Genomic DNA, 72,089 nt, shown 5'->3' on the forward strand with positions numbered 1-72,089 from the left:
GGAACTGCCACACTCCCCCTAAGCTATGCGTGACAGATGAAGCTGGAGCCAAGAAAATCCAAAGGTACAAGAAAGCCAGACCAGTCAACACCCTTCTGGAAGAAAATCTGTTCCACTCGGGTGTCAGAGACACTACCGAAGAACTCAAGGGATCGCGAGGAAGGCAAACGCCGCTGGGCCAGGAAGCCCAGTCATCCAAACAAGTGCAGCCACCCAACGACCCAAGGCTGTAGCCTGAATGCAGTCCCCCCAACAGGAGGCCCCGTAAGAGCTAGATGACCAATTAGGGATAGACCCAGAGACTCTCTTCCCTGAGGAAGGCTGCCACCAGCACCTTGAAGAAGGTCTGGGGTTGAGGTCACACAGCCAAAAAGCATGGTCCGAACCACAAGCGCTCTCCAAGGACTGCAAGGAAACAAAGGGGTAGTGGACAGAATGGGATGTATAGACACACCTGAGAACCAGGGAAGCGTAGAACACTCCCTGCCATACCACTGCAAACACCGAACACAAGGTCTCCCGTGGAAATGGGGCGTCATGAGCATCCAGCCAACCCATAGAGATCCAGATGTCATCCTGTCTCCAAACGAAGGAAAGAGAACAGACCCTCAGTCAGCTTTGACTGCTAGCAACACCCGTACCAGCCCCAACAGAGCAGCTCACGCAGGGCCAAGGGAAGCAACATCACCTAGGCTGTTGCCTCGCACAGGTGAGCCAGGAAGAATCTGGCATGCTCTTACTGATCATCTCCAAGACCTGCCCATCTGAAGTACACATGGCCACTCCCCCAGCGACACACTCCAACAGCTGGCCAGTAGGAATGGACCGAGGTCTCCATTACTGAGAAACAGAGGAGATTGGGTGGGCTGATCAGCACCAAAAAACCCAACTGCCAGGGTCTGGACCTCTGGCAGCTGCAAGCATTCAGAATCCACACTAAAAGAGCAGAGGAGTGGCCTAGTAGTTAGAGCACCAGTCTTGCAATCCAGAGGTGGCCGGTTCAAATCCCACTGCTGCGCCTTGTGATCTACGATGGCCGGCAACATCTGTGCCTAAAGCGAAGGATGGCACACCACAAGGCAACCAAAGAAGTCAGTTGAAACTGCAGCAAGGAAGAGTACTAGACCCAGTCCCCGTCTGCCACAGCCCCTTGCTTCCAGCCTAAACCAGCTCGCTCAACAGCAGACACACAGGCAGAGTGGGCTACTCTGGAGGACTTCAGCTTCCTGGCCGGGATGATCAGAGTAATGCAACTCAAGAACTGCATCTTGGACCACCTCCCAGAGACTAGCTTTTCTGCAGGAACATCGCCATGCCCTAGCCTAGGAGAATACCTAAGGGAAATTTTACCCGCCTAGCCAAGAGGCTAAGGAGATCCACTAGAGGCCTCCCTCACACAAGGTGTTCAGGCGCCTCCGAAGCTGAAGGCCCCGGACAATGTTGACTGTTTTGCAGGGCTTCCTATGCCCAAATAGGATGGAGAGCTTCTTCACTCCCTCCGGAACCACAATGCCGCCAATGGGAACTTCCCCTTCCACAGGAGCCAACACCCCATCCTTCAGGGAAGGCTCAAATCCATAAGGGATTTCAGTCCAGGCCCCGGAAACTGTTGCCCTCACTAGTGGGAACTCTCCCTGGGGACCCCTCAAAGAGGGCCATCCCCAGTGCCCACTACCAGAGAAATACATACCAAGCCCATATTTGGAGGGAAAGGCAGCACAGCTGCACTGACTCAATTTATCCCATGCCTCAGAATCCCACATTGTAGCGTTCCTGCGCGCAGCCAAAGCTGCCCTGCGAACGGTAATCGCTCCACCGTCTTCAAGATGGCAGCTGCTGAATCACAGTAAACCACTAGAGTGGCAGAGCGTGCCAAAATAAACCGCCCAACAGGGGCCACGTGAAATACTGAAGGGAAGCCCATGGACAAGATCAACCACCCCCCAAAGCTGCTCTCCGGTTCCCCTACCAGGGAGCAGTTCAGCACTGATGCTGCTAGAGTGAACAAAGCAGGTCTATTTTTTTTTAACTCACTGCGCTACCAGCTGGAAGAAGATATGCAAAGCCAAAACCGGTGAAGGTGCTGTAAGCAGGGCCCAGATAGCCCAATCTCCAGCTCTCCCAAACACAGCTCACACTGAGCCAGCCTCAAAGACTGAAGGCAAATGTCTGGAAAACAATGCCTTTTTTTCTTTTTGAGGCAGGAGACATCCATAGAACCAAGAGGAAGAAAGCCATCATGAGGAGGAGGGGGGGGGGGGGGAGAAGGGATGGGTCCAGGCACCCATTCCTCCACTGACCAGGAGCCAGTACCAATCTAGAGACCCACAGTGTATGTCTATCCACCTGCTAGATAGATTACTGAGGTTAAGGTGGCTGTACATACCCACATATAGGAAACCTCTTAAGTTCTCTATCTCCTCCTGCTGGTAGAAGGACATAACCCACTCATCTCTGGATTGATCTGTGGGACACTATGGAAACACACTTGTGTACATACCTTCAGGATTTGATCAGATTTGCCTTAAATTCACAAGGTAAGGTAAGAAAGGAGAAGTCCACAGTGAGTATCTGCAAGGTAAGAAACTGGAGAAGTGGTTGAAATGCTTTTATCTTAAAGGCTGTGAGTGAGCTCCTACCTTAACACTTGCATGGCAGCTGATTTCTAAAGCCACTGGAACACCACATCACTGTGATACTTCATGAGTCTTCATTCTATTCATTCTGTAATTTGGGAAACAATGCTAGATCTTTCCACACTTCCCTAGCTCTTTCTGGCCACCTGAGTTCTGTCTCTGCACTGCCTGCTTGGCAGAGGTTGATGTTTGAAATGGTTGTGAAGTACTGTTCTAAGTCAAGGTGTGGCAGAAAATTAAATTCCTTCCACCACGCTCTACCCACCAAGCGGCTTGAGTGGCCTAATGGTTAAAGTAGCAGTCTCAGAAAAAGAGAAGCCAAGGTTCAGATCCCACTGATATTACTTGTATGTTGGGCAAGTCAACCCCTCCATTACTCCTGGTACAAAATGACAAAAAAGGAAAAAAACCCACAGACATGGCTTTCACCTTCTGTCCCTGAAAGTAACTCACCTTGAGCTAGCAAGAAAATCTGAAGAACTAGTTGCTCATGCCTCTCTGAATTTAAGAAAGCATAGGAATCCATAGAGGATATCTTAAGGAACAGAAAAGAACAGTGGCGCTTAGTTGATATGGATGGGTAGACTGGTTAGGCTGTATGTATGGTCTTTATCTGCTGCAAAAACCACCAAGGTGGAAGAGAACTTACAGCATGTAGCAGCCATTTCCTCTACGCTATACCAAAAGTCTCTCTCAAGACCAATACGCTATTTACAAGAGACTTATCTTGTACGCTTTGACTACTAACCTTTCAAGACAAAGTATCCAGACTCCTGAAGAAGGAATCCCTAGTACCGAAACTGGGTACCTTGTAGAGTCCTCTCTCAATAAAGAAATTATAACTATTGGATGTCTTCTGTTTTTTGAAGAGCCTGGTTATGTTCCCATCCCTCTTATCTGCTCCTGGTCTTTATCTGCTATCATTTTCTATTATTCTTTGTCAAAAGATGCTAGTTTCTGCCACTCTAGCATAATCAAATATGAATCACTGCCTTAAAGCTTTATAGAAAAAGCAGGAAATAAACTGAGTACATGCAACACAGTTAAACAGCACTGACATCAGATCTGTAAGTTTATTTGCTCAATGTGCGACAGCTACATGACGACTCACATTCATGTTATTCCATCACTGAGGAAAAACTTAATTTAAGAATGGTCCGTGTATGAAAATTCCTCACAGAAAGATTAGTAGAGAAAATAAAAATTCATTGATCAGGTTTTAAATAGTTCACTGCATAACATGACAGAAAAGCACAAACAAAGGCTTGTTCAAAAAAAACATTCATTGTTTATCCTACACTGCAATAGTTGTCACCATGACAAACACCAGACATTAAGTTTAAGCTAACACTGGTGTCTGCTTTTTTTTTTTGTTTTGTTTTTTTGCTTTTTTAAATAAAGTTATATATAATTGCATGTCACTATAGCAACATCCATAACAGATCAATTTGTTACGATCACTGTTTGGTAGAGTGAATTTCACCCGCTTTCCCACCCCCTCCCCAAAAGAAAAAAAAAAATAAATTAAGATTTTTTTTTTGTAAATCTTTGACTAGTTTTGTCATAGGAATACATAACATCTACAGTATAAGTTAAATTTCAAGCTACTGTATAGAAATACAACACTAGCATGCACAATATTGTATCAAGAGTAATGCAGCAGTAATCATTTCACTGGAGTTATATAGGCAAGTGCAATTCTGAAAAATAAAATGGAACAAACATTCAAGTTGCTTTAAAAAAAAGTTACCTTTCCCACTGTTTAACCTTCTAATGATCTTTTCTCTACATTTCCCACCCCTCCCCCCCTTCAGCAGCCAGAGCGAAAGCCATAAGAAAAAAAATAGTTTGTGTAATTCCAGTAACTACTTCCATATTGTACAGATACCAGTAGTGTCAAGTAAAAAGTCAACAGGCTGAAACGATTACATCTATACAATGGCATTTTGGTTCTTGACATACAGTTGAAAATTCAAGACATTGTACCGAGCTTCTCAAATATCCGGCCCCTAGAGAGGTTTGTCACACAGAAATCATTTTTGTGGGCCGAGAACCAAGAATTATGCAAAATGGCAATCTATACAACTTCTTGAAAAATCCATTACAGTCCATGTGAAGAACTCAAGTAGAAATCATAATTTTAAAATCTTATGGTAATACATGTACAGTACTGAGTTTTGCACTGGAATACTAAGTATTTCGTGAACAGAAGAATCCAAGTCTAGGACTCTCAAAATAGAAAGCTTCAAACTAATTGCATGAGCTTACAAGGCCAGCTTTCAGGGCATTAAGTTTTGTTGTTTTCCCATTTTAATCCAGTACAAATATTCCTGAAAAATTCAGAATTACTGTGTAAATATGGTTCAAAAAAAAAAAAAAAAAAGTTAGTGACTCCTAAGTATGAGAATTACAAGTTTGCACGATGCCCTTGTTTAACTAAAACCAACCTTATGCAGCAAAAAGGGTACAAATTAAACAATTTTAGGTTTCAAACTAGAATAATAAAAAATATGAATGCAGAGTAAGTATGTGAACCCCTGCTTTCAGCCCAGCTAGCTAATTGGGTAAAATCTGCACAACCAAGTTTGGGAATCCCATCTTTTTAAAAAAAATGTGCAAAAGGTTTTGTTTGCTGTTCACCATGAATTTAGTAGAACACCTGCCATGCCCCCCCCCCCCCCCAAGGACCTAAAAGTTAATGACATCTGTCTGGACAGTGTTCCAAGACCATTTCTTTTACACTGTGCCATTAACAAATCCAGTCACCTCTACTCTAATTGTCCACTAATTTTTTTCTGGTGTAGTATAAAATAAAGGTGTTTATAAATAGCACTATGTTAAGCAATAATTTTAACTGTATTAACCTCTGAAATTAATCTACCCACAGTTAGTTTACAAATGGAAAGGTTTAAAAGTACAACAGTTCTACCCATTCCACCAAAAATAAAACCAGAATTTAAGACAAACGACCCCAGACTAAGGCCCAGATGCACAAAACCTAACGAGCCCACAACTTGCGTTTTAAACTGGTTCCAGCCAGTTTAAAACGCAAGTAGTTCACCCCGGGCATGCACTAAGGGCATTTTCCCTGCCACGGTAGCAGGCAACGAAAACGGAATGCAAATGTTTGAAAAGCTATTATAATGAGCTGCAGTACCGTTGCAGCCCATTATAATCAGATGCACTACTGTTTTTCCGATTCCCTTACCATAGGAACCCTAACGAGATGTCTGACCTCGTTAGGGCTCCTGTGAGGGAATCGGAAAGGAAAAGGGCCCCCAAAAAAGGTAAAAAAAAAAAAAAAAAAAAAAAAAGCAGGGAGCACATGTGAGGGGCGTCCTTTAAGGACGTACTCTCCCTGCGCTTCTGAGAGACGTCTTTTTTTTTTTTTTGCAGTTTTTTGTTCTGCCGGCGCTCGTGTTTTTTTCCCCCTTCTTGAGAGTCTTCGCAGCGCCACTTACCCCTCCACAGCGAAAGTTTTCTATTTTCCTGGTTGCCGGAGAATCGGGACGTCCCTTTAGATTAGGCTCCTCTTCCTGGTCTCTTCAGCCAATCAGAGCGCGTTTCGCTGACAACAGCCAGCTAAGCCCGCTTTGATTGGCTGAAGAGACCAGGAAGAGGAGCCTAATCTAAAGGGACGTCCCGATTCTCCGACTCAGGTACCGAAGGACTAGAGAATGCAAGTGAGCTACAACGAGTAGCTCATTTGCATTCCCTATCGTTGATGCATTCCCGTTCCCTACCGATTCGCTATGGAATCGGTAGGGAACGGGAATTACCAATGTCTTTCATGCATCTGGGCCTAACTACTTAAGACCTGCAGGCTTCTCTCACTGTGAATGATGTGGGTTCATGCAATCAACATCAAAGAAATGATTAATGGGAGTGGCGGTTCACAGGAGGATAGCTAAGGAAAAAAACTGCTCTCTACAAAGAACTGCCTGCCTCTGGTTTGCTAAAGAGCATCTGGACAATCCACAAGGCCTTTGGCTGAGTGTCTGAAAAGTTACTTTGACATCAAGCCAAACAACATTATTCAAAACACTGCCTTCCACATTAAGATATCATTTCAACATCAAGCACGATGGTGCTCCTTTGTTGAATCAAGACCTGGATGGTTTGCCACCACTGATGAAGCTAGGAATTTCTACTTCATCGTTAAGCTATTTCTCCCTGGGCCGACAGTGAGTTCAAAGTAGGTCAGGCATAAAATGGCTGATTTTTTATTTTTATTTGGGGGGGGGGGGGGGTGGGTATTTGTTTTTTCCCTGGTAGATGTCTCAACTTCAAGTCAAAGTCTCAACCTAAACATTATTTGAAATGTTGTGGCAAGACCTAAATTGAGGTGTTCATCCAAAGAAGCCAAGTTCTTTATGAGAGATGGGCCAAAATTCCTCAAACACAAAGGGAGACTGATTAGTTTAAACAAACTTCGTTATTGCTGCAGGAGATGCTACCCCACCACCACCAGGATACTTATTGCTAACTCATCCTTTTTATTGTCTTCAATAAACCTTTCCCTCTTGTGGCTTAGGTTAGAATCTAATTAGCTTTTGAGTATTGAATGTGTCAAGCTAAATTTATTACATTTGTATCCCGCACTTTCCCACTCAAAGCAGGCTCAATGCGGCTTACATAGTAATAGGTAACACAGAATTTTGTTATGTAAAGTAGGAAATTAAGTATAACATAGTAATGATGGGTAGGTAGAGATAGGCGATAGAGAGGAAGGTAAGGCGGGAGATAGAGTCTAGGACAATGTCGTTTTCTCTTCGGTATATGTAAGGTAGATGGGTTCATAAGATTAATCTGGGTCATACAAGGGGATTCAAACTTCCTTAGCACTGTATTTACTTTACACCCTTGATACTATTGTACATGTTTTACCTAACTTCTCAGTATAAAAACAGTTCCAGTTCAATTCCACCTCTGAAAAATCCTCAATTGTTTTGGCTTAGTGGAATGAGTTCATATCGAAAGTGTTAAAAGCTGCTTGTGCCAGCTCAGAAGCAATATGCCATGCACAGCCCCTGGCTAAGCTTCTACTCCACAGGCTGGCCAAATACGCTGTAAATGTAGCAATTACAGCTCCTGCTCTATAGATGAGTATGGAATCTCTACAAATTGCTCACTGTGATACGTCATGGCTAGACTAAAAGGCCGTATTAGCCAGGTTTGCTGGAAACTGTGGTTTGTGGTCCTTGCCAAAGACCATCATTTCAGCAGCTGGGCAGTTAGAAGCAATATAAAATTGCGGGCAAACATATTCTCCCTCCCTCCCCCACACAGATGATAATAAAAGGGCAAAGCCATGTAGCTCATTAGGTGTCACTTACTGAAGAACTGCTGGGCCAAAACTTCTTTCTTCCTAGTTCTATTCACACACAGTGTTATATGAAAATTTCAAGATAATGGGACAAAATTAAACAGTACTACATGTTTTTCCAAAGCAATGAATGAGAGCTGTGCAAAAAATGACACCATTCATAAAGAGACAAGCTAACACTACACTGATTAACAAAGGTTAAGCCCAGCTCTGATCCCCCCCCTTCACCACCCAAGTGGCAGCCAGTGTTGAGGCAAATTTAGTTTGTATGCTCAGCCATTGATCCGAGTCACTGATTAAAGAGGAACAAAATAAATTCAGTCACCTTATTAGAGCCTTATTATTTGTGCTAAACTCTATGCAACACCAAAATATTTTCACACAAGCTGAAATATACCTGTTTTGTATAACAGCATTCAATTTTCCTCCACTAAAGTGTAATAAAGACTAATCAGGAGGAAAACTAAAAACTAACACATTACCATTGGTTATATGCCTATATGAAATGAGTGGTAAATATTTCCCGACTCAGTTTCAAATCAACCTTTTTGCAAAAAAAACCTCAGATCATAAATTTCAAGATTGTGTGTAGCTCTTCCTTCACGGATTTCTGTCAAACAGCTCCTTTTGTTCACTACATCAACTGTCCCAGATTAACAACAGTTTTCACAAGCACAAACATGGATGCCACTCTGAATCACATAGCTGAGTGGGAGAAAAAAAAAAGTGGAAATGAAATGGCCGTTTAAATCCCTGAGGAATGAGCTGTTGCAGTTTTAAGAGACCAGATGTTCTTTGAAAACACCAATATCGCGTACAACATACAGACCTGATGCAAATTTTCCATCCCTTTTTTTTCCAGGGTGCTGCAGTTATACTCATTTCTAAACACTTTACCCATCCTCCCTTAAATACAGAATTTAAATCTAGTTTGCCCAAAACTAAAACAAAAAGGAAGGGTGCCCAGATGTAAAACAAAATAAGAGATCTTATGAAGACAAACTGTTCTAGGTAAGAGATCTGACAAGCTGGCAGCATGGACAGGAATAGCTATGGAAACATGATAGGTCAACTAGTTTATCTGCCATCATTTGCTATATATAAATAATAATTGAGTACCCATTGCTATTTTTTTTTTAACCAAACATCAAAAGCAGCTTTAACTACTCATTTGGAGAGATTTCTTTTAAATAACCTCAGGAAACATTCTTAGGTAACCCAATCTCATTGGTTTGGGCGGCAGATAAAAAAAATGGATGCTTTCAAGTCACACGACTGATGCAAAAGAAATACTGTACTCTGTTTAGTGCTAATACTGTCTGGTAACAACTGTTTTAAAATAGTTATCTAAAATAAGGCCCCAAGGTCTAGATCTCAGTCAGGGGTTAAAAATGCACAAGTCGCGTGCACTTTTACAAAGCACACAGCTATGACAATATATACACAGCACTTAAAATACTGAATAGCATACAAAAAGAATTCTTACTGGAACCACAAAACTATTTTTAAATAAGGGCCATTCCATTTTTCATTGTAATACCCTTTTTAACATTTCTAGCATTAAATTAAACAGCTCCACTTGTGTTAATAAACTACAGAACAGTCCATATGCCAGTATGAGGCCACCATTCCGAACCAGCATAGCCAGTCTGACTTTCCACTAGTGGTGTTTTGGCAAAATGTCGAAGAGGCAATCAAAGACTGGTGGTGAGGTCCTCCCTAGGAAGGTTACCTTCCCTTCCCCTCCCTTGACCCCCCCCACTTGTGGGAAAAAAATAAAGACTGCGGTAGTAGCATCAGCGTGCGGCTGCCGGTTATCTAAGGTCTAATTGTTGACATCTCCACCGTCGTCATCTTGCTGGTCACTTGTCCACAGAGTTAGATTATCACGAAGGAGCTGCATGATGAGTGTGGAGTCCTTGTAAGAGTCCTCGTTAAGGGTATCTAGCTCAGCAATGGCATCATCAAAAGCGGTCTTGGCTAGGTGGCATGCTTGCTCAGGAGCATTCTGGATCTCGTAGTAGAAAACAGAGTAGTTAAGTGCCAGGCCCAACCTAATTGGATGTGTCGGCTGCATGTGCTCTTTGCTGATTTCGTGAGCTTCGCTGTACGCCTTCTCCGAGGATTCCACCACAGTGGCCCTCTTCTCACCAGTAGCCACTTCAGCCAAATAACGGTAATAGTCTCCCTTCATCTTCAGGTAGAAGACCTTACTCTCATATTGGGTTTCACTGCAGTTCTTAATCAAGTAGTTGTCTAGAAGGCTCAGCACATCCTGGCACACAGCTTCTAGCTCTTTTTCAATCTTCTCACGATATGCCCGCACCATTTCTATCTTCTTTTCATTTCCATCAGCAGATGTCTTCTGTTCGATACTGCTAATTACTCGCCAAGAAGAACGACGTGCTCCAACCACGTTTTTGTAAGCTACTGATAAGAGATTCCTCTCTTCATTGGAAAGTGGCTCATTCAGCTCCGTTACCTAAAAAAAAAAATAAAAATAAAATATGTAAGACTCTTTTCCTAAGCAATCCAAGTATGTTCATAATGCACAATAGTAATACCAGCAGCAGTTTACCTGACCAAAATATTAAGATATGCATTACAGAACACCCTTTTTTGTGCGTTAATATAAAATGAAATATTCCAGTTGCCTAAATAGGAATTTTTTTCTCTTTTCTAAAATTTGTCAAAAATGTTAGGTAAATGCACTGGTATCAGTTAAGTCACTAAAGCCTGTCCATTTCCAGATCAAGTAACTCAGCAACAGTGCTCATACCAATAAAATTATTTACAATTGTATCAGTAAAACACAGTTAAATGTGTAAGGTGTAAATAAGCGTCCAAGCAGCAGTAAATCAACCCACACTGTCCCAATTATCTACCATAAATTACTGCACAAACCAGACATTTCTAGGGGCAGGGGTCACTACATTTACTTTTATTTGGTACACTAGTTTTCTGCTTTTTCCTTTGAACATCCAGTTCAAATAAAACCAACCTCTATTGGGCTGGTTCTGAAATAGACCTTTGTCAAGGGTTACAAACCGTGTGGCTCCTTAGGAACCTAGACAGTACGTCTGATAAGGTGGCCTGGATTTAGGAGCAGGCAACTACCATGTGCTAAATTTTCGTAAAGTGCCACTCTGGAGAATAGAGACAGGTGGGCCTTGGCAGACCTAGGTCCCTCCACTTTTCCTTTGGGTCCACCCAGCAGCTTGCCACAATGTGTACAGCTGACAGAGATCGCCAACCCCTGTCAACTGTTCAGTTTTGGAGGCCGTATCTTGCTAAGGATGTAAAAAGAATTGAAGCGGTGCAAAGAAAAGCTATGAGAATGGTATGGGATTTGCGTTACAAGACGTACGAGGAGAGACTTGTGGACCTAAACATGTATACGCTGGAGGACAGGAGAAACAGGGGTGATATGATACAGACGTTCAAATATTTGAAAGGTATTAATCCGCAAACGAACCTTTCCCGGAGATGCGAAGGCGATAGAACAAGAGGACATGAAATGAGATTGAAGGGGGGCAGATTCAGGAAAGATGTCAGGAAGTATTTGTTCACGGAGAGAGTAGTGGATGGTTGGAATGCCCTCCCGCGGGAGGTGGTGGAAATGAAAACGATAACGGAATTCAAACATGCGTGGGATAAACAAAGGAATCCTGTTCAGAAGGAATGGATCCTCAGGAGCTTAGCCGAGATTGGGTGGCAGAGCCGGTGGTGGGGCTGGTGGTTGGGAGGCGGGGACAGTGCAGGGCAGACTTCTACGGTCTGTGCCCTGAAAATGACAGATACAAATCAAGGCAAGGTATACACAAAAAGTAGCACATATGAGTTGGTATCTTGTTGGGCAGACTGGATGGACCATGCTCTGGATATCTTCAGTTGGTGGGGCTTGGGGGATTCCCGCTAGATAAGGTATTTTAAAATTGTAATTTTAAATGGGGTGGGGAGAAGAAATGGTGTGCTTAGTGCCCCCACAAATTAACTGCTGCTCCCCCCCCCCCCCAAAAAAAAAAGGTTCCACTATTATGCCTTGGCCCAGGTCTGCCACTGTGGCACAAGTATTTCAAAAAGAATGAGAGACTATTCCTTCCTCCCACTTCTTTAAATTCCGCCATACTGCACTGAGCAAGTCAGCACACTATTTCTCCACCCCAGCATTAGGTTTCTACTTTGAGTCAGCCAGTCCAGGTTTTTTGCATAATATATGCATAATATATGCATAATATATGCATAATATATGCACCAATCTAATGCATTTTTTTGAGGGGGTAAGCAAACATGTGGACAATGGGGAGCCGGTTGATATTGTATATCTGGATTTTCAGAAGGCGTTTGACAAAGTGCCGCACGAAAGACTCCTGAAGAAATTGCAGAGTCATGGAATCGGAGGTAGGGTATTATTATGGATTAAGAACTGGTTGAAAGATAGGAAGCAGAGAGTAGGATTGCGTGGCCAGTATTCTCAGTGGAGGAGGGTAGTTAGTGGGGTCCCGCAGGGGTCTGTGCTGGGTCCGTTGCTTTTTAATGTATTTATAAATGACCTAGAGATGGGAATAACTAGTGAGGTAATTAAATTCGCCGATGACACAAAATTATTCAGGGTCGTCAAGTCGCAGGAGGAATGTGAACGATTACAGGAGGACCTTGCGAGACTGGGAGAATGGGCGTGCAAGTGGCAGATGAAGTTCAATGTTGACAAGTGCAAAGTGATGCATGTGGGTAAGAGGAACCCGAATTATAGCTACGTCTTGCAAGGTTCCGCGTTAGGAGTTACGGATCAAGAAAGGGATCTGGGTGTCGTCGTCGATGATACGCTGAAACCTTCTGCTCAGTGTGCTGCTGCGGCTAGGAAAGCGAATAGAATGTTGGGTGTTATTAAGAAGGGTATGGAGTCCAGGTGTGCGGATGTTATAATGCCGTTGTATCGCTCCATGGTGCGACCGCACCTGGAGTATTGTGTTCAGTACTGGTCTCCGTATCTCAAAAAAGATATAGTAGAATTGGAAAAGGTACAGCGAAGGGCGACGAAAATGATAGTGGGGATGGGACGACTTTCCTATGAAGAGAGGCTGAGAAGGCTAGGGCTTTTCAGCTTGGAGAAGAGACGGCTGAGGGGAGATATGATAGAAGTGTATAAAATAATGAGTGGAATGGATCGGGTGGATGTGAAGCGACTGTTCACGCTATCCAAAAATACTAGGACTAGAGGGCATGAGTTGAAGCTACAGTGTGGTAAATTTAAAACGAATCGGAGAAAATTTTTCTTCACCCAACGTGTAATTAGACTCTGGAATTCATTGCCGGAGAACGTGGTACGGGCGGTTAGCTTGACGGAGTTTAAAAAGGGGTTAGATAGATTCCTAAAGGACAAGTCCATAGACCGCTATTAAATGGACTGGAAAAATTCCTCATTTTTAGGTATAACTTGTCTGGAATGTTTTTACGTTTGGGGAGCGTGCCAGGTGCCCTTGACCTGGATTGGCCACTGTCGGTGACAGGATGCTGGGCTAGATGGACCTTTGGTCTTTCCCAGTATGGCACTACTTATGTACTTATGTACTTATGTACTTATATTGTAGATGCATGATGGGAGAAAAATGCAACAAAGTTACTCCAAAACAATTTCGACAGTTGCTTTAATACAGTGTTTCTCTCATGTTGGTCCTGGAGTGCTCCCTATCCAGACTAGTTTGCAAAATCTTCACAGTGAATGTGCTCATGTCAATTCTATATGTACTATTTCCATTATATTCAGAATTCTCATATATGTGTCGATATCAAGAAAATCAAACTGATTAGGGCAGAGGTTCCCAGACCTATCTTTGCGGACCCCTCAGCCTATCAGGTTTTCAGGATCTCGTCAAGTAGTAGTAGTAGTAGTAGTAGTAGTAGTAGTAGTAGTAGTAATAGTATGTATATTCATTGCAATTTCTAAAGCGCTACCAGGGTTACGCAGCGCTGTACAATTTAACATAGAAGGACAGTCCCTGCTCTAGGAGCTTACAATCTAAAAGACAGGTGTACAATCTAAAACAAGTATAGAGTCCGTCTGATAGGAATACTATAATTCACAAAGGTTAGGTGCCGAAAGCAGCATTGAAGAGGTGAGTTTTAAGCAGAGATTTAAAAATGGGTAGGGAGGGGGCTTGGCGTAGGGGTTGAGGAAGATTGTTCCATGCAAAGGGTGAGGCAAGGCAGAATGAGCGAAGCCTGGAGTTGGCAGTGGTGGAGAAGGGAACAGAGGAGGGATTTGTCCTGTGAGCGGAGGTTACGGGCGGGAACATAGGGGGAGATGAGGGAGGAGAGGTAGTGAGGAGCCGCAGACCGGGTGCATTTGTAGGTAAGGAGGAGAATCTTGAATTGAATGCGGTATCTGATCGGAAGCCAGTGAAGTGACTTGAGGAGAGGGGTGATCTGAGTATATCGGTTCTGGCGAAATATTAGACGTGCGGCAGTGTTCTGAATGGGTTAAAGGGGGGATAGATGGCTAAGTGGGAGGCCGGTGAGGAGTAAGTTGCAGTAGTCAAGGCGAGAGGTAATGAGAGCGTGGACGAGAGTTCGTGTGGTGTGCTCAGATAGGAAAGGGCGAATGTTGCTGATGTTGAAGAGGAAGAAGCGACAGGTCTTGGCAGTCTGCTGGATATGCGCAGAGAAGGAGAGGGAGGAGTCGAAGATGACTCCGAGGTTGCGTGCAGATGGGACGGGGAGGATGAGGGTGTTATCAACTGAGATAGAGAGTGGAGGAAGAGGAGAGGTGGGTTTAGGTGGAAAGACGAGGAGCTCGGTTTTGGACATGTTCAGCTTCAGGTGGCGGTTGGACATCCAGGCAGCAATGTCGGATAAGCAGGCCGATACCTTGGCCTGGGTCTCCGCGGTGATGTCTGGTGTGGAGAGATATAGCTGGGTGTCATCAGCATAAAGATGATACTGAAAACCATGAGATGAGATCAGTGAGCCTAGGGAGGAGGTGTAGATTGAGAAGAGAAGGGGTCCAAGGACAGATCCCTGGGGAACTCCAACAGATAGTGGGATGGGAGTGGAGGAAGATCCATGGGAGTGTACTCTGAAGGTGCGGTGGGAGAGATAAGAGGAGAACCAGGAGAGTACAGAGCCCTGGAACCCAAAAGAAGACAATGTGGCAAGAAGTAGATCATGATTGACAGTGTCAAACGCAGCGGATAGATCGAGGAGGATGAGGATGGAATAGTGGCCTCTGGATTTGGCGAGGAGCAGGTCGTTGCAGACTTTAGAGAGTGCTGTCTCTGTCGAGTGTAGAGGGCGAAAGCCGGATTGAAGTGGATCTAGGATGGCATGAGAGGAGAGAAAAATCAAGGCAGCGACTGTGAACGGCGCGTTCAAGTATTTTGGAGAGGAAGGGGAGGAGAGAGATGGGGCGGTAATTGGAGGAGCAGGTAGGGTCAAGTGATGGTTTTTTTAGGAGAGGTGTGACTACGGCGTGCTTGAAAGTGTCAGGGACAGTTGCAGTGAAGAGAGAAAGGTTAAGGATGTGACAGATGGGGGGGTGACAGTATGGGAGATGGTGTTAAGTAGGTTGGTGGGGATGGGATCGGAGGAACAGGTGGTGCATTTCGAGGAGGAAAGAAGGCGGGAGGTTTCATCCTCGGTGATCTCAGGAAAGGAGGAGAAAGAGGCAATGGTTGGTTGGTTGTTGGATAGGGCTACAGGCTGAGGAGGAGGTGACTTGGTAGTGAACTCAAGGTTGATTTTTTGTACCTTGTCGTAGAAGTAGTCAGCCAGTGATTGAGGAGAGAGTGAGGGGGGAGTTGGAGCGGGGGGCACTTTGAGGAGGGAGTTAAGGGTGGTGAAGAGACGACGAGGGTTGGAGCTGAGAGAATTGGTCAATTGGGTGTAATAGTCCTGTTTTGCAAGGAATAGGGAGGAATGGAAAGAGGATAGCATGAATTTGTAGTGAAGGAAATCTGAATGGGTACAAGATTTCCTCCAAAGGCGTTCAGCGGATCGGGTGCAGGAGCGAAGGTAGCGGATGCAAGGGGTCAGCCAAGGCTGGGGACTAGAACGCTTCGTGGGACGGGAGGTGGATGGAGCGAGGGTGTCCAAAGCAGAGGAAAGAGCGGCATTGTAGGCGGAGACCGCTTTGTCTGCCGTCTCGGAAGACATGATGGAGGGGAGGAGGTTAGAGATACTAGAGGATAGAGTGGGGGGGTCAATAGCCTGGAGATTCCTGGAGGTGGTAGTTAAAGTTGGACGGGGCGGGAGGGGGGGGGGGTGTGAAGAAGTGTGATATGGGCTCCACTGCATGCAGCACTCATGCACAATCATTATGATTTATTAATTTATTTATTGCACTTGTATCCCACATTTTCCCACCTATTTGCAGGCTCAATGTGGCTTACAAAGACCTGTTATGGCAGCGCCATGTCAGGATATAGAAATACAGTTGGAATTACAATGAGATCAAAGATAAAGAGGCATTAAACCAGACAGTTATAGAGAGGCGTCATTCAAAGAAAGGTGAAGTGTACCAGTTAATCTATGGATTCTCGTGGTAGACCTTATTAAAAAGGCAGGTTTTCAGGGATTTGCGAAAGGTAGTGATTTCGTTAATTGATATCCTGAACACACAAGGGCATAGGTACAGATCGTACATTTTCTTGCAGTCACTAAGGTATCTTGGATAGGTGTTGGTAATCTTGGGTTTGCTCAATTTCCAGGCTGGAACTTGAGACCTGAATGAAGGTAGCAGCCTTGGTTGCAAATAATCAATTATGGAAATATTGGAAACCTGGAACTGGAAAGACACAGAGGATGTCAAAATGATTAGGGGGACAGAACAGCTCATAGTCTATATAAAATCCTGAACAAAGTAAACAGGTAAACACAAATTGTTTAGACTTTCAAAAAAGTATAGGGGGGGACACTCCATGAAGTTATAGTTACATTTAAAATAGGAGAACCTAAATTGGAAAAAGAGGTTCAGGAGTTGGTGTGAAGCCTGGAACTGATATGCCTCCGATCTTCAAAAAGCTTGCCCCATTAAAAGCAGCTGTTATAAATTCTAAGAAGCAACAGGTTTCCCCCAGGGTACTCAGATAAGAGGGAGAAATAGATTTGTAAGCATTTAGAGCAGCAAGCTGCCTGGAAATAGCAGTATGATATGCTGTCAAACCTACAAGCAGCAAAGTGGAATGGGATTAGAGATCTGGAAATAATTCCCTTGAACTATTGCTCTCCAACTTACCTCTAACAACCTGTGTTCCAGTTTAGGTAAGCTGTCAGACATTTGCCTACTTTTTCAGGCTAAAATACACAATTTCAATTTACTCTCTCTTTTCCCTTTATTCTCTCCAGTTCACCTTCACCTAACCTGGCTCTTCTTCACAGCAGAAGGTGGCCGCGGAAAAGCACTTCCCCAAACCACAGCAGACACCACATATCATGGCTGAGTGGGGAATGTTGGCACAAGAGGAAATTCATTTAGCAAGAGATATTCAAAAGTTGGCCGAAGGCCTAAAATGGCAGAAAGTCTAGCTTGCTTTTGATAAATCATGACAAAATTCATGAGCAAACAGGTTCAGTGGTGCAAGAAATCCCCATAAATACTCAACACCAAAGAAAGCTCTACAAAGGTGACTAGATATAAGTCATGTGATTCATGTGATCCACTGTCAAGCTGCTAGCCAGAGAAGGAAGGCACTTTCCGTCACCAACACTCCCACACACAGCTGGTGTTATTGTAAGCTTGAACCAACCAGTGCTTGAACTCAAGGTCTGCCTCAAAAAGTATCACTTGTGTTTACCAAGGTGATACCAGGCAATTGCAAAGTACTGAGGGAAAACCAGAAAAGAAAACTGGGAAGACTCCCATGTTTTTATTTTCTTAGGAAACCTGAAAAAGATCAGGCATACCATATAGAGTAAAAACACAACTGGCTCAATGGCCTCAACAAGGTGCTATAAATGGTCAGCATAATCATAAATCTTATTCACCTTATATGTCTAATTTCCATAGCAACAAGGACTAATCAATTGCTATCAAAAAGGATGTAAGCAAATGTTAAAGTGGATCAGACCTGCCACACATGAAAATTCCTAACTATGGAGATTATGACAATTCTTTTTCCTGTTGGAATAGTCAAGCGGGATGTCCTCTAATCTTGTTTTTCAGACTTCTGGTATCTGCATAAATAAATTCTGAAGTATATCTTTTTTTAGTTGTATTTATACAAATTTCTCAGTAGGAATTTGACTTGTGTATCTTCTCTTCATACGCAACTTGATTACTTCATACTTTATAACAACTTATTGGAATTGTTTTTTTAAACATACAACCAAGAACTTTAATAGAAAAGGCTGAAAATAGATAAGGAAAATCATCTTCCTTTTCAATTAAAGAAAGAAAAAGGAAATGGTCAGCTCAAGTTCACAACTGGGGACTCCAATACCACCAGAGACGCATTTATATAAAAAGTCAAAAAGAAAAGCTATATACCGATTACAAAGGATAGAATAAAGCAACTAATTCCCGTTTCTAGCTGCCAAAAAGCAAAAGGTCCCAAAATACCCTATTTCAACTGGTAACTTAGGTGCTACTTTTGATTTAAAATTCCCATGTAAATGCACTATAACTGAATTACTCTTGCATGTATAAGAATGCCTTTTGTTTCATGAGAAAACATCTGGTAAGTCCAACCCCCCTCCCCCCCCAAAAAAAAGAAAACACACTTTTCACTCCCATATTTTCTCCTTAGTTTTACAGCAGTGCTTCAAAATAGCAAAAGTCACCATCAATGTCCCACGAAGAGTTCAGATACTTCTCCAAGAGCATAATGACCTTCCAAAGAATCCACAGTACAATCAGAACCATTCATTACAGAACACTTCTGGTCAGGCATATAGGGCCCCCTTTTACCAAGCTGCAGCAAAAAAGAGGGCCTGCGCCAACACGTGTTTTTGACATGCACCAAGGTCCTCTTTTACTGCAGTGGGTAAAAGGCAAGTCTTTCTTTGCTTTAGGAAATGGCCGTGCAACAAGTGAAGCACTTGCCGCGTGAGTGGCCATTTTGCGGGGTGGAAGCGCCCTTACCATCACCCACTGAGGTGGCGGTAAGGGCTCTCCCCGCTAACCCGGCAGTAAACGGGTAGCACGCAGCATTGTCCGATTACTGCTAAGTACACACCGGCGCTACAAAAATAAAAAAAATTTTATAGCGCAGGATATGATGGCGTGCTGGGGTGGGAACTACTGCCGGGCTGCTGCTGTAGCCAGGCGGTACTTCCTATTTAGCGAGCAGTAAGCACGCGTTGAGCTTACCACAGCTTTGTAAAAGGGCCCCATAGTTAACTTGAACAATTGTGGCAAATATCTTCAGTACTTCCAAACAGTACCATTTAAAAATTATTCCGGATGAAATATTTTGAACCCATAGGAGCTTCAAGAATCCATAAGACCATTCAACTATGCAGTTCAAGGAATATGACCAAGACAGAATTTCATGTACATGTAAATATCCTGAAAACCTGACTAGCATGTTCCAAGGACTGGATTAAGAACCCTTGATGCAGTGGATCATTCCTTACTATCGCCGAAATAAACCAGGGATTTCGAGCAAGGTACTCCAGTGGCTTAAAGAAATTTTTAATTGAAGGAAGCTATAGCATTAAAACGAAGGGAGAAATAGCCAAGCCCTGGACTTTACTTTATGAAATTCTTCGAGGCTCCCATTCTGATTCTTTTACCAATACAAGCTTACAGCCCACTAATACCTTACAGTTCAAAGCGGGTAACAAAACAAGACAAACCAGAACAAACCTCTGGGATATGAGATCATTTGGTGTAAGTTTGATCTGGGAGTCCATTGTTATAATGCAGACAATATTAACCATGCTAATCCCAGTAGTGGAGACTTCAATATGTGGTGGTCAGGCTCTAAGATTTGTTACTATGTATAAATGAGACTGCAGGATAATGAAGAAACTTAAATTTACCTCCATTTAGAGAAATACAGATATCAGCCAAAATTAAGTCACTCTATCTACAGGAGTGCAACACAAGCCAGTATTATAGTAAAATGTCAAATGGTGCAAAGCTTATTATATATAAAGTTAGATTTTGCTGTTTTAAATGAGTCATCTTATTCCTAATGTTCACTATATGTTGCAAATCAAAATCATAGACATTCATGCTCATTTCCATCCATTTGATAACTTTTTCAACTGCTTGCAGGATTTCTTGTCTTAACGTTGGTTTTCTTAGTCACAACAGTGTCATCATTCCATTCGTCACCAGCAGTTTGGTCAGTTCCAGCCATCTTGCAGATTTTGAAGAATTTCTTTATCAGATTCTAAGCCTTTGGGGCTGCTTCATCCAACTCAAGTCATTCCTTAATTTATTCATATTTTTTATTGAATTATTTTGCAAGCTTACAGCTGCCTTTAAGGCTTTGGTCTTAATTGTCCTCGTCAAATGAGGTATTATCTCTATTGCCAGAGAGTTGAAAGCTTCACCAAGGCCTTTAGTCCAGCAGATTTGCTTTTAACCCCAACTCCATGTGGCTTTAACTAAATTATTTTTCATATTTAATTTCTTCAAGAAGCTGGCTACATCTGATGTATCTGAGATCGTGGTTATTCATTCTCACCTGTCGTTAGTATTATAATTCTTTATTATCCCTTGGTCCAGAGACTGAATTCAAGAGTCAACAGGAGGATGAGTGGGGCAGTAATCAAAGAGCAGCATGTGCTTGTGTGCTTCTGAGGCTCTACTTCTATCAGAACTGCTGAACTCTCACTGTAAGCCTGTACTTACTTTAGAATTGTTAAGCTCCCACTTTTACAGCAGTCTACACACTTATTAGAACTGCTGATTTCCCGTTTTTACAGTATTCTACACTCTTATTAGAGCTGCTGAGCTCCAACCTTTATTGTAGCCTGCTCTTGGGGAAGGCTTTCCTCAGCCATCATCTTTCACAAATGCAGTAAATTATCTGCATTAAATAAAAGAAACTTCAGATAAGAAAGAGACTTCAGGTGTGTACTCCAAGATACTGAGACCTTACAGAGAAGCAACTAGCTGATAGGAGACAAATTAAAGAAGAACTGTATCCCAGAACTATTCCCCCCTCCCACCTCCTATACTCACTAACATAATACTGGACCCGGAGCCACTACTGATTCAATAGCTCAAAGGCAAGCCGAAAATACATAAAACACAAAAAGACCAGAACACAAGATTCCATACCAAAGAACAAAGTCCTATCACACACCCTATCAAACACTGTCTACTAGCAGCCCAAAGTGAATACCAAAATGAATACCATCAAATTACTCCTAACAATCTACTCCTTATCACTGATCCAGCTAACACTAACCACCCCACTCGCAGAAAGTAACATCATCCCCATACTACATAATCAATGACTGACCAGATACACCCCATCAAACTGACAACAATCAAAACAAAAGGAAGAACTCCTACAAGCGGAGAACCCAAACAGAAGGGAAAGAAACTTCATAAACTCACAATAACAAAGAAACGACAACTAACAAAAATCCACACAACACCAAACATAGCAGACCCATACCAAAAACTTCAAGTGGGTTACATCAACACTAGATCCGTAGTAAACAAAATAGTAACAGACTGGATCACATCAGAAAACCTTGGTCAACTTTTCATCAACGAAACCTGGATCCATGATCAAAAGGACCCTATAATCCTAGACCTTTGCCCTCCAGGATACAAAATCACTCACTGGACCAGAAAGGAAAAGAGAGGCGGAGGCATAGCACTAATCTATCAATCCCACTTTACCACTGAAACTACTGCTGAGTCCATAACAACCCAACTTGAAATTGTCTCAATCAGAATCTACAATAAAACTCTGCTTGATCATCTGAACTGTGTCTTGTTTTATAGACCACCAGGTAATTGGAACGAAGGCCAGACAAACTTCACTGACGTAATTTCAAACACTTGTGCAACCAACTCCAATATACTAGTATTAGGAGACATTAACCTTCATCTAGAAGACCCAAACTCTACCAAACGCATGAGAATGTAAGGAATTCCTCCACTTATGGGATCTCAAATGGCCACAAATGCAAGCAACCCATGTCAAAGGGCACACACTCAACCTCATCTCACACAAACTGTCAACAGACCAGAACCTAATAAGATATTAAATGGACAGAAACACCATGGACTAATCACTACAAACTAAACCTATCCCTAAAATGGCGGAAGAAGGGTTCAAACCGCACACAAGAACGCAGAAGAGGCCAAACAGACAAACATTCTGGCAACAGATATACAATAATGAATGGATAGCACAAATGGACTCCACATACTACCTCACAGAATGGGATAAAAAATGCAGAAGCATACTAGATGAAATAGCACCCTTATGAAGAAGAACTTCACGTAGGCATAACTCCATACCATGGTTCAACGATGAACTGAAAACAATCCAGGAAACTCGAACGAGCATGGAAAAAAATAAAAGATGAACACATACTCAATGCATGGAAACAAATACAAAGAAAATACAAATATGCAATAAGACAGACCAAAAGGTCATACTATAAAACTAAAATAGGGCCAGATTACAAAGACACGAAGAAACTATACCAACACGTGAACAAACTACTAGACATCACAGTGGTCACTACAACCAATACAGACATCCCATCTGCAGACAAACTTGCTAAATACGTCAATGAAAAAATTGCAAACCTACACAACACTCTACCTCAGGAAAATATCGATATCGAAAACTTCATCAATGGCTTGGACCCAACCCTTGGAGAATAACCAGCTGACCGAACTTGGTCAAACTTCACTCTCCTAACTGCCAAAACAGTTACCCAGGCGATCAAAAGGTTCTCCAACACCCACTGTAAATTGGATACCTGCCCCAGCTACCTAATAAAATCCACCCCTGACCGCTTCATAGCAGACCTCACATCCCACCTAAACTACATGCTTCAACAAGATCTCTTCCCTAAGAAAAATGGCAACATCCTACTCACCCCAATACCAAAAGATACCAAGAAAAATACAAACGAAATCACCAACTACCACCCAGTAGCATCTATCTCACTGGTAATCAAATTGATGGAAAGCATGGTAACCAAACAACTTACTGATTATATAAACACATTCTCAATATTACATGAATCACAATCAGGATTCCGCCCTCTCCATAGCACTGAAACAGTACTAATTACTCTCCTAGCCAAATTCAAACAGGAAATAGCAACAGTAAAAGCATACTTCTCCAATTCGACATGTCTAGTGCACATGGTAAACCATAATATACTACTAAGACTCCTAGATTACTTTGGGATCGGAGGAAATATACTTAGTTGGATCAAGGGTTGCCTAACCACTAGAACATATCAAGTGAAATCAAATTCAAACATATCATCACCGTGGAAAACAGACTGCGGAGTACCTCAAGGATCACCACTATCACTGATACTTTTCAACCTAATGATGACCCCACTAGCCAAGTCCTTATCCGACCAAGGCCTTAACCCTTTCATCTATGCAGATGATGTAACAATATACATTCCTTACAAACATGATCTGACAGAGATCAACAACGAAATTAAGCTCAGCTTGATCATGAACTCATGGGCAAATGCATTTAAATTAAAACTCAATACAGAAAAAAACACACTGTCTCATCCTCTCATCCCAATACAACGCGAACAACCCCACAAATATAAACACCCCAGATTACACCCTCCCCATATCAGACAGCCCGAAAATCCTCAGCGTTACAATCGACCACAACCTTACACTAGAGAGCCATGTGAAATCTACAACAAAGAAAATGTTCCACTCAATAGGGAAACTCAAACATGAAACCATTCTTCCTGAGGGAAACATTTCACAACCTGATAATGGTTCTAAGCCATATAGACTACTGCAATGGAATTTATGCGGGATGCAAAGAACTCATAACGAAACTTGAGACCGCTCAAAACACGGTAGCCAGGCTTATATTTGGAAAAACACGATTCGAAAGCGCCAAACCCCTCCGAGAAAAATTGCACTGGCTCCCAAAGAACGTATTGCTTTCAAAATCTGCACCCTGGTTCATAAAATTATCTACGGCGAGGCCCCGGGATACACGACAGACCTCATCGACCTACCAATCAGAAGTACAACCGGATCAACACGAACATATCTAAACCTCCACTACCCAAGCTACAAAGGACTCAAATACAAATCAATTCATGCATCCAGTTTTTCCTACATAAGCACACAACTATGGAACGCATTACCAAAAGCCGTGAAAACAATGTATAACCACCTAAACTTCCGGAAAGCACTAAAAAACTTACCTGTTCAAAAAGGCATACCCTACCGACCCAACTTAATGCCTGAACCCTGCAACACTACAAAACCAAAGCACGTAATGGACATAACGTAACTCTTCCTCTATACGATTCCCTAATATGTCTGTTCCACATGAACCTCATTCTACCACAACATCACTGTTTATACCGGAATTGGCGAACGCCTTTACGGTACTATGTAAGCCACATTGAGCCTGCAAATAGGTGGGAAAATGTGGGATACAAATGTAAAAAATAAATAAATGTTTATATAACCAAAGTTGTAAGATATGTCGTCATCCAGGCATTTTTTACTATTTGCATGTATCACAGAGGCAAGGATGCACTATCTATATGATGCACACCCGAGGTTGCTAAATTTCCCAATAAGTAGCACAGTTAAGTTTACTACTGCCAGATTTATTGATACAAAAAAGTAATGCTACCTGATGTTTTATCTTCTTAAAGTCAGCAGAATTCATTTCATCATATTGGAAGCTCCAAGTTCAATCAAGGAGTTTAGAAAAAACAAGCTGTTTCACAGTTGTAAATTTGTTTTCATCATTATCAACCACTTTCAATAGCGTTTTTCAGTTATGCTGAAAATGCGTTTGAGGTCGCACTGTTTGCCGACCAATTTTCCCTGGAAATCATTATAGTTATGCCAATTCTCTTCTTAAAATGACTCAGCCAACCTTTGTTGTCCTGAAAGGATTCATCTTCCTTCAAGCCATTTTAATAATATTTTTAGCTTGGACCTGCAGGTTTGGCCCAGTGATCTGTATTCCTTTCTCCCACTGTTGAGTGAACAACGTGCTCATGGCTTTGTCCAAATCAAGAGTAGCTGAACAGTGAACACATTTTCCCACTAAACCTATACTGGAATCAATGCTCCTCACAAAGTCATGCAACTTGTCTTGGCTTTTAAAAGACACCTGCAAGTGTGGATTCAGATACACCCATCTCAAGACACAGAAGTTTGGGTTTTACTACAATTTAATTTTATATAGCTGCCAATTTCTCTTCACCAGTGTACGCTTGTACATATTTTCAACTTGCCATTAAATTAACTTCATAATTTTACCAACCTTATCAAAAGTCACACTCAAAGCAGAATCTCATTCCATGTGTTTGTCTGTTGTGTGCCATGTGAACAACATGTGAGGCCACCCGTCTACTAAAGAGAACCATGTCTTAGTTTCTTTAATTTGGGATCCATGTTCATCCCACAGCTTAAGCAATACCGTGACAGACCACGTACTGTTGGATTTCTACTGTACCTGCACAAGTAATCAGTGGAGTTATGCTACTTATACAAAGTATGTTTCAGGATTATAGATGCCTGTACTGTCTCTTCAGCTGAAGCTCTAAATAGACAAAAACAAATCTTATGTTTAGGCTCTTTAAGCAAATCAAGACCTTTTTCAAGTATGAATATTGAGAGAGTCGCTACTGCATTTGAGTCCTGTACTATTAATCTACATGTCAGTGTCTTCTGGAAACTACAAAATTGAGGCGATTACATAATTTCATATGAATCAATTTCAGATTATAGTGTAGGCTTGCGTTATCACAAATTTTAAAAAACCTGTTAAGAACAACCTGTGTAAAGGCTAAGTAGTAAGCTTCAAATTCTTAAGAACACTGCAGCTCATCTGACATGTCATGCAAATTTGATACAGCAACTCACATTGTTATACAAGTTGCACTGAAAAGTTATCTGAGCCTCCATCAACAACCATCTGTATAATCTAAGATATATGTGGCTAGGCTAGTATATGCGCTTCATTTAGTAACATTTACTTCTTCAATTATGAATTTGTACTTGAAGAAGCAATCTTATATTTTCCATAAACCAAAGGTGTTAAATATTGTTTATTTAATATAACGCCCTTTGTAAAATCAGAGTGGTTTACAAACAAGTAAAATCAATAAAACACAATTGAAAGGAATTTCAACTGATAAGAAAAGAGAAAACCAGAGGTAGTCAGAAAACAAAATAGAATAGAGAAGAAAGCAGAGAACACAGAGCTGACCAGTCAGCCGAACCAGGCTGCCAAAACATAGGGGGAGGGTCTATGAAAAAGCTTTGGTAAGTCTTGAAGGCAATTTTGAAACCTTGGTAGGATTGTTCAGCGTGGAGAGGAAAAGGAAAGTAATTCTATAAAGATGGGCTCAGTGAAAAGAAAGCAGTGTGTCATGTAGTCTGAAGTCTAGTAGACATAGCGGGAATGGAAAAACGGATTACATATAACAGATCGAACGGCACAGACAGGCTATAAGGAATTAACAAAATGTTACTGCCATCTTTCCTGTATCAAACCGCAAAGCCTTGGAATAGTTTGCAGTTTTCATTAAGACATCAGTTATACGGCTCTGGGGCTCATTTTCAAAAGAGAAAAACTTCCAAAGTGGCATAAACCTGCATTTATTTATTTATTGCATTTGTATCCCACATTTTCCCATTTGGACTTTTTCCTCACAAAACATCCAAAAAAACCAATTTGACATTTTTCTATGAGGTCCATCAGAAATGCGTCATAGCACAAGGGGGTGCTGATAAGGGCGGGATTTGAGTGTTCCTAACACTTGGAGGTTTTTCAGCCATAATAGAACAAAAACATCCAGGGCTATAAGTTGGACGATTTGGTCTAGACCTGTTTTATAAACGAATAAGCAACAAAAATGCGCCCTAAATGACAAGATGATGAATGGAGGGAATCAGGAATGACCTCCCCTTACTCCCCCAGCGGTCACTAACACCTTCCAACCCTCCCAAAAAATGTGATTAAAAACATATTTTGCCAGCCTCTGATGTTATAGTCAGGTCCATTAAAGCAGCATAAAGGTTCCTGGAGTAGTCTAGTGATAGGTGCAGTGCACTGGAGACAGGTGGACCCAGGGCCATACTTCCCACTACCTGTTAACTTGTGGTGGAAACTGAGCCCTCCAAAACTCACCATAAACTCATTGTAACCATATATAGGTGCCCCCTTCACCCATAAGGGTTATTGTAGTGGTGTGGAGGTAGGGGGTTTTGGAGGCTCAGACTAGATAAGGGAACAACAGTGAGATGTGTACCTGGGAGCATTTATTTGAAGTCCATAAAAGTGACCCATTGTTCTCCTGTGGCCAGTCTACTACAAATGATGGCTCCCTCTACATCCCAAATGGCTTGATTTTGTGTGTTTTTTACTTGGAGTTTTTTTGTTTTTTTTTCCCGAAAATGGAACAAAAAGATAAACAGAGCACAAAAATATCTAGCAAATAGCCATTAAAATTTTTTTTTTAAAAAGAGAGGTTTTCCTATTTTGACGATGACTATATTCCCTACTTAAATTTTGAACAGTTTTAGCAAAACATCCCAAGTTAGACTTGGACCTCATATTGAAAATGCCCCTCAATATTTCACCACAAACTTCTTTAAGAGATTTTTGCTATTATAATTTATCACATTATTTTGGTGTACTTATATCATTTTGTTGAAATGCTCACATCCTAGAGATGTTAGTATATCTTTTGTTTTATATTTATGCAATTTTCCAAATTAAAAATACAAGCATTAAACAATTGGAAATGAGAGCTATTATAGAAAATCAATATTCAAAGAATACATCAAAAGTCCACAACATAAGGAAGAAAAGTATCCAAACGGCGAGAAAAACAGGGAAAAACAAACAGTATGAAAGTCGGTATCACTGACTTGAGTGCCATAGTTCATAAATGCAAACACAACAGTAGGCTCAAGACGCCCCCATCTATAGAAGCAATCCCAGTGTAAAAAAATGCCATCTGTGGAGTATCAGTATCTACAGGGAGTCTTTAAAATAAATTAGGCCATGGGTTCAACAGATTCAAACACAAGAAACTGCTTCCTCCTTTTCTGTGTGGCCCACACCATATCAGGAAAACAGCCAGCGACCACCACCACAAAACCGCTGTGATCTGTGCCTGAAAAATAACTTCAAAATATTAATCTTTGATTCCATAGCAAAAAGATATAATCAGAGTACTTAACATGGTCTCCTCTAGGATTAGAAGGGTTTAAAACTAAAAGACTGATAAATCCTCTTCATGGCTAGGATCCACATGACCAGAAGACACCAGCACATTAGTCACATTAGGAAGAGAAGATCCAATTAAACCCAATATCTGCATCATATCTTAACATATCCATCAGCCAATCATGGAGCGATACTTGCAATTAGTCTAATTTTCTGGTTTAGTCCGCCCCCAACAATTTTGGAGTAAAGTCAAAACTATTCGTGCCAGATCGTTTGGGTAATTTCCCTCACCCGATGATGTATTCCCAGGTTTGGTTAGCCACCAAGTTAAATTTGAAGGAATACTATTCAGCAAATATGATGGGCAAGTTATCTAAAATACAAATTTTTTTCGCTATCTTCTTCAAGGTTTGTCCAACTGAGATTTCATCTGGGCCAATGGAGCGTGTAACTGTGGCTGACAATTTAGAGAGCCAACCTTGTTTGGAAAAAGGTTCAGCCTCCCTACTGGAGGGGTACAGTGACCATCTCTTTAAGAGAACAGTCACAATCCAAGACGATCAGCAACTCTGCCCTAGGCTCATCCTCGGACTCAACTTAAATGGGACGGCAGCTGCCATCTTCCTAACAAAGCTAGTGAAGGTGCGAGCCTCAAGTAGAGACTTCCTTCTCTCCTGTGGAGGAGAGGTGTCTGAAGGGATCCCATAAGACCTCTCCTCTGAGAAGCAGTCTGGCTCTCCCTCAGACTCAAGATACTCTTATTAGAGAAGAGAGTCCTCACCTGTCTCGGTCTACTGGCAGAATGTCCAGGCCTCAGTGTGCTGAGGAAGGAAGCCATCACCCGATCCTAAGGAAATGTCCTCTCTTGACGGGCGGTCACCACATGAGTAGGTCCTGATCCCAATGCCCATTGAGCCAAAGGTTTCAGTGACTGCTTCACTGGCAAAGCTGTTTATAGTAGCCTACGAGCGCTGAAGCTGTACTGTGGCTACAGCAAGCGCGCTCTCGATGCAGAAGCACTCTACTGCTGCAGCAAGCCCAGTAGGCTTCTCCCTAAGCATGGCCTGGAATCAGTCAGAGGTAGGCATCAAAGGCAAGGTCGGGACCCGGTTGCATTGCAGATGCAATGCCAGCAACTCCACTCAAAGGGGAGCACACCAACGTTGCCAATGCCCCAGAGCTCTTCATACCATGCTTCAAGGGGGGACCAATGCTTGCGGAATGAGTGTCATGGTCTGGCTCCAAACACTGGCGACACCAGGAATAGGGATCAGTCCGAGAGATAACCTGATTACACTGGGAACAGCGTTTGAAGCCACTGGGGACCTTCTGGGACGTAAGTGCGTAAGTATTGCCATACTGGGAAAGACCAAAGGTCCATCAAGTCCAGCATCCTGTTTCCAACAGTGGCCAATCCAGATCACAAATACCTGACAAGATCCCAAAAAAGTACAAAACATTTTATACTGCTTACCCCAGAAATAGTGGATTTTCCCCAAGTCCATTTAATAACAGTCTATGGACTTTTCCCTTAGGAAGCCGTCCAAACCTTTTTAAAACTCTGCTAAGCTAACCGCCTTTACCACATTCTCTGAGTGAAGAAAAATTTTCTCTGATTTGTTTTAAATTTACTACATTGTAGCTTCATCGCATGCCCCCTAGTCCTAGTATTTTTGGAAAGCGTGAACAGACGCTTCACATCTACCAGTTCAACTCCACTCATTATTTTATAGACCTCTATCATATCTCCCCTCAGCCGCCTTTTCTCCAAGCTGAAGAGCCCTAGCCGCTTTAGCCTTTCCTCATAGGGAAGTTGTCCTATCCCCTTTATCATTTTCGTCGCCCTTCTCTGAACCTTTTCTAATTCCACTATATCTTTTTTGAGATACGGCAACCAGAATTGAACACAATATTCGAGGTGCGGTCGCACCATGGAGCGATAAAAAGGCATTATAACATCTTCATTTTTGTTTTCCATCCCTTTCCTAATAATACCTAACATTCTATTTGCTTTCTTAGCCGCAGCAGCACACTGAGCAGAAGGTTTCAACGTATCATCATAAAGGGTTAAACAGCCAACGACAAATTTAAACAGCTCAATAGTGAAAAAGGTTCGATGCAACCTGGCCTGAGCTCAGGCCCAAAAGGGCCTCTAGAGTCGAAAAACAAAAGAAACTTAAAACCATACCAAAACAATTCGAAACTGACCTTAAGACTTGCCTTTTCAAAGACGCTTTTGACTAATTATTTTCAGCAAGCTATAGCAGCGTTTTTCTGATGTACAAGCACGAACCTCATGCACTGCCCCCTCTTCTATCCTGTCCTTTATTGTAGTTTGACCCTCTGCTTCATCTGTTCTGATTTGTTACCACTGTACCTTCTCGTTATCTAATACTTTTAGATCAGTGTTTCCAAATTCAATCCTGGAATACCCCCTTGCCAGTTAGGTTTCCAGGATACCCACAAAGAATAATGGGTGGAATAGTAAATCTGAAATAAATTTGAAACTTAAAAAGGGGTAGGAAACGAAAAACAATGCCCCATGGAGAACTGAAGACTGCTGGTCCCACGCTCACACGAAGGCACCTGTGCATATGAGGTGGGATGGTGCCAATGGCCTTTTAAAAGAGAGCACACTGGCAGCACCACACCATGCTGCGTCAGAGGACGTCACCCAGTTGTAAAATTGACATGGCCTGCTCGTTCTAGGAGATTAGGGGTTTGCAAGATAACCACAATATGCATGAGAGAAATTTGAATGCACTGCCTCTACAATATGCAAATCTCTCATATACATGTTCATTGTGGGTGTCCTGAAAACCAACTGGCTATGTGTGTCCCGAAGACTGGTTGAGAACAGCAGTGATGCTCTAATAGCAATGAAAGTAAGGGGTAGACGCACTAACAAAAACGTTAAAGCCCTTCCCTTACCGATTCCTTAGTGAATTGGTAAGAAACGGGCATGCATCAAGGAAATCACATGCAAATGAGCTGCTCGCCGCTAGCTCATTTGCATGTGATTTCCTTCCAAGCCAGTCGGCTAGCTGAGCATGCTCTGCGCATGCCAAAAGACGTCCAAAAAGGACATTCCTGACGAGCACTTGTCAAAGCCGCGGGCCGGAGCACAAGCTGCAGCCGCCGGTACAGCCAGTGATCCCTGCTGCCCTACTCTCAGGCGTGGGGATCAGTTAGGAAACTAGCAAGAACCAATTCTAACTCATTAAAAAGTTTGCCCCACTTTTCTTTGCATTTTAAAAAGTACCTTTGGCTCCTTTACAGAGGTAGCGGACACACCATGCGATCTACCCTTTAGAGTACCAGGAAGTTTTTTTTTTTTTTTGGGGGGGGGGGGGGGATGAGTTCTAGTGAACCGGCTACAAGACCAGTGACTCCCCAGGTGACTCCTCCCTTACTCACCTTCCAGGTAGAAAGCTTTGCAGCCCTCATCCTTCAGTATCAGCAGCGTGTGCCCCCCCCCCCCGTGTTCTCGTTCTAGTCGCTGCTGTCTTTGTCATACAGGAGCGTGTCGCTGCCGCAGTGCCCCACCAACCACTCGCAGTACTGCCCGCTGGGAAAGAACGCCTGGAGGGGCAGGTTGCCCTTGCGCAGCCGCCGCAGCATAATGCCCGGAATGGCCACGCTGATGGCAGACTCGACGTGTGAGGACTCATACAGCTCCTGCGGGTGGCAGTCCATGAGCAGCGGCTCATTCAGCCATGCCACCGTCTTGCTGATGGCTATTTGCGAAACAGAAGGCATCTACCCTCTTCTCTAGCATCAGGGTACGAACGGGGCAAAATTTAAAAAAAAGAAAAAAAAAAAAAAAAAAGAGGAATTAGAAGGGCAGATCCCCGCAGCTAGAGGAAAAGTGGTACTGAAGTGGTGTCCTAGCTTGCATGGACCCGCATAGCCTTCTGCTCGCGGATTCCGTGCCTTTAATGCCCCCACTCCACGGTGCTCCTGGCGATCATCTCTCCGCCACTTCTTCTGGCCATGCAGCTCAGATCCCTCCCGTTCCCATGTTCCCACCCACTGCCTGGCTGATTGTGGGTTCTTTTCAGTGGTCATTTCGGGCACTGAGAAGGACACCCATCACAAAAAAATCTGGGGGGCAAAAAACAAGTGCTTGTTAGGGACGTCCTTTTGGTTTTGAGTGAAGGACGTCCATGTTAGGCACTAGGACGTTTTGGGTTTTTTTCCTTTTGATTCCCTCACAGCAGCCCCAACGAGAGGTGCAGACCTCCCGTTAGGGTTTCCACAGTGAGGGGATCGGAAAACGGTAGTGCATCTCATTGTAATATGAATTATACACATTATAATACTAATTTGCTCATCTGCATTCCGTTTTCGTTAGCTGCTACCGTGACAGGACAATGCCCTTTTGTGCATGTCCTGGTTTACTACTTGCACGTTAAACTGGCTAGAACCAGTTTAAAACCCACGTTACTGGCTCGTTTATTTTAGTGCATCTAGCCCTAAAACCTCAAAAAAACCTTTAACTTCGTTTGCACACTTCTCCAGATTGCACAATCATGTCTTCATGATAAAGAATGTGATCTGAAAGAAATTAATGAATGGTTGCTGTAAAATGCTTATGAACAAATATTTCCTAGTATATATAATTTATAAATGGTCACTGTATTCAACATTATGTACAATTTATGTAGCATTATACCTTTTAAGTGTGATCTTTGGTGGTATACAGTGGTGGAAATAAGTATTTGATCCCTTGCTGATTTTGTAAGTTTGCCCACTGACAAAGACATGAGCAGCCCATAATTGAAGGGTAGGTTATTGGTAACAGTGAGAGATAGCACATCACAAATTAAATCCGGAAAATCACATTGTGGAAAGTATATGAATTTATTTGCATTCTGCAGAGGGAAATAAGTATTTAATCCCTCTGGCAAACAAGACCTAATACTTGGTGGCAAAACCCTTGTTGGCAAGCACAGCGGTCAGACGTCTTCTGTAGTTGATGATGAGGTTTGCACACATGTCAGGAGGAATTTTGGTCCACTCCTCTTTGCAGATCATCTCTAAATCATTAAGAGTTCTGGGCTGTCGCTTGGCAACTCGCAGCTTCAGCTCCCTCCATAAGTTTTCAATGGGATTAAGGTCTGGTGACTGGCTAGGCCACTCCATGACCCTAATGTGCTTCTTCCTGAGCCACTCCTTTGTTGCCTTGGCTGTATGTTTTGGGTCATTGTCGTGCTGGAAGACCCAGCCACGACCCATTTTTAAGGCCCTGGCGGAGGGAAGGAGGTTGTCACTCAGAATTGTACGGTACATGGCCCCATCCATTCTCCCATTGATGCGGTGAAGTAGTCCTGTGCCCTTAGCAGAGAAACACCCCCAAAACATAACATTTCCACCTCCATGCTTGACAGTGGGGACGGTGTTCTTTGGGTCATAGGCAACATTTCTCTTCCTCCAAACACGGCGAGTTGAGTTCATGCCAAAGAGCTCAATTTTTGTCTCATCTGACCACAGCACCTTCTCCCAATCACTCTCGGCATCATCCAGGTGTTCACTGGCAAACTTCAGACGGGCCGTCACATGTGCCTTCCGGAGCAGGGGGACCTTGCGGGCACTGCAGGATTGCAATCCGTTATGTCGTAATGTGTTACCAATGGTTTTCGTGGTGACAGTGGTCCCAGCTGCCTTGAGATCATTGACAAGTTCCCCCCTTGTAGTTGTAGGCTGATTTCTAACCTTCCTCATGATCAAGGATACCCCACGAGGTGAGATTTTGCGTGGAGCCCCAGATCTTTGTCGATTGACAGTCATTTTGTACTTCTTCCATTTTCTTACTATGGCACCAACAGTTGTCTCCTTCTCGCCCAGCGTCTTACTGATGGTTTTGTAGCCCATTCCAGCCTTGTGCAGGTGTATGATCTTGTCCCTGACATCCTTAGACAGCTCCTTGCTCTTGGCCATTTTGTAGAGGTTAGAGTCTGACTGATTCACTGAGTCTGTGGACAGGTGTCTTTCATACAGGTGACCATTGCCGACAGCTGTCTGTCATGCAGGTAACGAGTTGATTTGGAGCATCTACCTGGTCTGTAGGGGCCAGATCTCTTACTGGTTGGTGGGGGATCAAATACTTATTTCCCTCTGCAGAATGCAAATAAATTCATATACTTTCCACAATGTGATTTTCCGGATTTAATTTGTGATGTGCTATCTCTCACTGTTACCAATAACCTACCCTTCAATTATGGGCTGCTCATGTCTTTGTCAGTGGGCAAACTTACAAAATCAGCAAGGGATCAAATACTTATTTCCACCACTGTAACTACTACTGTAATTTTAACATTTTGCTGTTACTAGTCACAAGTGGACACAGTTTAAAGAAAGGGGTACAAGGGTTTCATTGATCAGTTAAAGTGGTGCAGAAACCAAAAGAAGTTAAGAATCCCCCAATTTACTCTAACTATGGTATTGCTCTCTCTATTACTACTACTACTACTATTTAGCATTTCTATAGCGCTACAAGGTGTACGCAGCGCTGCACAAACAGAAGAAAGACAGTCCCTGCTCAAAGAGCTTACAATCTAATAGACAAAAAATAAAGTAAGCAAATCAAATCAATTAATGTGTACAGGAAGGAGGAGAGGAGGGTAGGTGGAGGCGAGTGGTTACAAGTGGTTACGAGTCAAAAGCAATGTTAAAGAGGTGGGGCTTTCAGTCTAGATTTAAAGGTGGACAAGGATGGGGCAAGACGTAGGGGCTCAGGAAGTTTATTCCAGGCGTAGGGTGCAGCGAGACAGAAGGCGCAAAGTCTGGAGTTGGCAGTAGTGGAGAAGGGAACAGATAAGGATTTATCCATGGAGCGGAATGCACGGAAAGGGGTGTAGGGAAGGACGAGTGTGGAGAGATACTGGGGAGCAGCAGAGTGAGTACATTTATAGGTTAGTAGAAGAAGTTTGAACAGGATGCGAAAACGGATAGGGAGCCAGTGAAGGGTCTTGAGGAGAGGGGTAGTATGAGTAAAGCGACCCTGGCGGAAGACGAGACGGGCAGCAGCGTTTTGAACCGACTGGAGAGGGGAGAGGTGACTAAGTGGGAGGCCAGCAAGAAGCAGATTGCAGTAGTCTAAACGAGAGGTGACAAGGGTGTGGATGAGGGTTTTGGTAGAGTGCTCGGAAAGAAAGGGGCGGATTTTATGGATGTTGTAAAGAAAGAAACGACATGTCTTGGCGATCTGCTGGATATGAGCAGAGAAGGAGAGAGAAGAGTCAAAGATAACCCCAAGGTTTCGAGCTGAGGAAACAGGGAGAATGAGAGAGCCATCAACAGAAATAGAAAACGGGGGGAGTGGGGAGGTGGGTTTGGGGGGGGGAATGAGAAGCTCGGTTTTGGTCATGTTTCATTTCAGGTGGCATTGAGACATCCAGACAGCAATGTCAGACAAGCATGCTGAAACTTTGGTTTGGATGCAAGGTGAGATATCAGGGGTAGAAAGGTAGATTTGGGAGTCATCTGCATAGAGATGGTAGGAAAAGCCATGGGACGAGATTAATGAACACAGAACTTGACAAATTTTCACTATCTAGAAGCCAACAGGCATTCAGTGCAAGAAATACCAGATGCCAGGGTGCAATTTCTAGGTGACATGGCATCCAGGATATGTCAAGTTCTTTTCTAATGATTCATGTACCTGAAAATAAGCTTTTGCTTCCATGGCAAGCTCTTTCTCAACTTATCTGCCTGCCTTATCAATGTTTTGAATCTAACATGCCAGTGCTTATGCTTTTGTTTTCTTTATTCGGATCCCTTCTGCATTTTTATTCCAAAGATGTTGCTGTATTAGTCCCTCTCATCTCACCTTTTAACCATGTTGGCAAGGTTGTGTGCCAGTTTCTTGTCCCACCAAAAAATTAACCACAATTTTCTTATTTAAGAGGTGTGGATTGACTATCCAGAGATTAAAATGGAGAAAATGTGCAGGGGGCATGAGAGGATGAGATGATCACAATCACTGAATTAAGGGAGGAAGTGCCACAGCCGTGAAATTATGAGCAATGCTCAAACGTATTAACTTGGCATTTTTATACTGCAGTGTAAGCATAAGCCAACACTCCTCCAGGCCCCGGTACAACCACAACACAAACTATTGATTCGGCTGCTAACACATGACCATAGAACATATGCATGTTTCAAAGGTGATTGGCATGCTCTCCCATATTTGCACTGTGCACATTTCAATGTGGTTTACTGCACTGGCCCTTCAGCGAGCTTTAGTACTATCTTTTAATTCTTAGTTACGCATTTAAGCATTCTCTCATGACCCATTTTAGATACCATTATGTCTTTAAATGACATCTTTAAGTGGACCATGTTCTTCAAGATCCGATGCATACTGCCCCTGGTGCTTACGAATGGAATGTTTCTGATGTTATAGCAGGTGAATATCTGGCATCTAGTGAATATTATGGACATGCATGGAGAAGATAAGTTCTGAAATTGGGGTCTTGGACTTGAGGAAAACTGAACTGTCAAGATGGTAGAATACCTCAAATCGCTGTTGGGAACATCTGGGAATTAAAAGAAATAAACTTTTTTTAAAAAAGCAGTGGGCAAAACAGAAAGGCAATATTAAGAGTAATGAACCTTTCTGTTAGTAAAGTAGGAGGAAAAAGGAGGCCACTATAGTTCTCACAAGTAATTTAAAAAGGAAAAGGTTAGCCTTCATAAGCAGAAAGAGGAAGACTAAAAAATATCTGGAAAATAGAAGCAGGGAAAGCAAAGATACTTACCTGTTGCAGGTGTTCTCTAAGGACAGCAGGCATATATTCTCACATGTGCATGACAACATCCATAAAGCCCGGTGAGGACACTGCCAAGTGCACTGTCACTTTAAATCTTTGAGGCAGTGCCCCCACCATGCATGCTCAGGTACCTTCCTACCCAACCCTTGAGCACAGGACCAGAAGTATAGTACTAAAGTTAAGACAACTCCAAGGGGAGGCAAGAGGGATGCGAGAATATATGCCTGCTGTCCTCTGAGAACACCTGCTCCTGGTAGGTATCTTAGCTTTCTCAGAGGACAGGCAGGTATAACATTCTCACATGTGGGACTCACTAGTAACCAGGCTCAGAATATAAATCTGCGAGTCTGGTGGGAAAAAAGGGCCAGAGGACAGAGTTGACATTTTTTTAAATAGAAAAAGGTTCTGCAGGACTACTTGTCCAAACCGGCTATCCTGCCTAGAATGCTGCTGCAAACAGTGAGCAGTGAAGGTGTGGACAGAAGGCCATGTAGCTGCCTTGCAAACGTCTTCAATGGAGGCAGATGAAGGGTCAGCCCAGCACAAGCACAGTCCGTTCTCATTTGCGATGGTATGGTTCCCCAAAAACATTGTGAACCACAAATACCAAAAAGTGTATTTATGGGAAATAGGGATTATGTTCCAGCTATACCAATTTTTCCTCAAAACCATGACAAGTGAAAACATATCCCTATAGGAAATAAAGGGTTTGGTTCCTGCATTAAACAAAAATCAGAGAAACAGGGTGTTGCAAAAAAATATTTTTATTTGCTGAACCACTTACAGTACTGTAGCACTCAAATTAAAGAAATTGCACAGAACAGTGATAGAAAATAAATACTATAACACTAAGAAAAAAAAGTGCTTGATAAATATTGCTGCATAACCAGAAAGCTACAGAAATGGTACTGTACCAAATGAAAACACTGCTTGGGAAAAACAGCTTTACACAATAGCAGTGGAATAGAGTAGCCTAGTGGTTAGTGCAGCGGACTTTGATACTGGGGAACTGGGTTCAATTCCCACTGCAGCTCCATGTCACTCTGGGCAAGTCACTTAACCCTTTTTATTGCCCCACAGATAGAATAAGTACCTGTATATAGTTTATAAATCACTGATTACATCAAGTCCCAACCCCTTTCCCTTTAATAAAGTGCTGTACTGTATTGGTTTTGTCAACATTATGAAAACAATGTTTGAAAACTACAGGTCTGCTTGCGAGGGGGACAGGAGCAGAGATTTGCTGCTCCTGCATAGATGGAGGCAATGAGGGTGTCAAATCAGGAAGGTCGATCTCTGGAGAGCGAAAGCCTTGCAGAATGACAGATGAATATGGTGACCCTGGAGAGCCAACCTCTGATGTACCTCAAGTGCCTGAGTTTCACACCTCATTTGCTGAAAAAACTATCAGCTGTGTCCGGTTGAAGTCCTTAAGTGTTTCATTGGAAGGGGCAAATGCAGAGCTTGTGAGACAAACTTTAGACCGCACTCCAGCATAGGATGACATTCCTCCACGTCGCTGAACATTTTTTTCCCCAGTATTGATGCCCTCTCTGCTATTTTAGCAGATCTGAGGCATGATTTTTTGGAGTCTCAGCTGTCTATTCTTCATTATCACTGCCCCTGAGGCTTTGTTACACCATCTCATCCAGGTCTTCATTGCTGGGCTCTACTGCCAAACTTTCTTCAACATCTTCTTGTGTCATGTCCTTGAAGCCTTCTCCAGGGATTTTTTTGTGCAAAGCAAATGTTTTCCACATCTACTCATGTGTTCTGTTACACCTTCAAATCCCTCAAAGTTCGTTACGCAGTCTGGCCAAGTTTTCTCCAACAACTGTTTATAGTAGCCTGTGAGACACCATCCCAGGCTATTCCAACGTAGTCAATTATATTGCGTAATGTTACTGTCTTCCAGTAGTCTGGCGTGGTGGTTTCGTCGTCAGCATCTAGAGCTTCAGAGGCTTTGCTGTAAAGCTCCCGCATGTAGTGGCACTTGAAAGCCTTTATTATGCATGATCGAGGGGCTGGATGATGGACATTGTATTCGGGGGGGGGGGGGAATGAACAGAACTTCAGGGTGTGCATTTTATAGGTCTGCATGACAGTGTACCAATGTGTTATCCAAAAATCAGCAGTATCTCAAAGGCAAGGTTCTTATGGTGGAGATACCATTCAGCTTCTAGAAGAAAACAATTATTGAACAAATCCCAGAATAATTTGGACACAATCCAAGCTTTGAATTCCATCCCCAAAGGTCTGGTATGCAGTTCAGGTTCTTTCCTTTAAGAGCACGAGGATTTTGGGCTCTGCACACCATAAGAGGCTTGCATTTGAAAACACCCTTGGCATCAGTGCACAACAACAGGGTGGTGCAATCTTTAAATGCCTTAAAACCAGGGGCTTTGGCTGCCATTTTCATTATATATGTCCGTTTGCTAGCCTGTTTGTAAAACAAGCCAGTGTCATCAACATTGAAGACTATTCTGGCACATAACCCTTTTCTTCTATCAATGTTATAAATTCTTCTGCAGCTTTATCATCAGCTGAAGCTGCCTTGCCACAAAGGCTTACATTTTTAAGCGCTTATCGCCTTTTAAAAAGTATAAGCCAGCCAGAAGCAGAAAAGGGTTTCACGTTTTCCTGGCCCTAGGTGACGTGTTTATAAATCTGTTTGGCGTTCATCCTCACAGCAATGCTGTCCACCATGCTTTTTTTTTTCCCCATCCACCATTTGCATTATCCACAAATTTAATCACTTTTCCATTGACTCATCATGAACCACAGATGTTATGGAACTTTTCTGGTGCTCCTTCACGAACAGACTGCCAAATAGCTTCCTCTTTTTGCCAGATGGATTGGATTGTTGATTCATTAACCGTTAACTCTCACGGCCAACAGAAGAAACAGAGATGCTACAACGAAGCTAACCTAACACACCTATTTTTTTTCTCTTACAATTGGTACATGTAGCTTGAAACTCACCCCCTGGAGGCTTGGTGGCCATTTCCAGAAGCAAACTGTGCTGTATCATTCAGATGGAAACAGTTCTTGTCTTAATCTGGTCAGATTTAAATATGTTTATTCCATTTTACAAGTAGTTTTGGAGGCAATAATAAAAAGCCATTTACTGTATCCCTCTTGGCTGCTCTAGGACGCTTGGTGGCAGGTTCCAGAAGCAAACAAGCAAACGCCAAAATCACGAAAGCAAAAGGCGCATGTCTGCAAAGACACCACCACAAATGGCTGCCACTATTTGCATCTCCTCAAATAAGCAAAATAGTGAATGCCGAATGTATGAATAACGAGAAAGGACTGTATACGTGTAGGAGATACAGTCAGCCAGCCAAGTTGAAATTGGACGTTTGGTGATGGTTAGGGTCGAAGGACACAAAAATCTGGGAGGATTTCCTATGAGGTTTTGTACGTACTAGATCGTATACTTGAGTACACTTGCAGTCTAAAGGTATACAGCGCTGCTTCTCCAGGAAACAGGTAGTACAATGGACTGATCAAGATGGAATCCATTTGGGGTGGTTTTGGAGGACATCCCTCTCATGGTAGAACCTGGTATAAGGTGGGTCAGACAACCCCTGGCTCAAGTGGCCACCCAGCCCAGGAGCACCCTCAGGAACCTTGAATCCAGGAGCTGGAGAGAAGCCATCTACCACCTGCTGGAGACAGAGATATACTAACTGATGCAGGGGCTGGCCGTCTGGTATCACTGCCTTCAGTTCTGTTTATCTCTATCTCCACCTGCTAGTAGACAGACATAACCCACCAGTTCCTGGATTCATCTGCTGCAGGTGCTAAGGAATGTACATTTCCTGATGGCAACCTCCATCCTGTTGGGATCAAAACACACAAAAAGTTAGGCAGACTGTCTGTGGGGCTTAGTCTGCTCCATGTAACAGGCCAATGCTCGCTTGCGGTCCAAGGTGTGCAAGGTGCTCTTGCCAGGATGGGCATGAGGTTGGGAAAGGTATGTTGGCAAGACAATTGACTGGATCAGACAGAGCTTCACCACCTTCAGCAGGAACTTAGGGTGCGTGCGGAGGACTACTCTGTTGTGATGAAACTTTGAATAAAGGTGAATCCACTACTAAGGCCTGAAGTTCACAGACTCTACAAGCTGAAGTTCATTATAGTCTTTCAATCCCACCCTATTGGGGTACCTTCAGGGTGCCTTACAATCTAAAAGCAGTGGAGAATAAGCAACACAGACATGACTATTAGGGAGAATGGAATCTCATTTATATGCATCCTTAGAAAATATGTTTTAAGATCTGTTTTAAATTGATCAAGTAATACAGGTAGTGAATTCCACAGATAAGGCCCCTGAACTGTAAAAATAACATGCCTAGTGTGTTCGTGGATTAATTCACAATGACTCTGTATAACTAACTAGTAAAAAAGGCCCGTTTCTGACACAAACGAAACAGGCGCTAGCAAGGTTTTCCTCGGAGTGTGTATGTTTGAGAGAGTGTGTGTGAGAGTGACTGTGCAAGTGTGTGTGTGTGACAGAGTGTGAGACTGGGTGCGAGTGTGTCTGTGAGAGAGTGTGTGTGTGTGTGTGTGTGTGTGAGCATGAGTGTGTGCCAGGGCCCCCCCCCCCCCCAGTTCCAGGGTCATCCCCTCCCTGCCTCCCTCCAAGTTTCAGGGTCCCCCTCCCTCCCCTGCATTATGCTGTCTCCCTGCATTCATCCATATGCAGGCAATGTCCTCTGTGCCCTGCCCCCTCCATCCATCCATGTGCAGCATTTCTCCCCTGCCCCCTCCACCTCCCTCCGAGTTCCAGGGTCCCATGGAACTGGGAGGGAGGGGGGACGGAGAACGTTGGAGGAGTGACGTCAGCAGGTGGTTACAATCCCAGTGACACACATTGGAACGTTAGAGAACGTTGGAGGAGTGACGTCAGCAGGTGGTTACGATCCCAGTGACACACACTGGAATGTTGGAGGAGCAATTATTATTGGTTTTGTTGTGTGGACCTAGGTGCTTGTACGTAACTATACAGAATAAGAAAAAAAAAGAGAGATAAAGGGGTTAGTTCAGCATGCAAGACTGTAAGAACTAGCAGAATGAGTTTAAAAGTAATACATGGGTAATAGGGAGCCAATGAGCTTCTTTAAGGTAAGGGGTAACATGGTCATATTTACGTGTATTAGAGATAGGGCAGATGGGCAGTATTTTGAATAATCTGCAAGCAATGAAGATCTTTGACTCAAAGGCCCTTATACAAAGCATTACAATAATCAAGTTGAGAAATAACTGAGTGAATTAATATATTTAGCGCTGGTGGACGGACTAGAGATCGAATAGAACAAATGAGACGTGAGACACAATTTGCAAAAAGAGTATTTAACTATGTGGGAAATTTGTGGGAGAAATTAAAGGTTTGAATCTATAAGTACTCCGAGAATAAGGACAGTTTCCACTTGGGGTTTGGAAACATTAGCAAGATAGATGGGTGCTGCCAAGGAAGGACTCATTTTATGCTGAAAGAATATAGACTGTTACTGAAATGCCGAAGAATAAATAATACAATGATCAATTAAAAAGCAGCTGATAGGTCTAGGGATAGTAAAAGTACAGATTTTGCCTGGTAAAAAACCGATAGATGTAATTCCTACTAATGTAATCTCAGTGCTATGGTGTTGGCAAAAAGCAGTTTGATTAGGATGTAAAGCTTGTGTTTTAGTGATGAAATCAACCAATTGTGTATGCACTATGGATTCCAGAATTTTTGCAATGAAAGGGAGATTAGCAATAGGGCAGTAGTTATTCAAATCCAACGTCGAGGCTGTTAGATTCTTAATTCAGGGCTGTAAAGTAGCAGTTTTCCAATAATCTGGTACTATGCTTAATGAAAGACTAAGGGAAATCATGGAATGGATAAAGGGAAGTAAAGAGTCCAGAGAGCGTTTAAGTATTGCTGAAGGAATAACCTTCCAGGTCAAGTACTTCTGATGGCAGGAATCCAATGGCTCGAAAGGAGCTTTCATCAGCTGGCTGATAATGGCGTTGAGATCTCATGGCACAGGCGGAGGTTTGACAAGCGGATTTTGACAAACGCAAACCTCTCAGGAAGCGAATAACTGGAGGCTGTCCAGAAATAGGTTTATCCTCTACACACTGACAGGTTTATCCTCTACACACTGACAAACACTGCACTCAGGTGAACCCTTACATAGTTGGTCTTGAGACCAGACTCGGATAGGTGTAGAAGGTATTGAAGCAGGGTCTGTGTAGGGCAGGAAATAGGATCTAGGGCCTTGCCCTCCTCCACTTAAAAGAGCAACACCTCTTAGTGAATTCTTTCCTGAAGACAGCAAGACCCGTGAGACATGCTCTGAAAGACCCAAAGAAGCAAATTCTAGGCTTTCAAAATCTAGGCTGCGAGGACCAGAGACTGAAGGCCAGGATGCAGAAGACATCCCTCGTCCTGCAAGATGAGGGTCAGAAACACTCCAATCTCCATGGATTTTGGGAGGATAACTCCAGAACCAGATCTGCTGAGGCCAGTAAGGCACGATCAGAATTATGGTCCTGCGGTCTTGCTTGAGTTTCAGCAAAAATAAATCTTCCCCATGAAAGGAATGGGAGGATATGCATACAGAAGAGCTGTCTCCCAATGAAGAAGGAAGGCATCCGATGCTAGTCTGTCGTGGGCCTGGAGCACAACCAAGGGACTTTCTGATTCATGTCAGTGGCAAAGAAATCCACCAAGAGGGTGACCCACGCTCAAAAGTACCTCATGAAAGACTCCAGAAGAAATTGGAGAGTCATGGGATAGGAGGAAGTGTCCAGATAGAAAACAGGATAGTGGGGTTCCCAAGGGGTTTGTGCTGGGACCACTACTTTTTAACAAATTTATAAATGATTTAGAGATGAGAATAACTAGTGAGGTAATTAAATTTGCTGATGACCAAAGTTATTCAAAGTTGTTAATTCGCGAGAGGATTGTGAAAAGTTACAAGAGGACCTTACGAGACTAGGCGTCTAAATGGCAGATGACATTTAATGTGAACAAGTGCAAAGTGATGCATGTGTGAAAGAGGAACCCGAATTACAGCTATGTAATGCAAGATTTCACATTAGGAGTCACTGACCAAGAAAGGGATCTCAGCGTTGATGTTGATGATACGTTGAGAAACCTCTGCTCAGTGTGCGGCGGCAGCAGCTAAGAAAGCAAACAGAATGTTAGGTATTATTAGGAAAGGAATGAAAAACAAAAGTGAGGACGTTATAGTGCCTTTGTATCGGTCCATGGTGTGACCGCACCTCAAATACTGTCTGCAATTCTGGTCGCCGCATCTCAAAAAAAAAAAAGATATAGTGGAACTAGAAAAAGGTACAGAGAAGGGTGACGAAAATAATAAAGGGGATGGGACGACTTCCCTATGAGGAAAGGCTGAAGTGGCTAGGGCTCTTCAGCTTGGAGAAAAGACGGCTGAGGGGAGATATGATAGAGGTCTATAAAATGAGTGGAGTGGAACGGGTAGACGTGAATCGCTTGTTTACTCTTTCAAAAAAATACTAGGACTAGGGGGAATGCATTGAAGCTACAAAGTAGTAAATTTAATAGGAATCAGAGAAAATCTTTCTTCACTCAAACGTGTAATTAAACTCCAGAATTCATTGACAGAGAATGTGGTAAGAGGTCTGGACAGCTTCCTAAAGGAAGATTCCATAAACCATTTTTAAAATTGACTTGGGGAAAATCCACTGCTTACTTCAGGAATAAGCAGCATAAAATGTATTGAACTGTTTCGGAATCTTGCCAGGTATTTCTGACCCGGATTGGCATTGTTGGAAACAGAATGCTAGGCTTGATGGTCTATCCCAGTGTGGCAATACTTATGTACTAAGATTTTTCAGGCAATGCCCTTGTTGAGAGACCACTCATGCAGTTGATAACCCTGCTCAGTCTGTTGGCCAGGCTGTTTTTGCCTTCCAGATAAGTGAATCGAAGGAATATGCTATGCCGACGAGCTCAACAGTGCCAGAAGGTGTGATCTGGTGCGCCCCTGCTTGTTAGTGTAATACATGACAACTTAATTGCCCATTTGAATGAGTACAATTTGATAAGACAGCCAATCTCTGAAAGCCTTTAGATCGTTCCAGATTGCTTGAAGATCCAGGAAATTGATCTGGAGATCAGTTTCCTGGGCAGACCAAGTACCTTGAGAATGAAGCCCATCAACTGGGCTCCCCGTCCCTGGAGAGATGTATCCGTTGACAGCACTTTTTGCTGCTTAGGAATTTGGAATGGAAGTCCCATAGTCAAACTGGATTGAATGCTCCACCACAACAGAGCGCGAGCAAGCTCGGTGGACATTCAGATTCCAGACCTCCCGTGGCTTGGCATCACTGAGAGGCCTGGGTCCATTGTGCAGACCTCATGTGAAAGCATGTTATGGGTGTCACAAACTGGATGCCATGTGGCCCAACCACCTCAACATTTGCCGAGAGGCTCGAACCTGAGAAGCCAGTGCGACTCTGCTCTCGGCCCTGGGAGGAAGGCTTGAACCTTATGCATATAGAGCAGGGCTCCAATGAATTCCAACTGCTGGGCAGGGAGAAAATGGGACTTGGAGTAGTTTAAAATGAACCCTAATAGCTCGAGCACCCAAATAATATTCTGCATGGAGTCCCAAGCATCATCCTCCAATGTGCTCTTCACCAGTCAATTGTCAAGATAAGGGAACACAGGGACTCCCAATCTGCATAGTGACGATCCAACTACCTCTAGACATTTGGTAAAGACACTGGGATCCTACATGAGGCCAAAGGGCAACACGCGGTACTGAAAGTGATGTGTTCCCTGTCAAAATCATAGATACTGCCGGTGGGCTGATATAGGGATGTGTGTATATGCATCCTTTAAGTCCAGGGACCATAGCCAATTGTTTTCCTATAACATGGGGAGAATTTGTTCAGGGACCTTTGGTCTAACAAGAGACACATCCCCCCCCCCCCCCCCCTTTCTTCTTCTGCACAAGGAAGTACCTGAAAAAGAATTCCTGCCCTTCTTCCCCTGATGGAACGGGCTCAGGGTTCCTCTGCAACTACCTCCTCATGATGAGACCTGAAGTAATGAACGCTCAGTGAGAAAACTGGACTTTTGATGCCAATTTAGGGCATATCTGAGATGGACTATTTGGAGAACCTACGGGCCAAAGGTTATAAGGGGCCACCTTTCATGGAAAAACTTCAGCCTCACCCCGACAAAATCGTCTGGGACAGGCAGTGACAGCAGATATGTTCTGCTGGAGCCAATCAGTCAAAAGCTCATCCCCTGCTTTGTCTGAGGAGCAGCAGGGGCCTTAGGCACACACTGTTGACGAAGCATGCTGGGGCTGAGCCTGAGAAGGACAGTGAAAGGAGGTGGCATACCTATGCCTCAGAGCACCCCTTCACTTTGCCAAAGGATCTCCTAGATGAGGAGGCTGATGCAGAAGGCGCCCAGCGGGAGAAAGAAGAGATGATAATATCAGTATGTTTTTTTGATTTGGTCAGCAACCTCCTCAACCTTCTCTCTAAAAAGGTTATTCCCCACTGGCATAGGGCATCCGCCAACCTCTGCTGAACCGCCAGCTCCAAGTCAGAAACACATGGTCATGCGAGTATAAGCAATGCTGTTAAACTGGGCAAAGATCCTGCATGCCACATCAAAAACTTGTATCATATGCGCCTCTGGCCAAGAACTTGCAACACACCTGCTGCTCGGCGAACTTGCACAGTGACTCGGCCTGCTTCTTGCACACAGAGTACCACAAGTAGACGGCATCTATAACTGACTTGCACTTCAGAGAACTGATTCATAAACGACCTTTAGAAAGAATGTTTATGAATCAATTCTCTGAAGTGCATGCCATCCAGATAGGTGTTTCTGTATGTGTTTCCTCACCATAGAAGACATACTTGTGGACAATCAAAGACTCCTGAGAAATATGATACTGTGTTAAGTCAACAATAAGAGTTATCAATAAAAGCTATATCTTCACATCAAGTGTCCTTGGTCTGATTCTGAAGAGCCTATTCAGTTCCCACTCCTTTTTTTGTGTTATGACCGAATGAGTGACGAGACTAGAGGCCTGGAACATCTTCCTCCCAAAAGAGTCCACAGTCTTAGTTTCTCTGCCCGGGGGCACCAAAGCATAGTCTCTAGAACTTCTGGCTCTTTTGAGGGTGGATTCCACCACCATATAATGAGAAGGCAACTGGAGTTTATCAAAACCAGGTGTGCAATGGTTCCAGTACATAGTTATTGATCTTCTTGGGCAGTACCAGGACAGAGGGGGCTCAATTCTGGACAAGAACCTCCTACAGTACTTTGTGGACAGGAACAGTCACAGTCTCTCTAGGAGGAAACTCGCAGTCCAGAACCTTGAGCATCTTGGACCTAGGATCGTCTTACACCTCCAAAGGAAATGAAATGGCAGCAGCCATTTTCTTCACAAAAGAAGGAAATGAAAGGCTCTCCGGATATTTTCTCCTTTCAAGTGGAGGGGAGGGTTCAGAGGGGATGCCATAGGACTCATCCTCCGAAAAGTACTGTGGATCCTTCCCCGACTCACATGAGTGCTCGTCGGTGTCGGTCAAAACCTCCTCATGGGAGGGCTGAGACTACCTGCCTCAACAGAAGAACCATGTCCTCAAGAGGGGCATTGAGTCAGTGCCCGCCTCAACTCTGGCAAAGCTTCCTTCACAGAAGTCGAGGGAGTACCAGATTGGTGACAGATGACACCAGGGACACATGCGCCACCAATGTCGGACTCTGCACCGCAGGCTGAGGGCCAAGCAGGGTCACAACGGGAGGCAGGATAGGTGCAAGCATCCCTGATGCACATCTTTGCAATAAGCCACCCAAGCAGTTCAGGGATCAAGATCCAGATGCATTCATTGAGGGCTGACAGCGGGCAAGGCTGGGGCGCCGGCTCAGACACAAGCTGCAGAACTGCTGGGTCGAGATGAAAGCTTGTCCTGGCTGCTGGGACACAGACGCATCGGCACCTTCTGAATGGAGGGGGAGCAGTCCTCCTGGCACTGAAGTTTCTTGGGTATCGAATCCCTCAACGTCCTGGAGCTCCCGGCACCGTATGTCAAAGGCAATCGATGCCGATGCTTCTTGGCCTCCTCCCAAAGTCAATCATCGAGACTCCTCAGTGCCAACAAGGTTAATGTTCAATCCTCACGTTAACTCTGTGTCCCCACACAGCAGTTGGCGTCAAGGCAGATGGAGGCCCACTTGATGCACCACTGCTTCCAGTGTCTACAGGCCTAGCAGCCATACCTACTGATGCTCCCGATGCAGTACCCGACATCAATGCCAACACCGTCAGCCTTGATGAAACGGATCTGGCACCAAACATCCTCTCTTCTTGAGCCTCTCTGGCTACCTGGGTCCATTTCTTTATACAAAGACAGAGTACACAGTTAGCAGAGCTATGGCCGCGCCCTAAACACTGTGTGCTTAACCAGAGATGGTCCGATTGCACCAGGTACAGTGCTTAAAGCCACTGGGAACTTTCGTGGACATGGAAGGGAAAATTTCCGCAGCCAAATCAAATGACACTATGGTGCCAAAAAAGGGGAAGGCACCAAGAAAAAAACCACAAAAGAACGTGGCCAAAGTCAAGGCCTAAAAACATCCCATGATGCAGGAAAAATAAAGGAAACCTATAAGTGGAAAAAAGGACTAAAAACAATAAAGAGGTAAAAGAGAACCCGAACACAGGAACGGCAACACACAAAAAAATGCTGAAAGGCACGCTGGGAGCTCTTCAGACTGAGCAGTGTGAATAGTAGGACAAGAAGTCAAACACACTTCATTGCAGTAGAAAAACTGTGGTAACTGTGCTCTTACAGCACAGTGGAGCATGCCTTGCACTCCACAAAAGCTCTTTTAAAGCTTCTTATAAGCTCCTCTCCGGACCAGGCAATGTGGGATAGTGTTACTCAATTGTGAGAATTATGGCCTGCTTGTCCTCTGAGAATATTACTAAGCTGTACAGTCTCTTCTCTCAGATATCATCTGTACTTATCCCATACTTTCCTGAATTCAGGAGTCCGCATCCTCTGCTTTTGTTCTATGCATCCAATACCCTTTCTGTAAAAAAATGTTCTCACATTACTCCCAAGTCTACTTCCTTTCACCCTCATTCCATTACCTCTTGTTCCCAAGTTTCCTTTCCGTAGAAGAGGCCCGTCGTGTGCATTTATACATGGAGGGTATTTAAATGTCCACCCTTTCTTCCAAAGAACACATATATTTTTAAGTCTGCCCCATATACTTTATGGCAAAGAGCAATGACCATCTTAATAGCCTACCTCTGGAGCAACTCCACCTAGTTTACATCCTTTTAAAGGTGCAGTCTCTAGAATTGTGCGGAGTAGTCAAATTAAGGACTGAAACTTAGAGGCAACATCACCATCTTTATTCTGCTGGACATCCTTTCTATTCATCCAAGCACTGTTCTGGCTTTTGCTGTTTTAATCTTCCTGTTTGGCTAACCTTAAGATCAGTATGTTCTATATTAAGTATTTTAGGTAGTTTTAATGGTTTTTGCGATTTGACCATATTTATGTAAATCATTTTGGTTGGTTTCGTCCAGAGAAACGGTATATCAAATACAAGAAAGAAATAAAAATACATTTACCCCCACATCACATGTCTGTGTCCAGAACTTCCCCTAAACGTACTGCCTTTTTAAACAGCTGAAAAGCATGACTTTTTTATTAATAAATCTTGGCTTGAGGAATCATCCAGTACAGTGCTTTCCAAACTCTGGCCACAAACCCATTTTCACAGCCATAGACAAGCAAGTGACCCAAGCTTTAGCGTTTCAAAAGTAAATTGCATTATCTACACTTCTAAGGGGATTACAAAGGAGTTACATAATTTTAAATCAGATTAAGAGTATTAGTGTTTGTTTTTATACAAACACCTACAACATATTGTAATTAAGTGCTTTTGCACCATAAAATAATCAAACTCCAAGCCACTTGATTTACTTACACTGGATAAGCCTGCTTTTGAAAAGTTATTAAGTTCAGTTACAGCTTTTTAATCAACTGGAAGATCACTCCAACTTCTATGTTGCTGACTTTGGATCCGTTGCCACTGCTCTCAGCACTGACACTGCCATCATCTCCTGCCTTCAGTGGAGCACACAGACCTAGCTCAAGTGCAGGCTCAAACATGAGAAACAAGTCAATGTTTTGCCCAGCCTGGTCATGATCCCAAATGCATTCTGCGACTCTACTTGGTGAAGAACTGGTCTATAACACGGCAATTTTGCTGAATCCCTAATGTTTTCTATAATCTACAAAAAGGCAAACACTCCTTGTCAATAGCTCTTCTGCAATAATTGCTTATAAGACTGCTGAAAAGAATCAGATGTTTGATTCATGACACGCTATTGGTAACATCCTTTTTCTCAAAATGAACTTGTCACCGCCTACTCAACCAGTTCCAGACAGCTTAAAGGTCCATACCGAGGGTGTTTAGTTTATTTATAAGTCACTTGCTAAAACATAGTACACCACAGCTGGTACATTCCCCTGATCCAACTCAGGTCAACCAAACAAACTGATCAGACTTATCTTACAAGACCTACTTTTAGGAAAACCGTGCTGCCTCAGATCCTGTATCTACTGGATTCCAGAAACTGCACCTACTGTTTTACCTGCAACATAGAGGTCAGAACACGCATGATATAGTGCCCAGCCTCCTCGGTTCTGCTTTTGTGAGGAGCAAGCACATCCACCCATCTCCAGTCCTTGGAGCAATCCCGACATGAAGAATGAAAAAAAGGACAGTGGGGCTGGCAAAAGTCCCATAACTTCCACCAAAACTTTCAAATTTACATTTTACTTTAGTTAGCACTTCATGAATAGTCTTCTGAAAATCATTCAAGTACGGTATACCTCAGTTGGATTCTTGTACGTGCTGCTTCTGCAGTCCTATTCCTGGTCCGGTGACCGCCAAACAAATTTGCGTAACTGTTTCTCCCCACCCCAAACTTCTACATATTCCTTCCCATCACTAATATTTTAAGGCAGCTAATACAAGAAAAGAGGACAAGTTCTATTCCATTTGCACCTTTCCTTAGACTATTTTCCTAGTGTGTTCTCTCCCATAGATACGCTTACAGTTATAGAATTCATATAGAATCAAAATGCCTTATGATGTTCCATTAAAAATACAAGCCTTTGATCAGGGATCCTGAAAATGTGGGTTGTGATCCCAAATGACATGGAGAGGCAGAAGGAAAAAAAAAAAAAAAAAAACTGACCCTCCCAAGTAGCCCACACTACAAGTAGGCATCTGGGGGCTCCAGGGAAGCAAAGGATGATAGCATCATCAGCTATGACAATAGGAGGTCCAGGAGCAGCAGAATGGATGAAAGTCCACTGGGGTTACTTGCTTTTTGCGGCTGTGATAATGCGGCCACAAGTTTTGATAAGCACTGCTCAGATCATGATTTTCACTGAAGATGTTCTTGTGGATTCATTTGGCACAGGAGACTTTGAAGGGTTTCCACAAGATGACAAGTCTAGGCAAGAGCCTAGAGTGTTCTAGATCACAAATTCATAGCTCCCCTTTTGACCTAGGTGAACACGTCAAGAGAAAAGATGTGTGAATCCACTAGATCAGACTATTTGAAGTTGTTCCCAACTACTACATTGTTGAAAAACATATTTCAGATAAACTGCTTCCTCATTAGTACTTCTAAAGGGTTCACTGAACAACATTTTCAGAAGAAGCAAACACCCCAACATAGTCCTCCTGAAAAAAGTGGTCTGGGTCCAAGCAAGGACATGGTGTGTGGATAACTTAAAAAAAATAGTAAAACAAAAATGCAACACTTAAAACTTTACAGGAAGATTAGATTACCAGAATGGAGTGTGTAAAGGGGGGGGGGGGGGGGGTAAAATATTCATGAGACTAATGTAATAAAACGTGTGAAAGCTTAGCACAGATTCTGCACTTTTCTACACTATGATTCCCTCCCTTTGCAAACAAAGGTTTAGCAAAATTGTGTGCAAACAGTTGTGTACATTATCAGCATACTCTTCATTTAAATCCAATGGTAATAAAGACATTGGCTATTAAAGTGAGATGTACAGAGTGCAACGACCCAATGGCTTTAAGGCTGACCTGGTCCTGGAGGCACTCCAGCCAGTAAGGTTTTCAGGATATTCACAATGAATATCCATGAAAGATATTTGCATGTACTGCCTCTACTACATGCAAATCTCTCATGAATATTCATTATGGGTATCCTGAAAACCTGACTGGCTGGCTGGGGTGCCTCTAGGACCAGGTTTGGGAACCACTACTAAAAGGTATAAGAGATCCAACTTTCAATTTGTACGCTTTGCAGTTATAAAGATTTAGTGCATGATTCTAAGCCATAATAAGTTGGCTTACTTTTAACTAGTTATTGCGAGATTCTTTTTTCTTCTGTTACTGAAAGGGATGGGAGGATAATCTAGTAAATAAAAATAAATAAAAGCAGGGGGATGAGGACCTAAAGTGACTGTTGCTGAATACAGGGTTAAGAAGAGATGCCACAGCTATATAATTATTTTTGTCCTGGAATTTAGCTCATACCTTTTGAGTAGTTCAGACCTTGAATTAACTCTCACCTTGAGGTTATTTTCCTATCCCCCTAAGAGCTTACACTGAGGTAATATAGATTTAAAGGACCTAACCAGCATCACAGGTGTTGGTGGGATTTGAACCATGGCTTCCCTTGTTCTTAGCTCACTGCGCTAACTGTAAGGCTATTACCAGCACTCTGATGCAAAAGTTTACATACTAATATTTATACACAGAATACAAAATTAACATTTCAGATACATATGTATGCATTTATTGTAGCGTAAAATCACTGAAATCTCTTCCAGGTCCAGATACAATCTCAGCAGTAGAATCAGTATTTTGTGCACACACCCAATGCACTATAATGTACACATTTCCACTGACAGTCTGTCATGTTTATGTAGGTTTACATACAATTTGTTCACTGCATTAGGTATAATCTTTAATGAGTATATTAGGAAAAACTGTGCTAACTCCAAGCTCTAATGCAGGGCTTACTGAAATTAAATATGACCAAAACCGAGCTTCTCATTTTCCCCCCCAAACCCACCTCCCCGCTCCCCCCGTTTTCTATTTCTGTTGATGGCTCTCTCATTCTCCCTGTCTCCTCAGCTCGAAACCTTGGGTTCATCTTTGACTCTTCTCTCTCCTTCTCTGCTCATATCCAGCAGACCGCCAAGACCTGTCGTTTCTTTCTTTACAACATCCGTAAAATCCGCCCCTTTCTTTCCGAGCACTCTACCAAAACCCTCATCCACACCCTTGTCACCTCTCGTTTAGACTACTGCAATCTGCTTCTTGCTGGCCTCCCACTTAGTCACCTCTCCCCTCTCCAGTCGGTTCAAAACTCTGCTGCCCGTCTCATCTTCCGCCAGGGTCGCTTTACTCATACTACCCCTCTCCTCAAGACCCTTCACTGGCTCCCTATCCGTTTTCGCATCCTGTTCAAACTTCTTCTACTAACCTATAAATGTATTCACTCTGCTGCTCCCCAGTATCTCTCCACACTCGTCCTTCCCTACACCCCTTCCCGTGCACTCCGCTCCATGGATAAATCCTTCTTATCTGTTCCCTTCTCCACTACTGCCAACTCCAGACTTCGCGCCTTCTATCTCGCTGCACCCTACGCCTGGAATAAACTTCCTGAGCCCCTACGTCTTGCCCCATCCTTGGCCACCTTTAAATCTAGACTGAAAACCCACCTCTTTAACATTGCTTTTGACTCGTAACCACTTGTAACCACTCGCCTCCACCTACCCTCCTCTCTTCCTTCCCGTTCACATTAATTGATTTGATTTGCTTACTTTATTTATTTTTTGTCTATTAGATTGTAAGCTCTTTGAGCAGGGACTGTCTTTCTTCTATGTTTGTACAGCGCTGCGTATGCCTTGTAGCGCTATAGAAATGCTAAATAGTAGTAGTAGTAGTAATCAGTCCTGTTAAAGAAAAAAAACAAAAAAAAAAGCCTTGAGAAATTTCTGTGGAATCCTACACAAGTTGGTAGCTTACAACCCCACCCCATCCCTGGGAAAGTGAGTGTGTTAGACTTGGCAGAGAAGGTTGAAGTAGGTAGATCAGGTTTATGTGGGGTGGTAAATGGATAGGATGAACCAGGAGAGCAGTCTGTCTTGTGATTTCCTAGTACAGCACTCTTGGGGGAACTGCACAATGATTCGTTTTTGCAGTTTAAATGACTACTAAAAGCAGTGATTTTCCAATACTGCATGCCAAAAGTTTTTGGCACAGAATTAAAGTAGGACTGAAGATCAGATCACTTAATGGCAGAACATTAGGAAGCATACAGAAGTATAAAATGTTTAAGCAAGGTTCCACGTTAGGAGTTACGGACCAAGAAAGGGATCTGGGTGTCGTCGTCGATAACACACTGAAACCTTCTGCTCAGTGTGCTGCTGTGGCTAAGAAAGCGAATAGAATGTTGGGTATTATTAGGAAAGGTATGGAAAACAGGTGTGAGGATGTTATAATGCCGTTGTATCGCTCCATGGTGCGACCGCACCTTGAGTATTGTGTTCAATTCTGGTCGCCGCATCTCAAGAAAGATATAGTAGAACTGGAAAAGGTGCAGCGAAGGGCGACTAAAATGATAGCGGGGATGGGACGACTTCCCTATGAAGAAAGACTAAGGAGGCTAGGGCTATACAGCTTGGAGAAGAGACAGCTGAGGGGAGACATGATAGAGGTATATAAAATAATGAGTGGAGTGGAACAGGTGGATGTGAAGCGTCTGTTCACGCTTTCCAAAAATACTAGGACTAGGGGGCATGCGATGAAACTACAGTGTAGTAAATTTAAAACAAATCGGAGAAAATTTTTCTTCACCCAACGTGTAATTAAACTCTGGAATTCATTGCCGGAAAATGTGGTGAAGGCGGTTAGCTTAGCAGAATTTAAAAAGGGGTTGGACGGTTTCCTAAAGGACAAGTCCATAAACCGCTACTAAACGGACTTGGAAAAATCCAAAATTCCAGGAATAACATGTATAGAATGTTTGTACGTTTGGGAAGCTCGCCAGGTGCCCTTGGCCTGGATTGGCCGCTGTCGTGGACAGGATGCTGGGCTCGATGGACCCTTGGTCTTTTCCCAGTATGGCATTACTTATGTACTTATAAGCAATATGATGTATATAAAAATATTCATGATCCAAGAATATCACTTTATCTGTTATCTATATTCTGATTTTCTTATTCCATCAATGTGATTGTTGTACTATATTGTAAGCCACATTGAGCCTGCAAATAGGTGGGAAAATGCGGGATATAAATGCAGGAAATAAATAAAATATGCTTATTGGCCTGAAGGTAACATCACAATGATAGGTTCTGGGAAAGATGCAGGAAGGATAAAACCAACTTTTGTGCAAACAGAGGACCAAAACCTAGAACTTCCTATATTGCAGCACTATGGTTTGATGCCGAGTGAAATACATATACTGGATTACTACTAACTGGGAAACACGCCAAGAAATTGCTCTTGGCTCAGCTTGGGAGCTATGTATTGCTCATATAACCACTAGTGAAAAACTACATGCACAGGATTGGCTTCAAATGCTTCAAGATGGAGCTTCTGTTATTACAACCAGGTGTACTCAGGCTACAGAAATGGTCCTACAATGAACAAAAAGGGAAGAGGCTTGGGGAAGGGAGTGTGAGCATTTTAAGTCAACTAGTAAAAAATGTAGATCACCAGATCTATTCCGGTGCACTTCTGTCTGCTCCTTAGTCAAGCAGAGAAGTGATGTCAGGGCCACAGCTCTCCTACAGACTGATGAAAAGCAAAAGCAGTTTCATGATGCTGAAAAGCTTTACTTGTGTGGAAGAAACTCACTGGAACGCTGAAGCAGCAGTAGAGGACAGAACTGACAAATATATAGAAATGTTAAAGTACTGGACCTCTTGAAAGATGAATTATTAAACAGAACATTTTACAAACTAGCACTGCATACTACTTCCAACCCTCTTAACAAAAGGTATGCCAATTAAAATCCTTATATATATATTTATGAATACTGGCACACGGTAACAAAGGGTTGAATTAACAGACTTAAAGTTACAAGAACAGTTGTACCCACGTTTTGTTTTTACACAATGCAAAATTTGTAATAGATTAAATCATATTGCACTGATAAAAGGCAACATGCTTTGAAGTACAATGTTCTAAGACACGTGTGGACCAACTCAATGAAGAGCTGCTTTCATCATTAGGCAACCCAGTAACTGTCACCTACACCTTGCTTGACCTTTTATATCTAGCTGTCCAAGTAGACTAACAGTAACCACATTACTTGAATACAACTAAACGCCTTAAAAGACTATCGCTATAGTATGAGCAAGATTCTGAACCTGTCTGAACAATGGCCAAGCAGCCTTGATTAATTAACCTCTTTGGTGAGTGGGTAGTGGTTATATCCTTTGAAAGCATTCTGCATAAACTTGAGCCAGTGCCCCCTGCAAGCTGTCATGTCACCTGGGTGCATTGCAGCTTCCAGCTCATGGTGTGACAAGTCACAAATTTCCCCTGCATAGAGATTTAGATACTTCTGAAATCTGAAAATAAATGGAATGATAGCCACTAGGTGAAGTAAAAATAAATAAAAAATCCACACACACAATTATTCTTAATAAATAAAACTGGTTAATTTTATTAAATTGATCCACTAAAACAGAATACTCCTTTCTTGATTTGCAGAAAGCATCGCCATATAACCTGAAAGCATCATTACATTTAGATTTAAAAATCAAAAGCTGTTTACCTTATCAAATAAAAATCCTGCTTAAATTTTTAAAAAATCCAAATGTAGAAAGTTGTATCACAAAAAGATCAAAACAGCAGATTTTATATATGACCATTTCTGCTTTATTTTTCTTACTTCTACATCCCTCACAGCCTTTGACAAGCGTGACAAATGTAGCATTACCAAATGCAATGTTACATAGTTAAGTGTCGCATTGTGGCTACTGAATGAATTTAAGTAAGGATGTCTCATCGGAATAAGGGAACACCCTTTCCGTTAAAAAGCACACAGATATGCTCTTACCAATGGAAGATAAACCTCAAACAGATTTTATTCCCTTTTACAATCAACTCTCCCCTCTCTTCCCCCTCCCTTCCACCTAGTCCAGACTTTCTCTGCAATATGACAAATGCAGAATCTTCTGGAATGGCTTGATACTGCCTCCCACGATGGCTTTGTTCTTAATATCAGACATTTTTACCTACTGAAACGTCTAGAATTGAGTTTTATTTCGTCTTATTTTCAAATCATTTAAAATGCTAAAAGAGGAGAAACTGAATTCAGCAAAAGAACAGGTCACGTTGAGTAGCATTAAAAATACCGTATATTAAAGAAAACTTGCACGGGAACCAATGAAAAAAAAAAGAGGGGGCTGATATCCATAACTACGAAGACTAAGGTCAGAGGAGAAGCTGGCAGAGCAGAGGCATCTCTCCCTTTTCCATATTCAGGACAGTGACACATTTCAAAAGGGCAATGAATGCATCTATTACCAACCAGGAATTCGGACTAGGTAACCCCCCCCCTCCCCCCCCGAAATAATGTTTTAAATGTTCCACAATCTCACTTTCCAGAAATAGCAGAGGAGCTTTAGATATGAAGCGGACGACCACGCCTGGAGATATGGCTACTGTGATTTCTTTATTTATTTGCATCCCACATTTTCCCCACCTATTTGCGGGCTCAGTGTGGCTTACAATACATTGTAAATAATGGAAATACATTACATTACGATTATGGGTTACGTTGTGAAAAGTTAAGGAAGACAGAGTCAGATCAATCCCTTTGGGGCGTAGAAAAGACCAGGGGTGGCCCATAAAAGCAGCTGTCAATAAGGGCGAAAATGACCATGCTTAGAGTAACAAAAATGTAGCGGGTACAGCAATCCGGGGAAGGAGGGAAATGTTACAGTAGTGCTGGGGGGAGGAATCTAACGCCTCTGCTTTAAAAAAAACTATTCGCATTAGGGGGCCGTAATATAGCAAGGAGTTGGCTGGCTGGACATAAGATCTTCTTGTACACTGCAGAGACAAATTAAGGCGAATTTCATTTCTGTTAATTTATGTACCGCGTCTTATTGCGGCTGCAAAACAGCACGGTTTACATATGTAGAAAAACAATTAGTGCATGCAAATAAACAAACATAGGAATTGCATGCATGGCAGGAAACCAGAATAAACTCCATAATAAAATCAGTACAAATTAAAAATCTAATCTACAGTTAAGCTTCTTTTTGACCTTATCTCATTATGCTAAATTCTGTTCTACCTAGCTTATAAAGAGACTCTTAGGCGTATTTTCAAAGCACTTAGCCTTCCAAAGTTCCATGGAACTTTGGAAGGCTAAGTGCTTTGAAAATACGCCTCTATGCGTCGGAGGGGGGGGGGGGGAAGCCGGCACCGCCCCAGCAACACAACTGCTGAAGAGGAACGCGTCACCGCCTTCACCCAGTTCCTTTGTACAGCCCCCCCTCCCCAGACGAGCAAATAGCCTCTTCCACTCAGGGCCCTCCCTCAGTGTATAACGGTTCCAGCAACCGGGCGAGCCCATGAGTAATTGTGGGGGGGGGGTCTTTTACTAGCTGCAAAGCTAACCTTTAGTAAAAGACCCCCCCCCCCCCCCTCAAAGAAGCAACAAAGCGGGAGCTTACAGCTTTCATAGCGGCTGCCATGTCGTCATAGCGCTCAGCCTGCTCTGCCAGCCGCGCTTTCTGCACCAGCTGCTCGCGGTCCACCATCTTTGCGAGGCGAGAGGAGAGTTTTGGTCGCGCGGACACAACCAGACGAACGCGCGTGGCCGGCTGTCTGCCCGCACACGGAGACTAGTCACCAGTGAAAGGCGCGCGAGGCAGGCTGTAGCAAAGCTGCTGCTGCTGCTGCTGCCTCAGCCGCAAGGCGTGGCGGGACTGGGAGGACTCGTGTCTCGCTCTCTCTCTCCACAGATCACAAGCGCGAGACTCCCGGCAGCTCCTCTCTTTGCAGTCTGCCTTGAGCACGAGCGACACAGCCTCCCCGGCTAAGTCCCTCCCCCGTGACGTCAGCTCTGCGAGCTCTCGCGCCGCCACATAAGGGAAACCCGGACTTCCTGCTTCGGCCCCCCTAAGCTTCTGAGTGCACCCGCAGTGCGGGCTACGGGTACAGGGTCCCACGGGAAATGTAGTTTCGCACAGCTTGCGGAGCTGGTACAAGGCGAGGGAAACGCCTAGCGCTAGAAAACTCCGTTTCCCAGTGTGCAAAGCGAGCTACTTTTTCTGACGGTCTAAGGCGTGCTGACTTTCAATTTGGACGCGTTGCAGTTAGAAAGATGACTTGGAGCCGTGTATACGTTCGGCTTAGTTTGGCATATAGGCACTTCTACAAATTATGAATAGGAGTTAAGCAAAAGCTTGATTTCTTGCTCAGAAGCCGACACAACTAGGCTGATTCACCAGAATTACTAGGGGTTCAGTTTTACTACTAACCTGGCTGATAGTTGCAAAAATAACGTGATCGTTACTTGAATCATTTGTGAGTCTCTGTAGCGCATATGTGAGAGGTCTCTTCAGCCCTAACTCTTTAAAAATAGAACTGGCCGATTGCTGGGTCCTTCCCATTTAACAATGTTACATTGCTGAGTTTTAAGCAGACCTGGATTTAGCTTCCTATTTTAGTATTAGGGGGAAGGGCTGTAGCCTGTCTTTGTGACTGCTTGCCTTGATGTTGACTGCTACTACTAGTACTACTATTTAGCATTTCTATAGCGCTACAAGGCGAACGCAGCGCTGCACAAACATAGAAGAAAGACAGTCCCTGCTCAAAAAGCTATGTAATAAAAGTGAGCCAAGTATAGGACAATCAAGCCATTGTGACATCACTGATGAGGTTGGCTCTTATTGGTGGACTGAGGCATTATGACATCACACTATTAGCTCTGGTTACAAGAGACTACTACTATTTAGCATTTCTATAGCGCTACAAGGCGTACGCAGCGCTGCACAAACATAGAAGAAAGACAGTCCCTGCTCAAAGAGCTATGTAATAAAAGTGAGCCAAGTATAGGACAATCAAGCCATTGTGACATCACTGATGAGGTTGGCTCTTATTGGTGGACTGAGGCATTATGACATCACACTATTAGCTCTGGTTACAAGAGACTACTACTATTTAGCATTTCTATAGCGCTACAAGGCGTACGCAGCGCTGCACAAACATAGAAGAAAGACAGTCCCTGCTCAAAGAGCTATGTAATAAAAGTGAGCCAAGTATAGGACAATCAAGCCATTGTGACATCACTGATGAGGTTGGCTCTTATTGGTGGCCTGAGGCATTATGACATCACAACATTAGCTCTGGTTACAAGAGACTACTAACCTACTATTTATCACTTCTATAGCACTACAAGGCGTACGCAGCGCTGCACAAACATAGAAGAAAGACAGTCCCTGCTCAAAGAGCTATGTAATAAAAGTGAGCCAAGTATAGGACAATCAAGCCATTGTGACATCACTGATGAGGTTGGCTCTTATTGGTGGACTGAGGCATTATGACATCACAATATCACCTCTGATTACTACTACTACTACTATTTAGCATTTCTATAGCGCTACAAGGCGTACGCAGCGCTGCACAAACATAGAAGAAAGACAGTCCCTGCTCAAAGAGCTATGTAATAAAAGTGAGCCAAGTATAGGACAATCAAGCCATTGTGACATCACTGATGAGGTTGGCTCTTATTGGTGGACTGAGGCATTATGACATCACACTATTAGCTCTGGTTACAAGAGACTACTACTACTACTATTTAGCATTTCTATAGCGCTACAAGGCGTACGCAGCGCTGCACAAACATAGAAGAAAGACAGTCCCTGCTCAAAGAGCTATGTAATAAAAGTGAGCCAAGTATAGGACAATCAAGCCATTGTGACATCACTGATGAGGTTGGCTCTTATTGGTGGCCTGAGGCATTATGACATCACAACATTAGCTCTGGTTACAAGAGACTACTACTACTATTTATCACTTCTATAGCGCTACAAAGCATACGCAGCGCTGCACAAACATAGAAGAAAGACAGGCCCTGCTCAAAGAGCTATGTAATAAAAGTGAGCCAAGTATAGGACAATCAAGCCATTGTGACATCACTGATGAGATTGGCTCTTATTGGTGGCCTGAGGCATTATGACATCACAACATTAGCTCTGGTTACAAAAGACTACTACTACTATTTATCACTTCTATAGCGCTACAAAGCATACGCAGCGCTGCACAAACATAGAAGAAAGACAGTCCCTGCTCAAAGAGCTATGTAATAAAAGTGAGCCAAGTATAGGACAATCAAGCCATTGTGACATCACTTATGAGGTTGGCTCTTATTGGTGGCCTGAGGCATTATGACATCACAATATTAGCTCTGGTTACAAGAGACTACTACTATTTAGCATTTCTATAGCGCTACAAGGCGTACGCAGCGCTGCACAAACATAGAAGAAAGACAGTCGCTGCTCAAAGAGCTATGTAATAAAAGTGAGCCAAGTATAGGACAATCAAGCCATTGTGACATCACTGATGAGATTGGCTCTTATTGGTGGCCTGAGGCATTATGACATCACAACATTAGCTCTGGTTACAAGAGACTACTACTACTATTTATCACTTCTATAGCGCTACAAAGCATACGCAGCGCTGCACAAACATAGAAGAAAGACAGGCCCTGCTCAAAGAGCTATGTAATAAAAGTGAGCCAAGTATAGGACAATCAAGCCATTGTGACATCACTGATGAGATTGGCTCTTATTGGTGGCCTGAGGCATTATGACATCACAACATTAGCTCTGGTTACAAAAGACTACTACTACTATTTATCACTTCTATAGCGCTACAAAGCATACGCAGCGCTGCACAAACATAGAAGAAAGACAGGCCCTGCTCAAAGAGCTATGTAATAAAAGTGAGCCAAGTATAGGACAATCAAGCCATTGTGACATCACTGATGAGGTTGGCTCTTATTGGTGGCCTGAGGCATTATGACATCACAATATTAGCTCTGGTTACAAGAGACTACTACTACTACTATTTAGCATTTCTATAGCGCTACAAGGCGTACGCAGCGCTGCACAAACATAGAAGAAAGACAGTCCCTGCTCAAAGAGCTATGTAATAAAAGTGAGCCAAGTATAGGACAATCAAGCCATTGTGACATCACTGATGAGGTTGGCTCTTATTGGTGGACTGAGGCATTATGACATCACAACATTAGCTCTGGTTACAAGAGACTACTACTACTACTATTTAGCATTTCTATAGCGCTACAAGGCGTACGCAGCGCTGCACAAACATAGAAGAAAGACAGTCCCTGCTCAAAGAGCTTACAATCTAATAGACAAAAAATAAATAAAGTAAGCAAATCAAATCAATTAATGTGAATGGGAAGGAAGAGAGGAGGGTAAGTGGAGGCGAGTGGTTACGAGTCAAAAGCAATGTTAAAGAGGTGGGCTTTCAGTCTAGATTTAAAGGTGGCCAAGGATGGGGCAAGACGTAGGGGCTCAGGAAGTTTATTCCAGGCGTAGGGTGCAGCGAGACAGAACGCGCGAAGTCTGTGGAGTTGGCAGTAGTGGAGAAGGGAACATATAAGAAGGATTTATCCATGGAGCAGAGTGCACGGGAAGGGGTGTAGGGAAGGACGAGTGTGGAGAGATACTGGGGAGCAGCAGAGTGAGTACATTTATAGGTTAGTAGAAGAAGTTTGAACAGGATGCGAAAACGGATAGGGAGCCAGTGAAGGGTCTTGAGGAGAGGGGTAGTATAAGTAAAGCGACCCTGGCGGAAGATGAGACGGGCAGCAGAGTTTTGAACCGACTGGAGAGGGGAGAGGTGACTAACTGGGAGGCCACTGGGGATGATATGACAGTTTGTCAGCCCGATTGCTATCTTTGCCCACCCAGGTCTCTACACTTTCACTCTGATTGACCTACCTGTAACCTCTGTTCCCTCTGGGAGTCCTGCCAATGGGAGGGGGGGGGGGGTTTACTATCACAGTTTCAATAGCCAGGGCCAGGCAACCTCTGCAGGAGTCTAGCTACGAGGATGGTATGGGATTTACGTTCCAAGACGTATGAAGAGAGGCTTGCTGACCTGAACATGTACACCCTGGAGGAAAGGAGAAACAGGGGTGATATGATACAGACGTTCAAATATTTGAAAGGTATTAATCCGCAAACGAATCTTTTCCGGAGATGGGAAGGCGGTAGAACGAGAGGACATGAAATGAGATTGAAGGGGGGCAGACTCAGGAAAGATGTCAGGAAGTATTTCTTCACGGAGAGGGTGGTGGACGCTTGGAATGCCCTCCCGCGGGAGGTGGTGGAGATGAAAACGGTAACGGAGTTCAAACATGCGTGGGATATGCATAGAGGAATCCTGTGCAGAAGGAATGGATCCTCAGAAGCTTAGCTGAAATTGGGTGGCGGAGCAGGTGGGGGGAAGAGGGGGTGGTGGTTGGGAGGCGAGGATAGGGGAGGGCAGACTTATACGGTCTGTACCAGAGCCGGTGATGGGAGGCGGGACTGGTGGTTGGGAGGTGGGAAATACTGCTGGGCAGACTTGTACGGTCTGTGCCCTGAAAAAGGACAGGTACAAATTCAAGGTAAGGTATACACTTATAGGTTTTTCGTTGGGCAGACTGGATGGACCATGCAGGTCTTTTTCTGCCGTCATCTACTATGTTACTATGTTAGCTAACCTGCCTGTCTCTATATTGAAAATCACAATATTGAAGCACCACTCCCCACTGGCAACAATGCAGCTGGAAGTCTGCTCAACCTAGAGGGAGCAGTGCACTGTAACACAATCCTTCTAGAGCTCATCTTTTATATGGATTTTTTGCTCATACCTTTTCAGTAGTAGCTCATCTCTCACCCTTCACCCTACCTACATATATGAACCTCTCCCCTTCAACCAGTCCTCATCCACCCAACCAAGTTCCTCCTGTCTGTGTCTGCCCTGCTGCCTCTGAAACCCTAGCCCCATGAGCTGTCTGTCTATGCCTGTGCATGTGTGCAGATGAGGTGGTGTCTGTGTCTGCACCAGGGGCGTATCTGCGTGGGGCCACAGGGGCCTGGGCCCCCGCAGATTTCGCCCTGGCCCCCCTCCCCGCCGTCAACCCTCCCCCGCTGCTTACTTTTGCTGGCGCCGAGGTCCGACCCGCAATCTCCGTTTTTCGTCTTCCTCCGTGGCCATGCTTCCAGGAAGTAACGCTGCAGTGCTGATTCGTTGAATCCAGTTCGGCGTCTGACGTCTGACAACTAGGATTTACTCAGCTATACAAGTGGAAATCTCTAACTAAGGCGGTGCCTTCCAACAAAAAGGGGCAAACTGAGGAAACAAAGATGCCATACAAAGACCCTTCAGAAATGTATTTGGCTCTTAAATTCTCAAGCTCTTCCCAACCCAAACAAAAACCAAGACTACTACTACCAGGTGTGAATAGAGACAAAATGCTGACAGACTGCTACATCTGCAAAAACTCTGAAGAGGACACTGTGGACAGGAATGAACCGAGTGCAGGCCCCATAAGGTGCTGTGTGCACACATGATTCCACACAGGCTAAGAAAAATATAGACTCTGCACTGTGCATGAATCTGGTTATTAGTGATGGGAGTTGTTGGCTATGAACCGCCAGAATGTGTGAGCTGTGGAGGCCATGCTGCATGCTTCTCACAGGTTATATAGACCCAGAACACAGATCCTTAGGTAGGGACCATGCATCAGGACTCTTTGAAGAACCTGTGAATAATTGTCCCTGAATCCAGCCACTAGGTTTCTTCTTTGAGTGATGACCACTAGGGTCAGAGAACTCTGCCTTCAAAGTAGTATCCCTAGCTCAGGCTGACCCCTGGAACTGAAAAAATTTCTGGGGGCAAAGAGGGAACCTCGCTGAGCCAGCACCTGGGAAGTCATGTTATAGCATATATAGCTTTCAAAGAAAACAAGGATACAGCCTTATTCCTGGAATGTGCTCTGCAGTTCTTTACTGCCTTTTTTCAGGACAAGATGGATATATCAAATACTCACATAGGTGACCTCATCTTAATTGCAGTTATAGATGTTTCAGAAGGCATTCTGGAAGAGACTGTCTATATTTTTCTTAGCCTGTGTGGAATCATGTGTGCACACAGCACCTTATGGGGCCTGCACTCGGTTCATTCCTGTCCACAGTGTCCTCTTCAGAGTTTTTGCAGATGTAGCAGTCTGTCAGCATTTTGTCTCTATTCACACCTGGTAGTAGTAGTCTTGGTTTTTGTTTGGGTTGGGAAGAGCTTGAGAATTTAAGAGCCAAATACATTTCTGAAGGGTCTTTGTATGGCATCTTTGTTTCCTCAGTTTGCCCCTTTTTGTTGGAAGGCACCGCCTTAGTTAGAGATTTCCACTTGTATAGCTGAGTAAATCCTAGTTGTCCTTGGAGAAAGCAGAGTTACTTACCTGTGACAAGGATAATTGGTCACACTCCATCCTTCCCATTTATGGAGTTCTTCATGTAGACTGAAGGTACTGTGCCTGGGGAAATTCATGCGTGCTCAGAAATCCTAGGAAGTCTTTCCCAGAACCCTGTGGCATGGTTGGATGATACTGCCCAATTATGAGACTGATTATCCTGCTGTCTGGTGCTTACAGCTGAACACACTGAAACCTTCTGTTCAGTGTGCTGCTGCGGCTAGGAAAGCGAATAGAATGTTGGGTATTATTAGGAAAGGTATGGAAAACAGGTGTGAGGATGTTATAATGCGGTTGTATCGCTCCATGGTGTGACCGCACCTTGAGTATTGTGTTCAATTCTGGTCGCCGCATCTCAAGAAAGATATAGTAGAATTGGAAAAGGTGCAGCGAAGGGCGACTAAAATGATAGCGGGGATGGGACGACTTCCCTATGAAGAAAGACTAAGGAGGCTAGGGCTATACAGCTTGGAGAAGAGACGGCTGAGGGGAGACATGATAGAGGTATATAAAATAATGAGTGGAGTGGAACAGGTGGATGTGAAGTGTCTGTTCACGCTTTCCAAAAATACTAGGACTAGGGGGCATGCGATTAAACTACAGTGTAGTAAATTTAAAACAAATCGGAGAAAATGTTTCTTCACCCGTGTAATTAAACTCTGGAATTCATTGCCGGAAAATGTGGTGAAGGCGATTAGCTTAGCAGAGTTTAAAAAGGGGTTGGACGGTTTCCTAAAGGACAAGTCCATAAACCGCTACTAAACGGACTTGGAAAAATCCAAAATCCCAGGAATAACATGTATAGAATGTTTGTACGTTTGGGAAGCTTGCCAGGTGCCCTTGGCCTGGATTGGCCGCTGTCGTGGACAAGATGCTGGGCTCGATGGACCCTTGGTCTTTTCCCAGTATGGCATTACTTATGTACTGATGTACAAGTAAGCAATTTTGCTTTATGAAGATTTGTGGCTTAATAAAGTATTAGACTGCAGAATTTGGCACTACTACTGCTGGAAAACCTTAAAATTTCAGTATAAGCCCAAGGACACGAAGATATAAAACACAACTTCTACTGCCCTGAAAATGGTAGATACAAATCAAGCTTCCATTGGCTTTACTGAACGGCTGTCCTTTTGGCCTGTGATCCTGAAACAGAAAGTGATTTGAAACGCTGGCCACCGTTGATCACGGTCAGGGCCCAAGGAAGAACACGGAGACCAGCTAATATTAAGCTAAGTTCTTCTATTAAGCTATTGCCTTGTTCTGAATAGTTATAAACTACCCCACGGAGGTTTTTGCCGATGATGAAGAAGCCCTACTCCCGTGTGACTATTGTTAATATGTGTTGTAGCTTGAGGCCTATCCACTGGAATGGTGGTAGGCCAAGTTACAGGGCTTTGGCCAGCTGAGAAGTCCTGAATAGGCCTGATAACCCATTGATGGCCTTATAGTAGAGAACCTGCTGAAGCAGGATTGCAGGAAGAGTGTTAATAAAACCTGGTACAACTTACAAATTGAATGTAGCACATATGATGGTTGAAAAATGGATTAGAATGGATAAAATCTGGTTTTTAAAATGAAGTCTGTGCTTCTATGAGATGATACTCAGATCATAAGATGTTATGAAAGCTGATATGTTAATAATAGGAGAGAAAGAGAAAAAAACAAGTGTTGACGAAAACGGAAGTTTCACAATCATTTGCAATAGCTAAAATAGATATTTTGGTATCAAGAAAAAAACAAGATGTTTACGAGAACGGAAATGTTTTGAAATAGCTAGAACCGGAAAAGAGATGGTACAGATGTACACCTGCCGGAAAGAGTTGGGCAAGAATAAAAAAAAAACAGGGTCTTGCCATTAATTTGTATAGAGGTCTTCGCCTATAAAAGGAGATGAGATTTAGACAGAAAGTGAGAAGTTTCCTCCAACACTTGACCGACAGCAGAGCTCTGTCCAGTTGAACTCAGGATCTGTTTGATGATTGTACTGTCCTGAAGACCTTATATTGGTGAGAATAAATACTTTATCTCTGGAAACTATCTTTGTCTTCATTTCTATATTTCTATCTGCCTTCTATTTATCACCTGATCTACTAAGTAATCCACACACCAATAATACTGATTCCCTGAACTAATTTGGGTTGATCTTCAATATAATATATGTGGGAAAATAAAAGGTTAAAGATTTACTTTGATCCTAATGGACAGAAAGCTGTGGTCATGGGAATAAGCTTTGAACTCCGCCTTCTGATGCCTCCCCAGAACAGACCCCCATGGGACTGGGTAACCCTTGAGGTCAGGGAAACAATTCAAACCCTTTTGGATGAACTAACGCTCTTTAACCTTCCGTGTAGAGGGGACAAAAAGGGGTCTAAAAGGGGGGGCATTTAAACACTATGTAAAAGTCCGGGAGCTTCTCGAGGCTTTTCCTCTAGATCACATTAAGTGTGCTGATTTTGCTTTAAGAGAACCCACAGTTCTAGAGTGTGCCTACAAACAATTTGGGTTTCTCAACCCCAACTTCCACTGTTTAGATACAAATTAAAGTCAGGTATACATATAAAGTAGCGCATATGAGTTTATCTTGTTGGGCAGACTGGATGGACCGTACAGGTCTTTTTCTGCCGTCACCTACTATGTTACTATGTACTTCATCTCACTGAATAAGGCACTTCTGCTTCAACAAGGCAGCCATTTTGCATCTCTGCCAACAGAGCCCCTCCTACACACCACCACTCACAGGGGTAGAGCCCATGCACCTCAGAGTCATCTCTGCACTTGCCTTTCTGGCCACTGACAGTTTCCATACTGTCCTGGCAGCCAGCCAGCCAGCCATCATGACCCTTCTCACACGCAGAGCTGCCAAGGCGGCCCAGTTTTTGACAGATTTTAGTACATACCACAGCCCTGGCCTCACCCACTCTACCTCATGGTTCCGCCCCCCTGACACCCCTCAGTCCGATGGCAATTCCAGAAAACACCTTATTTACACCAGTGAGAGCAGAGATGGGTAAGAGGAAGTGTTTCAATGCACTCTATTGCACCCTTATCCAGCACATATTCCCTCCACGGTCATAACCCTCTGCGTAACCTTTGACCCTCAGCTCTCTTTTTCTTCTCATGTCCTCTGTAAATGCCTGCTTATTCTCTCTCTGCCTGATCTGTTCTCTTCGTAGTTACCTTGATGATTCTTCCTGTGCCACACTCCTCTCCTCTTTGCTCACTTCTCGTTTGGATTATTGTAATGTTGTGTTTGCTGATCTTTCTAAGGTTTCTCTCTCTCTCGTCTACAGACAGTCCAAAACACTGCTATCCATCTTCTCAGTCATTCACATAGATCTGATCACGTCTCCCCATCTTCTTCCACATCGTCACTGGCTTCCTATCTCCTTTCAGATTCAATTCAAGCTTCTTATTCTGGCTTTTAAGGCTATGAACCTTGGTTCCCCCACCTACTTTACCTCCCTCATTTCCTCCTATATTCCTTCCCATCCTCTCCGGTCCCTTTCTATTTCTCATCTTTCTGTTCTTGAAGTCCACCTATCCCACTTAGAATCTCTTTGCAACACCCTTTCGCTAACCCTCCACTCAGAGTTATCTTTTTACCATTTTAAATTTCTCCTGAAAGCTCACCTTTTTAGTCTAGCTTTCCCATTTGCCACTCCTCTTGAGGATCCTGGCCCAGAGCAGTGGCCGATCTGATTTTTTTTTTCTCTTCTCTTTCCCCTTTCCAATTTGTAGTTCTTTTCAAGCCTGTTTTTAATTGTCTTTGTACACCGCTCTGATACCCCCTGCAAATGGTAGTATATCAAATTTTAAATAAACAAAGCAATGAAGGGGCCTTGCCCCCCTTCACTTTGGACTTAAGCTCCCAAAATTGTGGCAACAGTTGAATCACGGACAGAGATTCCCAAGCCCTGCCAGCAAAGAGGTTTACTCCCCGAGCCCCATACTGTGCTGTTTGAGCAATGTAGAAGTCGGCGGCATGCTTCAGCTGCTCATGCTGGCACTCCCAAGCGTGCTCAGTTCAAGCACTTGAAAATAGCAAATAAGATGATACCTTTTAATTTGACTAGCCTAATACATTTTTTGATTATCTTTAGAGACCAAAATCTGCCTCAGGTCAGAACACTATACTGTTGTTATGGTATCCTCTTACTGACCTGAGGAAGGAAAAATTGGTCTCTGAAAGCTAGTCAAAAATGTATTAAAATTAGTCCAATTATGAAGGTATCACCTTATTTTCTATCTTGTGTTTTATTTGTATTTATTAACCCTTATTAACCCAACTACCACATTACTTTATCTTAAATTAAAAATACAATTTTTTTCTACCTTTGTTATCTGGCAATTTTCTTTTTCTAATTCTGTTGGTCCCAGTCTCTGGTTTCTGCGTTCTACTTTTCTTCATCTTCCCTTAACTCTCTTGTCTGTTTCTTGTATGATTGTCATTTTTCTCTCTGCTCCTTTTTCTTTCAGTTTTCTTCAATTTATTTAGCTGTCTCTGTCCAGATTTAATTCATTCTTACTATCTGGTCTTTAATTTCCCTCTTTATTTTGTCCACCTGTGCTTGTCATCTTTCCCTCACCTTGGTTCTCTCCTATGTCCCTTCCTTTTATTCTCCAGTGTTTCACTAACTCTATCATCTGTCCCCTTTCTATCCAGCATCTACTCTTTCTCTGTCTGTCTCTCTCCCCACCCTTCCAACTAGCGTGTCCCCTCTTTCAGTCCCCATCCTTCCATCCTGCATCTGCCCTCTCTCCCACTCCTTCTATCCAGTATCTCCCTCTCTCTCCCCTTCCTCCATCCATCATCTTCTCTCTCCGTACCTACTTCTTGTTTTGCCAACGCTGCTGCTTGTCGGGAGCAGTGTTGGTGGTTGCAGCAGCAGTGGCTCAGTGGGAGAATTTCCCGCTTTGGCAGGAGTTGATCCCAAATGGGGAGTCTCTGAGAGGTCTGCATACACCACATGGCATTTCCCTAGACCCAGCAGTGAAGTCAAGACATGATTCAGTTTTATGAAGTTGCCCTCTTCCTCTCTGTCTTTGGTGTCATTGACTGCATCCATATGGCCCTCAGGCCCCCAAAAGGGAGAGGACCCACATACAACAACAGAAAAGCCTTCCACTCCCTTTATTTGCAAGTAGTGTACAATGCACAGGATGAGACCACTGATGCCTTCTCATGCTTCCGTGGATCCTGACATGACTCATACATCCTGGCACTCTTGGAGTACATGACTGTTTTGAGAGTGGAGAAATCACTGATAACTGGCTCATAGATGATAAGCACACATTCTAACACAAAAACAGATGTGACTACAGCCCTAGATGCTGTGAGCTAGGCTCTGGCACACAAATATCAACGTGCAGGTAGCTGCGATAATATCCCAGACATGTCTCTGGTCTCCCTGTCACCCCATGTCCATTCTTTAATTCTCCCCATCTCACAAAATGTGACTGGGGCTAACAGCAGAGGAGATGGCTAATGATCCCCATTGTCAGACCCCACAATGAGGCAGAGGAGTGCTACAACAGGGCACACCACCGAAATAGGGCCATCATCAAATGCACCTTTAGAAGTCATGATTCAACTGCACAGATAGATCCAGAGGGGAGCTGTTGTGCAAACCTGAAAAGTTCCGCCAACTATTCATGGCCTGCTGCATCCTGCATAACCGTGCACTAAAGCACAGAGTAAAACTCTCTGAGGGACTGGAGCCAAAGATTGGAGACACACAGGAAGAGGAATAGGCACCAGAGACACAGGACACTACAGCAAGGAATGAACTCACACATTACTCATTTCTGTGAAGAAATATTTGTCATATCAGAATAGGTGGGACATGTGTACAATATCCTGCTTATTTTCGAATGAGAAGGCCGGCCATCTTCTGACACAAATCGGAAGATGGCCGGCCATCTTCTGACACAAATTGGAAGATGGCCGGCCATCTTCTGACACAAATTGGAAGATGGCCGGCCATCTTCTGACACAAATCAGAAAAGAAAAAGAAACTTCAAAAACAGATTTAAACAAATATTTTTTTACAGAAGGGAAACCTAAATTCAAAGTTCTCAGAAAACCGAGTTTTCTAACTACAGATGTAGAGGAGTGTGGTAGCCGTGTTAGTCCACTCTTAAGGTTATCAATAGAAATCAAACAAAATAAAACATGGAAAAGAAAATAAGATGATACCTTTTTTATTGGACATAACTTAATACATTTCTTGATTAGCGTTCAAAGGTTGCCCTTCTTCCTCAGATCGGGTTCTACATGGAACGTTGCTACTCTTTGAGATTCTGCTGTGGAATCTTGTCACTCTTTAGCATTCCGGAATCTTGCTATTCTTTGGGGTTCTACATGTAGAGAGGTGTGGTAGCCGTGTTAGTCCACTCTT

General features: G+C 43.3%; 1 protein-coding gene across 1 annotated transcript; it reads right to left on the reverse strand.

The window, feature by feature from the left end:
• Positions 1-9,212: 9,212 nt before the first annotated feature.
• Positions 9,213-59,195, reverse strand: YWHAG (tyrosine 3-monooxygenase/tryptophan 5-monooxygenase activation protein gamma). Its single transcript, XM_030222240.1, has 2 exons — positions 58,874-59,195; positions 9,213-10,444 (listed from the first exon to the last, which is right to left on the reverse strand). The coding sequence occupies exons 1-2, from the start codon at positions 58,958-58,960 to the stop codon at positions 9,788-9,790; spliced, it is 744 nt and encodes a 247-aa protein (XP_030078100.1). The 5' UTR covers positions 58,961-59,195; the 3' UTR covers positions 9,213-9,787.
• Between the last annotated feature and the right edge of the window lie 12,894 nt (positions 59,196-72,089).

Source organism: Microcaecilia unicolor, chromosome 13, assembly GCF_901765095.1.
Source record: "Microcaecilia unicolor chromosome 13, aMicUni1.1, whole genome shotgun sequence".
Classification (NCBI taxonomy): Eukaryota; Metazoa; Chordata; class Amphibia; order Gymnophiona; family Siphonopidae; genus Microcaecilia; species Microcaecilia unicolor.

Bases quoted from the DNA above. Each gene is read 5' to 3' on its own strand.
- YWHAG (XM_030222240.1), bottom strand. From the start codon at position 58,960: ATGGTGGACCGCGAGCAGCTGGTGCAGAAAGCGCGGCTGGCAGAGCAG. The intron at 10,445-58,873 runs GTAAGCTCCCGC...TTTTTTTTTTAG, and splicing joins TGGCAGCCGCTATGAAAGCT to GTAACGGAGCTGAATGAGCC.